The sequence below is a fragment of the Oncorhynchus keta genome, chromosome 18, assembly GCF_023373465.1.
Source record: "Oncorhynchus keta strain PuntledgeMale-10-30-2019 chromosome 18, Oket_V2, whole genome shotgun sequence".
Taxonomy (NCBI): Eukaryota; Metazoa; Chordata; class Actinopteri; order Salmoniformes; family Salmonidae; genus Oncorhynchus; species Oncorhynchus keta.
Window position 1 is genome coordinate 6,174,800 of NC_068438.1, and position 72,089 is coordinate 6,246,888.

At 42.5% G+C, this 72,089-nt stretch overlaps 2 protein-coding genes across 2 annotated transcripts in view; both read left to right on the forward strand.

Moving 5' to 3' along the window:
• The first annotated feature begins 7,217 nt into the window (after positions 1-7,217).
• LOC118396928 (uncharacterized) lies at positions 7,218-49,328 on the forward strand. The gene is made up of 13 exons (XM_035791320.2): positions 7,218-7,319; positions 7,417-7,449; positions 8,502-8,559; positions 19,911-20,053; positions 20,173-20,307; positions 20,623-20,849; positions 30,607-30,638; positions 31,179-31,321; positions 41,479-41,579; positions 44,966-45,204; positions 47,645-47,973; positions 48,199-48,255; positions 48,524-49,328. The coding sequence occupies exons 1-13, from the start codon at positions 7,295-7,297 to the stop codon at positions 48,793-48,795; spliced, it is 1,794 nt and encodes a 597-aa protein (XP_035647213.2). The 5' UTR covers positions 7,218-7,294; the 3' UTR covers positions 48,796-49,328.
• A 20,848-nt stretch (positions 49,329-70,176) lies between these two features.
• The window catches only part of calm3a (calmodulin 3a (phosphorylase kinase, delta)), a 21,628-nt gene continuing 19,715 nt past the window's right edge, over positions 70,177-72,089 (forward strand). The window contains exon 1 of the mRNA XM_035791610.2: positions 70,177-70,392. Within this exon, the coding sequence (XP_035647503.1) occupies positions 70,390-70,392 (3 nt within the window). The 5' untranslated portion in view covers positions 70,177-70,389. The remainder of the gene's footprint in view (positions 70,393-72,089) is intronic.

Consider the following 72,089-nt stretch of genomic DNA (forward strand, 5'->3'; position numbering starts at 1 on the left):
TCCGTACTGTGAGACGCCTAAGACAGCGCTACAGGGAGACAGGACGGACATCATCCTCGCAGTGGCAGACCACGTGTAACAACACCTGCACAGGATCAGTACATCCGAACATCACACCTGCGGGACAGGTACAGGATGGCAACAACAACTTCCCTCCATCAGTGCTCAGACTGTCCGCAATAGGCTGAGAGAGGCTGGACTGAGGGCTTGTAGGGCTGTAGTAAGGCAGGTTCTCACCAGACATCACCGGCAACAACGTCGCCTATGGGCACAAACCCACCGTCGCTGGACCAGACAGGACTGGCAAAAAGTGCTCTTCACTGACGAGTCGCGGTTTTGTCTCATCAGGGGTGATGGTCGGGTTCTCGTTTATCATCGTAGGAATGAGCTTTACACTGAGGCCTGTACTCTGGAGCGGGATTGATTTGGAGGTGGAGGTTCCGTCATGGTCTGGGGCGGTGTTTCACAGCATCATCGGACTGAGCTTGTTGTCAATTGCTGGCAAACTCAACGCTGTGGATTACAGGGAAGATGTCCACCGCCCTCATGTGGTACCCTTCCTGCAGGCTCATCCTGACATGACCCTCCAGCATGACAATGCCACCAGCAATACTGCTCGTTCTATGCGTGATTTCCTGCAAGACAGGAATATCAGTGTTCTGCCATGGCCAGTGAAGAGCCCAGATCTCAATCCCATTGAGCACATCTGGGACCTGTTGGATCGGAGGGTGATGGCTAGTGCCATTCCCCCCAGAAATCTCTGGGAACTTGCAGGTGCCTTGGTGGAAGAGTGGGGTAACATCTCACAACAAGAACTGGAATATCTGGTGCAGTCCATGAGGAAGAGATTCACTGCAATACTTAATGCAGCTGGTGGCCACACCAGATACTGACTGTTACTTTTGATTTTGATCCCCTCCCCCTTTGTTCAGGGACACATTATTCAAATTCTGTTAGTCACATGTCTGTGGAACTTGTCCAGTTTATGTCTCAGTTGTTGAATCTAGTTATGTTCATATCAATATTTACACGTTAAGGTTGTTGAAAATATACGCAGCTGACAGTGAGAGGACGTTTCTTTTTTTGCTGAGTTTATTTGGATGACTACGGTCAACACACAGCAGCTACGTAGGATACTGATTACAAGGACCGGAGAGACATACAAAACCGAGTGGGGAGGTTCTGAGATCATCTTTGCAGGAAGTGCAACTCAGAGCAAGGAAATGCACAGGAAGTGTATAAACTGGGAAAGTTAAACTATTTGTTTTTCATTATATCCACCTCCACAGTTTACCAGAGGGAGCATTCATTTCAAAGGATCCATTTGCACAGTGCACACACACACACACACACACACACACACACACACACACACACACACACACACACACACACACACACACACACACACACACACACACACAGTGTGAATGTTATTCCTCAACTGGTCATTGATTGTTCATGGGAGATCTGTTGAAGGGAGTAGATGCAACGATATGGATGCAACGTCATTGTTTGTTCTGGAGGGGAGTTTTCTGATGGATATCTTGTCGCCAAGCATGTAGCAAGATAATAGATTAATTTGACGCTCTATGATAAAACACCTGTGCCAATATACTGTATCCTCCAGACACAGACTTTCTGGGCATTATTAATTAATTGTATAACAGGATATCACAGTGTGTTTTTATAGTATCCATTTTAAAAGGAAATAGGAAGAATGACAGGAAGATTTGAGAAGGATCCGGGGACCGGAGACTGAGAGGGCTATTCTTTGATTTAATGAGATGTTACTCATAACCGGTGTCACGATCGTTTGTAGAATTAACGGACCAAAGTGCAGCATGGTATGGTTCCAAACACACAGAAAACAATAAATCGCAAATTGAAACGTGAAGCTAATGTAGTGCTCGCAGGCAACTATACATAAACAAGATCCCACAAGAAACAGGTGGGAAAAAGCTGCCTAAATATGATCCCCAATCAGAGACAACAATAGACAGCTGCCTCTGAGTGGGAACCATACCAAGCCAACCTAGAAATAAAGAAACTAGAATGCCCACCCTAGTCACACCCGACCTAACCAAAATAGAGGATAAAGGATCTCTAAGGTCAGGGCGTGATAACCGGTTCCGTTTCATTTCATTACAGTTGTCTTGGCAGTCTTGGCTGCATACGTGCTGCATATTATCCTTAAAATTCTCTTCTTGTCAAGGTTGGAAACATTCCTATTTTGTGAGTTGCTTGAGACAACCAGTAGTGTAGAATGGTTGTGTAGGTGCAAACTATGGTAGTTTCTGAGTAGTCCCGCAGATGAGTAAGGCTTACTACGTCAATAATAGGGTGATTCCGTGGGAAATTTGGGGGCTTCATCATGTTTCATCGAAATGTACAGCTGTGTGTCATCAGCACAGCCCCCAAAGCACAGGCCCCACAGCCCCCACCCAACCCACTTTGCCAAAGCACAGCCCCCACACCACTAGAGGGATATCTTCAACCACCAACTTACCATCCTGAAACAAGGTCGGGAAACGGTTCTTCTAATTAGAGCACCCCTTCTTGTTTCTTTTCTTTTCTTTCTGCAGCCATTATCACAAAACTCTCATTCCATTGTTGCCCACTCTGTTATCTTCAATTAACAGAGTGAGCTACTCGACCTCGCACTCTCGGATAACAAACTATTTGTCGAAAGCAATCAGTCAATGACTGATCAATAGGCTCGTTTAGTGGACTCATGGATGCGACTAATGATTGGTGACTGTTCGGGGTAAAAAGGCCAAGACCATTCACAACTTTGTTCAGTGATCAGTGTAGGCCGCTATTTTTCTATTGTTTCTACAACAGACATGAATAGAATCTCTACCAGGCCTGGTGGAACGAAATAAAATAAAATGTGCGCACGAGTTAATTAAAAGTGTGTGCATGACTCAAAAGAGCACGAGATAAGCCTGAACCGAGAGAACTCCAATTCTCTTGCTCATCATTAACTTATATAATTAGACTATACTTATTTATATGATTATTCAGCTACAGCAATTGAACATTCCGTTTTGACCACATTTTCACATGCATTCCCATGGGCATGAGAAAATGTAATTCCTCCTGATCTCAATCAACCAACCAACCCAGCATGACTCATGAGTAGGCTACAGACTCGACTCCTTTCACTAAAATCAGGGCCAGACAATGACATGATGATGCTAATCTATTTGTCCATTACAGTTGCCTTGTGTTCTGTGTGCTTATGTAGATTTTCGGATGTTTACACTTACCTGAATCTCCAAACATCTCTCAGCAAAGTGATCGTAGAGGCAGATGTTTCGCTGATTGGCTGACTGTGGCCCAATCGCAAGGGCACATTTTCCCGTAAAAAGTACAGTGGTGGAAAAAGTACGAAATGTTTTAACTTGAGTAAAAGTACAAAGTAAAACTAAATGCTATACATAACATTCCTTATATTAAGCAAACCAGACCTCATGATTTAAATGTATTTACAGACAGACGGGCACACTCCAACAATCAGACATAATTTACAAACGCAGTACACAGATCAGAAGCAGTAAGGATGATAACGCATTATATTGATTGGTGCGTGAATTGGACCATAATTTTGTCCTGCCTCAGCATTCAAAATGTAATGAGTACTTTTTGGTGTCAGGGAAAATGTATGGGAGTAAAAAGTACATATTTTCTTTAGGAGTGTAGTGGAGTAAAAGTTATGTAAAAATATATAAATTGTAAACTAAAGTACAGATACCCCAAAAAACTACTTAAGTAGTAATTTAAAGTACTACTGGAAAAGGATGTGTATAAACTAAAATATTACAATATGAAAACCAGTAAATCAATGATAAACCAAACAATATTATAAATGAGCTCTTGAACCCAAGATCGTGTCCCAAATGGCACCCTATTCCCTGCATTGTGATTATGGGCCATGGTCAAAAGAAGTGCAGTATATAGAAAATAGGGTGCCATTTGGAGGCATCTCTCAGACACATGCTCCATGCATCCTGTAGGACCTGTAGAGTATACAGAGTAGACGTCCAACGTGTCTTTTGATCCTTGAGGACATGTTTAAGAAAACATAAAACACTGCAGAAGAGCGGTGAGGGATTTTCAGATCTGACCCGGGAGAAATAATTTGCTCCTAGCACGCAGCACCCCTGGCGCAGAGATTAACATAAACAGATTAATTTAGACTAACAAAGTTTGTCATGATGAACAGAGTGCAGGGCCTAGCCGGGGCCTGAGACTAAACCAGCCAGTTCTTCTAAAAACATACAATCCTCTCACACAACCCCGGGTTAAGCACAGCGAGAAACAGTCACAACGGCTGACAGGGAGATAGTGCACATACAGACATAGGCCTTGATTCAATCATATTCACGCTAGCCGACACCTGCATAGCTGGTGTTTTGATGTGTTAGAGGTGGAACCGCGTTCGAACTGTCAAATCCACAAGTGGCTCCCGGCATAGCTATTGCAGACATTGGCTGCACGGTCACGTTAATAGGGGCTATCTAGTACCTAAAAGGATTCTTCGGCTGCCCCCATTTGAGAAGCCTTTGAAGAACCCTTTTTCGTTCCAGGTAAAACCCTTTTGGGTTCCATGTAGAACCCTTTCCCCAGAGGGAACCCAAACAAGTTATACAAGTTTGGAACCCAAACAAGTTATACCTGGAACCAAAAATAGTTATCCTATGGGGACAGCCTAATAACTCTTTTGGAAGCCTTTTTTCAGTGAGGGAAAAAGTACCCAATTGTCATATTTAACTACAAGTAAATATACTTTAATAGAACATGACTTAAGTAGAAGTGAAAATCAACCAGGAAAATACTGCTGGAGTAAAAGTCTAAAAGTATTTTGTTTTAAATATACTAAGTATAAGTATAAAAAATAAATGTAATTGTTAAATGATATACTTAAGTATCAAAAGTAAAAGTATAAATAATTTCTAATTCCTTATATTAAGCAAATTTACAGACAGTCAGGGGCACACTCCAACACTTTTTTTTCTTGTTAACGCTAGAGGCTGACATTATATACATTTTTACTATCCAAACCCATTTCAAACCACCTTCGGATGCAGATACTCCCAGCTTTTAAGAACGTTTTACATTTGAAAAATAAAAATACATATAATCCTCTTTTTTAAATATGTATACTTACCTGCAGTGGCCTTTTTAAATCATTCATAGGCCTACTTACCCAAAGTGGCCTTTTAACATGCATACCTGCCTAATGACTTACCTGAATATTTACCTGAGATCCAGACCACAATGTAGACGGTATGTTGCTGCAGAAGACATGCGCATAATCCTCTTTGCCTCTCCTGTTGAATGATGGAAACACCCCCAGTAATCTGAAGAACACGCTTCCCTCCCCTACTTTATATTTTTTAGAAAGCAATTACACCTCCCCCAACCCCCTTGCCCTAAACTGGGTGTGTATCTTATTTCCAACCCTACCCCTTCCTTAACACTTTACCCTAAACCGGGATTGTACCCTCTACCCAACCCCTCCCCTACTTTACTTCTTTTAACATTTTTTTTTTATCCATCAAAGTTTGTTTTAATCAAGTTGAGGAAGAAAAAAATAATAATTCCACCACCCCCCCGTTGTACCTTGCCAAACATGACCTCCACCAGACAGATACATGGAGAAGAGGGATAGAAGACTCTGAGTTGTCCCGACCAATCCCAAAGTCCATATTCCTTTCTTGTGTTTGTCAATCTGTTCAGATTTTTCTTCACTGCATATACTGTATGGCAATATTCTTAAACGTGAGGCGCAAGAGGACAGTTGGCAAGAGAAGACTGGTTACTAACTTGGTTAGGTAAATGTCCTTAAGTCTTCTAAATACAAAATGAGCGCTTCTAGCTAACTTGAATGACTTTCTCTTTTTATTGGTAGATTGTCTTATTTTCCTGGCTTTTGAAATGGCACTGTTACTATGGGAGATGATGCTGTCATAGAGCATTAGATCTGGAGAATGACGAGTCCTGTTAATCATAATGCTCATTGACTGGACATTCAAAATGACCATGGCAATTATGCATCAGAATAGTAATATTCATTTTGCAACACGCAGCAATCCACTCACAGTACCTATTAATTGGCTACTGCGATTATAGTCTGGGGGGCCCGTGTGTAAAATATTCAACAGACGTTATGACACCCTACGTTATGACACCCTACGTTATGACACCCTACTTTATGACACCCTACGTTATGACACTCGGAAGACACATTTCAGTTGAATGCATTCAGTTGAACAACTGACTAGTATCCCCCTTTCCCTTACCCAGTTCCCCCTGGCCCCTACTGTCTCAGTCTCCAGTATCTATGCTGCAATAATCTAAGTGACGGGGGGTCAGTCTGTCCTTCCTGGTGTAATAATCCTGTCTTATCTGGTGTCCTGTGTGACAGTGTTGTCGTACTCGGGACCGGTCTCGAGACCACAAATTGACTGTCTCAGTCTTGTCTTGGTGACATTTTGTCTGTGAACCTGAGTCGTGTGAGGTCGTGTGATGACGTGGAGGGGTTGTGGTGGGGGGGATGCTGCCCATGCAAAATAAAGTTTTAGTTTTGTCTGAGTTCAATCAGTAGCACACATAATCTACATTTCTCGTGTGTGTGTGTGTGTGTGTGTGTGTGTGTGTGTGTGTGTGTGTGTGTGTGTGTGTGTGTGTGTGTGTGTGTGTGTGGGGTTTTGTGGTGTGCAAATGATTTTATAACTGCCCGGTCAAAAATGACAATCTTTGTACCCTTTTGTACAGCTTTCATGGAAATATGAACAAAGGCCATGTTTCACTTTATCTAATGTTGGGGTCACTCAGGGAAAAGTCATCACATTTTAAGTTGAGAAAATATCATTTAGGGGGGTTTCTCTGTTGTTAAACATAGTGGTTGGTCATTTTTCACCCTTAAGATAACACAAGGGTTAAAACAATGATGCGTAATGATGGGTAGCCTAGTGGTTAGAGTGTTAGACTAGTATCTGGAAGGTTGTGAGTTCAAACCCCTGAGCTGACAAGGTACGAATCTGTCGTTCTACCCCTGAACAGGCAGTTAACCCACTGTTCCCAGGCCGTCATTGAAAATAAGAATGTGTTCTTAACTGACTTGCCTGGTAAAATAAAAAATGTTAAACCTTGAGCGCCAGGGAGGGTGAGCAACAGGCGTGACAAGTTAGGGGGAGCGGGAGCAGCCGTGACATCTTTTAGGTGTGGCTGAAGTACATCTTAGTCTTTCATTGTAGAGTGAGACCGCTTTATTGAAAGAGTGACCATGACCACTCCACTACTGATGTTTGGTATGTGAGCATCCCTATCAAACTCTGCACATTCGCTAGAATTTGTCTGTACAATCCTCTGGACTTTTCTTAACATTTGTTTGTTTCCTTTTTGCAGTTCTTCTGGCTCTACCCTGCTACAGCGCACCTGGTAAGTGGAAAGCTCTATCATGTTATTCATCTGTTTGCATGAACGAAATGGAGCCAACTGTTGAGAGTTGTAGGGCTGTGTGGGCTACTACTCTTCCTCTCAGGTTGATGTGTGTACGGTATGTCGTAAAATGTGGGCTCCTCTTCTTTTACAGTAAGCAGTAGCAAAATTGATTGTGAATTATTTCTCTGTGGCTTGGACTTGAGAGTTTGCGCATCATGTACCTTACTTCCTTGATATGCCTGCTGAAAACAAATCTCAACCAGGAATGCATAGATTTTGGTTTAAAATCACAAGCAGAGTTCTGCCTGTATATGGGTATCTCTGCAATCTAGATGATACATTTGCGAAATCCTGTGAATCATCATTACCGTAAACAGAACGGCCTTCTCGAGCATAGTGGCTGTGTGGTTTTACAGAGCTCTCTGATGTTTTACCACTAACTACGAAGCGAAGCCAGTTCAAGCAGGAAGTTCGGTTTACACCAGTTGCAATCAAATCCCTCCAACCTTATTTCTGTGGTCTATTTAAGTTGACCCTTTCTGCTCACACATTCACTTCTCCTGCATTGCTGTTGCACTAAGCTATGCGATAGGCTTTTTCTTGCTGCTTAATGTTGCTGCTGTAACATATCTGCCACCCTGCTATGCGTTGTTTGGTTCCCACCAGCCCGGCCTCCATCTGTTTTGGTTCTGCTTTCTTTTCCTGTCAGATTGGTATGTATATCTCGCTCACTGCCCGAAGTTGATCAATAAGGGTAATAATTGACTCATTGCTCGGACGATGAGCTCTCCTGAAGGAGCTTGACGCCAAGATCAAATGTACTGTCATCTCTTTTGTAATACATGGAATTGTGGGTTTAATTTCTGAATTGAAACAAGTAATGAATCAATATTCAATATTTGAAAGAAATTCTAAGCCACTGTCATTGACAATATTTTGCATAGGACATTTACATAGGACATTTTTCAGTTAACGTTAGAGCTTATCACAGAACACGTAGCCAGGATATTGTCTTAATGTGTGGATGTTCCTATTGTTCCACCTCACAGGGCAAATCAATCGTTTTGGGCTTCCAGTCTCTGCCCATAGTAGGGATTTCTATGTCAGGTAAGTATAGTGAGCATATATTTCCCTCATCTGTGCTCTGTGTAGAAGTTGCCTAAAACTGACCTTAGATCAGTGTTAAGTGGGGTTATTTGTAGTTTTGTTGGCCTACTACGCTGCGTACTCCCATGTACTCAACTTGGCAGAAAAACTACAAAGCCAGCTATCGCCTGTTGCCTGCTTATGAGTCTTGTGGTAAACCGTGGCGTGTGGGGTTGAGTGTGCAGAGATTAACACAGAGACAGGGAGGTTCTAGTCAGAAAACACGACTTTACTAGGAAACAAAATAAACACAACAACCAAATAACTTAGGTTTGGCTCGGTCCTTCTTCTCAGATTCTGCTCCGTGTCTGTTTCTCGGTCTTCCCTCGCAGTGTGCCACGGTGCTCCCTTTGTGGCGTGCACAGCTGGTTGGCACTCTCCCCTAATTGCCCAGCCCATGTACTCCCAGCAGAGGGAGCCTTGGGGTAGACCTCCCGGGAGACCCTTGGGGTAGACAGTACCCCCCCGTCCCCCCACCGCCCAGGAGGGAGGCGTGCTCAGGGCTAGGTTTGCATCCCTGGAGAAGGCATCCACATTGCCTGTGGATGACAGACCATCGCTGTAAGGACAGGAACCAGCGGGTCATTTGTGTTCTTACCTCTTGCCATCCACACAAGGGGGACATGGTCAGTGATCAGGGTGAACTTCCTCCCGAGGAGGTAATACTTGAGGGTGTCCAGTGCCCACTTCACGGCGAGGCACTCCTTGACAATCGAGTATTTCTTCTCCCCAGGGAGGAGCTTCCTGTTGACATACATGATGGGGTGCTCCTCGCCTTCCTGCTCTTGGGACCAGGTTTTTCGAAAAGATTTTGAGAAGACAAGATGTTTTGAGAAGTCCGGGGTGACGAGTACCGGGTGCAAACATGACACGTCCTTCAGGGCCTGGAATGCCGAGTCTGTGTCCTGACAATCGCACCGTCTGGGGTAGGCGTGCCTTCGTTATGTCTGTGAGGGGAAAAGCTATTAAGGCAAAGTTAGGTACAAATTGATTGGAGTAGCCTGCTAACCCCAGGAACAACTTAAACCTCCTTTTGGTTCGGGGGACCGGCCATTACCTAATTGCAGCTGGATATTTGTCTTGGGGCTTCACATTTCCCTGCCCGATTTGATAGCCCAGGTACTCCACCTCGGAGTAGCCCAATATTGTAATATTGTGTCTCTGACTATGATTAACTTGTTGACGCACCCCATTCCGATAGCGGGATAATTGTCATCAGCAACGCTGAATAGCATAGTGTGACAGTCAAATAATATTAATAAAAAATATTCCTCATCATGAAATCACAAGTGCAATATTGCAAAACACAGTTTAGTCTTTTGTTAACCCACCTGTCATCTCAGATTTTGAAATTATGCTTTACAGCGAAAGCAATCCAAGTGCTTGTGTAAGTTTATTGATCGCATGACAAAACATTAAGTACACTTAGCATCAGGTAGCTTGGTCACGAAAATCAGAAAAGCAATCAAATTAATTGTTTACCTTTGATCATCTTCGGATGTTTTCACTCACAAGACTCCCAGTTACACAACAAATGTTCCTTTTGTTCCATAAAGATTTTTAATTTTTAATTTTGTTTGTCGCATTATGTTCAGAAATCCACAGGAAAGAGCGGTCACGACAACGTAGACGAAATTCCAAATAATATCCATAATGTCCACAGAAACATGTCAAAACTTTTTTATAATCAATCTTCAGGTTGTTTTAAAAATATATATTCGATAATATATCAACCGGGATTGTAGGTTTTTCAATAGGACTGGGAGAAACAATGGCCGCTTTACTCAATTACGCAAAACTCACTCTGAGAGCCCCCACCTATCCACTTACGCAATGTGATCTCTCTCGCTCATTTTTCTAAGAAAAAGCCTGAAACTATGTTTAAAGACTGTTGACACCTTAGGGAAGCCATAGAAAAGGAATCTGGTTGATATGCCTTTAAATGGAGGATAGGTTTGCATAGGAACAGAGAGGTTTCAAAATATGAGGCACTTCCTGATTGGATTTTCCTTAGGTTTTCGCCAGCAATATCAGTTCTGCTATACTCACATACAATACTTTGACAGTTTTGGAAACTTCAGAGTGTTTTCTATTCTAATCTGACAATTATATGCATATTTTAGTTTCTGGGGCTGAGAAATAGGCTGTTTCAAATGGGTATGTTATTTTAGCCAAAAACAAAAATATTGCCCCCTACACGCAAACGGTTAAATTATATGACATGCTATTTTATCAAATCGATTACCTAATATGATTGAATTAAATCATGCAACAATTAAATCATTAATAACCTGGGGCACCATGGAAGCATTCATTTATATAGAGCTGTTATCTCCTGAATCCACTCTCTTAAAGATCTGAAGATCTTTAATATCAATAGCAGTCAATTATTCATCGTCACCTTATTCAGTCTCATTCTGATTGTTGTAAAGTACTTGGTCATCTGCACAAACCCTGGCTAACAAGTTGAATCAGCAATACACAAATTGGCTTAATTATTTATTTAATAAATACCGAAAGAATCACACAGAATTACACATATGTAATGAATTTCCTCCTCTTCTTCCGAAGAGGAGAGGCGAAACGGATCAGAGGACCAATACGCGGCGTGGTAATTGTCCATGGTTCTTTTTAATGCGTTAAGGTACACATGAACAACTGACTACAAAAAAGAAATGTGAAAACTCAAAACAGTCCTATCTGGTGCACACACAGAGACAGGAACAATCACCCACAAACACACAGTGAAAACCCAGGCTACCTAAGTATGATTCTCAATCAGAGACAACCGATGACACCTGCCTCTGATTGAGAACCATACTAGGCCGAAACATAGAAATTCCCAAAACCTAGAAAAACAAACATAGACTGCCCACCCAACTCACGCCCTGACCATACTAACTAAATACAAAACACAGGAAATAAAGGTCAGAACGTGACAACATATATATGCCGCCAATGGGACTCCCGATCACGGCCGGTTGTGATACAGCCCGGGATCGAACCAGGGTCTGTAGTGATGCCTCTAGCACTGAGATGCAGTTCCTTAGACCGCTGCGTCACTCGGAAGCATTCACTGACATGAGTAAGGAGAGACACATTGCATCTAACAACAATAGACTTTGCACTATAATTTAATATTTATTTGTCATGACATTTCAAAAACTGATTGACAGATTATTTTATTTTAAGACCACTTGGTGACTCATTTGTTGCCATTCTAAATGTCCTGAATAATGGAGAGAAAAACTAGGTGTCCAATTCGACGCACAGAAACAAAAGAAAACATCCAGCAGCCGTTTAGCGCACCATCAGAATATTGTCCCACTGATGGCCCAACAGGTTTCGATGGGCTCCTTATTGTTTTCAGATGATTGAATAGAATTAAGCTTCCAGAATACAGCTAAACTGTTCAATCAGCACACAGTCTGGACACGTTCCTACCTGTGCAGGTCATCACATTTCTGTTTCTAATATTCACATAGAAAAAATTCAGCCAACTGATAAAGACTCCATATTGGTGGCAATCACTAATAATACTAATAATACAATCTATGGATAGATATTCCGTATGTTCGGGCCGATAAACTGCTGTGCAGAAAATATCCTAAAATGAAAATGAATGAATCTGCACAGCGCTTTAGAGAGAATAAAGTAGACGGCACAGGTCAACATTTTGATTTATGGCCCTGTGTCCAGATGACACGTACAAGTCCAAATATGGGCCTCCGGCCAGGACATCCTGTTCCTGTTGTCACGTGTTAGAGGGTGTGTTATTTTATATCTATATTGCATCTATTCCTTTGAAGTTGTCATGCTGATTGATGTCTAGGGACCTGGTTGAACTGGGGATTATAAAAGAGTTGTAAAAACTATGTATTTGTTGTTTTCTCGAGTGTACGAAAATTATTCTAATGATTGAAGTGTATATACCTAATATGTTGTACTAGTATATACGTTAAGCTGACTTAAAAAAAACATATTTATGAGTTAGTTAATTAAGAAGCTGAATATAAAAAGTGTGGCTTCTTACATAGAAATGGGTCAGGCCTCTTGCTCAATAGCAAAAAGCAGATCATTCAATCTATGTTCTTACTGGTTCTAGACTATGTTGAAATAATCTAAATGAATGCAGCCACCACTTCATTAAAAACTATAGGTGCATTTGACTGTAGACCATTTTGTTTTATAATGGGTACATGTTCAGTACACATCCCTGCATTCTATAGTATAAAGTAGGCTGTCGGTCACTTAGGTCAATTTGTTGCTCTCTTTGCCTTTATACATCTCATTGGTTGTAAACATCTACAATAATCATTAGACGTACGCGTCAGAGTTATCATACCCAGTGTTGGGTTTGTACAGAGTTGGGTAAATCAGCTCTTTGTCCCCCCCCTTACATGGGTAATAATCTCCAAGCTGCTCTAAACGTTGATGTTTTGGTGTCTCTAGGTTAATCTCTAGACTGTTGATTGAGGCCTGTTACAACTTTCTTACAAACCCTTGAAAGGGAGTTTGTGAAACCATACAGTCATGGATGTATGTAAAACATATTTAACACGTATTGCAGGTTACAGAAGACTCCTGTTGTACTATGAATCACCACTCATCCCTGTTAGGTATTGATGTGTTGGCTCTCTATGTATATATATACATGTTTATAATCCACATAGTGTGATTATTGTTTTCCATAAAGTTAATAACCCCCTAAACCGAAATATGAAATTACCTTTAGGATCTCTTACCAACCTATTACTTTGTGGTTCTAACCTCCCTCTTTCAAAATCGCCACTGTGACCAAATCTCTAACATTCCTGATCCTTCCCATATATTTTAACCCTAAACCTCCCACAATAACTCTTGTCTATTGTTAGTCTCAGTGACCTTACTGACAAAATCAACGTTTTATACAGATCGAAATACATTGTTGGATACAGTGTGTCTTTCATTATGCGGACATTTGTTTATTAGACTATATTTCTCATTAAGAATACGGTTGTCAGCCACTTGGAGGCTTGGTGCATGTACAAAGAAAAAGTACCAAATTCAACCATTGGTGGATGGTAACTAAAATAATGGCAATGTGTGTAGTCGTGTTAAGGTTTTCACTGTTTTCAGAGTTTTATGGTTTTGCATATGACTGTGCATTATATGCTGTCGTAATAGGTTTGAGGATCAGATCAAGCTGTCACGATCGTCGTAAGAAGCGGACCAAAGCGCAGCATGGTGTGAATGCAACGTTTTAATGGATGACGAAAACACGAAGTAAACCGAACAAAACAATAAATTAACAACGACCGTGACGCTATATACCAAATGTGCTGACACAAGCAACTAACATAGACAATCACCAACAATGACAAAACAGGCTACCTAAATATGGTTCCCAATCAGAGACAACGACTAACACCTGCCTCTGATTGAGAACCATATCAGGCCAAACACAGAAACAGAAAAACTAGACACACAACATAGAATGCCCACTCAGATCACACCCTGACCAAACAAAAGCTATAAACATACAAAGCAAACTATGGTCAGGGCGTGACACAAGCCTATTGGGAATTCTTGATCAATTATTGATCCAAAAAAAGACACACACCTGTTCTGAGTTAATTCCATAGCTGTTTGCATGGCTTGGTATTGTATTAGCCGTGTATGAGACATGATAAATAATACAATTGAAGTAAAGTATAAAATAAACAGTATTATCCTAAATTGAGAGATTCATTAAAAATCACATCAACATCATAATCTTTCAAAATGTACCTGTTTTCCGTATAGAATGACATGTATACAGCTTATATTACAACTTTCTGTGTTACGTCTTAGTGGTTGTTTCTTTACTAAATAGGAACCTCAACAGTGTGTTAGTCTGAGAAACATTATTGAGATGGTTGGTTTATTGTTGTTGAAAGCTTGAAATGTACACATTGAGAAGTGATATTGCAGCAACAGTTTTAAAGGGGGTAATTGTATCAAATATATATATCCTTGCATGTTTGAATTAGAGCTCCTTTAAAGTGTTTTCATCACAGCCTGGTAAACACATTCTTGTAAATTGTCTACGTTGACATTTCTGGTTATGTCTCACATGTAACATAATAATACTAAAGATTATGATAATAATGTTAGATTATTCTTATAATAATACATATCTGCAAACCAAATGTATTTCTGAAAAAACCCTTTTTGCATCTTCAATAGTTGTAGATGTTCCAACGTTTGTAGATGACCCTCAGGGTCATAAAACAACCAGGGTTGCTGTAGAGTAAGTGCATAAATTCAACACTCAGGAGTCAATGTCCTATCTTTTGTATTTTTCATGGCCTGAGAGAGAGAGAGAATATATTCCACACTTAAATAATAGGTCATCATTCACGCAAACACCGCCCTGTCTTCATAGTTGTTTATAGTTTATTATCATAGTTTTGTCATAGCTTCTAATTATCGTTTTTAATCACAGATTGAATATAGTTGGCCTTGGTTTCTAATCATACTTTCGAATCAATAAGCAGGTCATGTTGACCCTAAGAGGGCAGAAGCTATTGTTTACAGTGTGAATAAAAAAACATTGTTTCATTGTAAAACATACATGTAAATGCCTAGAATTAATACCTATCATTCTTAAATATTATATATCTATACACACACATCACCTTGAATATTCAACTCCCCTTCAAAAAAGTTCCATGAGGAAGGAAGGATTCCCCGATTATCATTTTATCTGTCCTGGGACTGCTGCCTGGTGTTCGGAGTTAGGGTAAGGCCGTTAGTACAAAAACGTAGAATAGCATCTGTTTCATCTGCTCTTTCGAAGTCGTTCAGAGTGCACACTTTTCATTTTTTAAATATCTAAATATTCTTGGATATGTGGTTATTTGGACTTACTCCGAAAATTGTGTGATCGTGAAGGGCTAAGTAAAGGACAGGGCGCAGTTTGCTTCTGAGAATCCCCGTCTAACAGTCGCTTCCCAATCACTTATGTCCAGTAGCCTTCAGAAATATCCATTAGGAGGGATTCACAGACTCTCTTTTAAAAAAATCTGTCCTAGCTGCTAAATATTCTGGGGCTATTGGTCTGTGGGCTTGAAGCTAAAGCTGTGCTAACATAGTGTTAAAGTATGTTCCACTAGAGGGCGCCAAATTCAAAACAACAGAAATCTCATAATTAAAATTCCTCAAACATACATGTATCTCATACCATTTTAAAGCTAATCTTGTTGTTAATCCCACCACAGTGCCCGATTTCAAATAGGCTTTACAGCGAAAGCACCACAAACGATTATGTTAGGTCACCACCAAGCCACAGAATAAACACAGCCATTTTCCCAGCCAAAGATAGGATTCACAAAAAGCACAAATAGAGATAAAATTAATCACTAACCTTTGATGATCTTTATCAGATGACACTCATAGGACTTCATGTTACACAATACATGTATGTTTTGTTTGATAAAGTTCATATTTATATAAAAACAATCTGAGTTTACATTGGCGCATTACGTTTAGTAGTTCCAAGTGATTCCAGTGATTTTGCATAGCCACATCAATTTTACAGAAATACTCATCATAAATGTTGATGAAAATACAAGTGTTACACATGGAATTAGATACACCTCTTCTTAATGGAACTGCTGTGTCCGATTTAAAAAAGATTCACAGAAAAAGCAAACCATGCAATAATCTGAAAATGGCGCTCAGAAAAAAAATGTATCCGCCATGTTGGAGTCAACAGAAATCAGAAATAACATTATAAATATTCCCTTACCTTTGATGATCTTCATCAGAATGCACTCCCAGGAATCCTAGTTCCACAATAAATGTTTGATTTGTTTTCGATAATGTCCATTATTTATGTCCAAATAGATACATTTTTTAGGGTGTTTAGTGAACAAATCTAAACGCTCGTGCAGGTCCAGCCAAACGTCGGACGAAAAGTTCAAAAAGTTATATTACAGGTCACCCTAAGTATAGAATCAATCTTTTGGATGTTTTTATCATAAATCTTCAATAACGTTCCAATTCCATTGTCTGTAGAAAAGCCATGGAATGCAGGTCCCTCTCATGTGAAATGCGTATGACCAGGACCTGGCTCTCTGCCAGACCACTGACTCAAAGAGCTCTCATCCGGCCCCATATCACAGTAGAAGCCTCATTCTAGTTTCTAAAGACGGTTGACATGTAGTGGAAGTCCTAGGAAGTGCAACTTCAACCATATCCCACTGTGTATTCGATAGGGCTGAAACTTCAGAGTTTTTTTATTTCCAAATGTACTAATAATATGCATATATTAGCAACTGGGACTGAGGAGCAGGCCGTTTACTCTGGGCACCTTATTCATCCAAGAAGTTTAAATACAGTACCAGTCAAAGGTTTGGACACAACTTCACTGTTTTTATTTTTACATTCTACCCCTTTTTTCGCCCCAATTTCATGGTATCCAATTGTTTTAGTAGCTACTATCTTGTCTCATCGCAACAACTCCCGTACGGGCTCGGGAGAGACAAAGGTTGAAAGTCATGCATCCTTCGATACACAACCCACCCAAGCCACACTGCGTGCATCCAACCCATAAGCCAGCCCACACCAATATGTCAGAGGAAACACAGTGCACGCACTGCACCCAGCCCACCACAGGAGTTGCTGGTGCGCGATGAGACAAGGACATCCCTACCAACCAAGCCCTCCCTAACCACACTAGGCGTCGCCCCATGGACCTGAGCCTGGGCACGAACCCAGAGTCTCTGATGGCACAGCTGGCGCTGCAGTACAGCACCCTTAACCACTGCGCCATCCTAGAGGCACTGGTATTTTTCACTGTTTTCTACATTGTAAAATAATAGTGAAGACATCAAAACTATGATAAAATACATGGAATGATGTAGTAATCAAAAAAAGTGTGAAACAAATCAAAATATATTTTATAGTTAGTAGCCACCCTTTGCCTTCACGACAGCTTTGCACACTTTTGGCATTATCTCAACCAGCTTCACCTGGAATGCTTTTCTTGAAGGAGTTCCCACATATGCTGAGTACTTGTTGGCTGCTTTTCCTTCACTCTGCGGTCCAACTCATCCCAAACCATCTGAATTGGGTGGAGTCGGATGATTGTGGAAGCCAGGTCATCTGATGCAGCACTCCATCACTCTCCTTCTTGGTTCAAAAGCCCTTACACAGCCTGGAGCTATGTTGGGTCATTGTCCTGTTGAAAAACAAGTCCCACTAAGCGCAATCCAGATGGGATGGCGTATCGCTGCAGAATGCTGTGGTAGCCATGCTGGTTAAGTGTGCCTTGAATTCTAAATAAATCACTGACAGTGTCACCAGCGAAGCACCCCCACACCATGGCACCTCCTCCTCCATGCTTCATGGTGGGAACCACACTTTTGGAGATCATCCGTTAACCTACTCTGCGTCTCACAAAGACACGGCGGTTGGAACCAAAAATCTTGAATTTGGACTCATCAGACCAAAGGACAGATTTCCCCCGGTCGAATGTCCATTGCTCATGTTTCTTGGCCCAAACAAGTTTCATCTTCTTATTAGTGTCCTTTAGTAGTGGTTTCTTTGCAGCAATTCGACCACGAAGGCCTGACTCACGCAGTCTCCTCTGAACAGTTGATGTTGAGATGTGGCTGTTACTTGAACTCTGTGAAGCATTTATTTGGGATGCAATTTCTAAGGCTGGTAACTCTAATGAACTTATCCTCTGCAGCAGAGGTAACTCTGGGTCTTCCTTTTCTGTGATGGTCCTCATGAGAGCAAGTTTCATCATAGGGCTTGATGGTTTTTGCAACTGCACTTTAAGAAACTTTCAAAGTTCTTGACATTTTCCGGATTGACTGATGGAATGTCATTTCTCTTTGCTTATTTGAGCTGTTCTTGCCATAATATGGACTTGGTCTTCTACCAAATAGGGCCATCTTCTGTATACCTCCCCTACCTTGTCTCAACACAATTGATTGACTCAAAAGCATTAAGAAGGAAAGAAATTCTACAAATGAACTTTTAACAAGGCACACCTGTAAATTCTAGGTTACTAGCTCATGAAGCTGGTTGAGAGAATGCCAAGAGTGTGCAAAGCTGTCATCAAGGCAAAGGGTGGCTACTTTGAAGAATCTCAAATATAAAATATATTTGTTTAACACATTTTTGGTTACTACATGATTCCATGTGTTATTCAATAGTTTAGATATCTTCACTATTATTATACAATGTAGAAAATAGTAAAAAATAAAGAAAAACCCTGGAATGAGTAGGTGTCCAAACTTTTGACTGGTACTGTATGTCAATTTCAATTCAAGATTTTTCAAGTAATCCACATATCCCTGTTTTATTTATTCTGTCAACATGGTAAAAAACTAGATAGTGCCTAGGTCTGGATATAGTAAGTCTATATAGGCTGGTTTAAAGAGTTTCACAGCCAGCCGTTCTGCACACACTAAAATCACAGTGTTTCCAATTCTATAGCCATGTTACATAGTGTGTTTTTAAATTGAAACGACCACGTCAGCCTTTAACTATCCAAATATTTTATACAAAATTCTGCCGATATGAACTCATTTATTTTAGTACATAGAGTGAACCAATTTCTGTAGGATATAGGCCCACATACAATATTCTGTTCTTACCTATGAATGAATGCAGCTCAAGCTTCCTGTGACTTGTTCAATTGCATGCAGCTCAGATGTATTTGTGAAGAAGAGGTATCAAGATGTGATAAAATATTAACATGGCCTATAATCAAAAAATTACAGCCTTCCCGACTTTCTCCGTGAGCAGCCTACAGAGGAGTTCGCTCCTGCTGCAGCCGTCCCTGTACAATATATCACGTTGCGACAGTGCTTTGGTTTAGGGTCAACTTCATCCTACTACCTTTCTTTAATTAAGATGTGTCATCATGACCTGTATATGTGAGGATTGCATTTCCACTCTATGTATATGTCTAGTTACTCTTAGAAAAAAACAGTTCCAAAGGGGTTCTTTGGCTGCCCCCATGTCCATTTGAAGAACCCTTTTTGGTTCCAGGTGGAACTCTTTTTGGTTCCTGGTATAACACCTTTGGGTTCAATGTAGAACCCTCTGTGGAACGAGTTCTACATGGAATTCAAAGTTTCTACCTGGAACCAAAAATGTTTCCAGGTAGAAATGGTGGTATGGTCATTTATTTTAATTTGGCACTCTGCATTTTCTCTGGCTTTTGGCCAAGTGGGACGCTACCGTCCCACATATCCCAGAGAGGTTTTTTAAAGAGTGCATGTGCTGCACATAATGCCTTATAGACATGAAGATGAGCCTCTGCCTTGCAGGTCTCCCAGAGATCAAGTATGCGCCAGGGTGAACATTGACATTCTAGAGTTCACCTGCTGTGAAGGACAACGGCATGAGGGGGCTGGGCAGTCCTGCTGTGGAAAGAGGTCCTTCAACGTCATCCAGGCTTCATGTTGTGATGGTGAGATAGACAGAGTCATGTCTCCTAGCAGTATCCCACTGCATCTATTCACTCTAACCTGATAACTGTGAAAACATTATTTATTCGGCACCTTCCAAGTTTTCAACCATTTCTTGCAGGTCAGCTGACTCCGCATGTGAGCCAGCTGGTGTCAGATTGCTGTGGCTCTAGGGCCTATGATCCACTCAACCAGCTATGCTGTGACTTACAGATTCTAACCAGGACCCAACCCCATTCCAAGTGTTGTAGAAAAGGTAAGCGAGATCAGATCTAATCACATCTATTGACGTCTTTGCTGTCATCATCGATTACTTAGTTGTGTTTTTTAAAATTCTTCCCAAAACCATAAAAACAGGTGCTGTTGTTTTACTGTTTTTACCATAGAGGTCTGTCTCCCCCGAAAGCTGTTTGTGAGATGTTTCCCAATTCTCTCATGCTAAGTCTTTGTGACATCCTAATTTTCCACCTGCACCTCATGGCTCTTATGTTCACTTTCACAATGTCAACCTTATAACACTTGACCTGAGCGCTTGAAAGCACTTGATCAATCCTTATTACCTGTTCCACAGAGCTTTACAATGATGACCACCAGCTCTGCTGTGGACATGTCAATAAAGGAAGGAAGGTCCTGACCAAAATGTCCCGTCACCACCAGTGCTGTGGAGACCACCAGTATGATCCGCGAAGCCACTGCTGCTGCTACCACATCACTGGATCATTAAACCCTCAGCCTCTCAATGCAAGCTGCTGTGCCATCCAGGAAGTGCGACATACTCCCCCAGCTCAAACTGTTCAGGTACAAAACATATTTGTGCCATACGCACTGAACCTTCTGAACATATAAGAACATTAGGGGCATCAAATCAAAATCAATATATATTGGTCACGTACACATATTTAGCAGATGTTATTGCGGGTGTCGTAAAATGCTTGTGTTCCGAGCTCCAACAGTGAGGTGGTATCACAACAATACACACAAATCTAAAAGTCAAAGAATGGAATTAAGCAATGTCTGAGTGGCATTGAATAAAATACACTAGAATACAGTATACACCTATGAAATTAGGAAAGCAGTATATAAACATTATTAACCTCTTCAACCTATGGGGGCGCTATTTCATTATTGGATTAAAAAAAACGTGCCCGTTTTAAGAGCAATATTTTGTCTCAAAAAGATGCTTGACTATGCATATAATTGACAGCGTTGGAAAGAAAACACTCTGACGTTTCCAAAACTGCAAAGATATTATCTGTGAGTGCCACAGAACTGATACTACAGGCGAAACCAAGATGAAACTTCAAACAGGAAATGAGCAGAATTTTTGAGGCTCTGTTTTCCATTGTCTCCTAATATGGCTGTGAATGCGCCAGGAATGAGCCTGCCCTTTCTGTCGGTTCCCCAAGGTGTCTGCAGCATTGTGACGTGTTTGTAGGCATATCATTGGAAGATTGGCCATAAGAGACTACATTTACCAGGTGTCCGCCCGGTGTCCTTTGTCTAAATTGGTGCGTAATCTTCAGCTGCAGGCATTTTCCCATGGGATTCAGAGGGGAAAGCACACTTCCACGAACGATATATCATCGAAGAGATATGTGAAAAACACCTTGAGGATTGATTCTAAACAACGTTTGCCATGTTTCAGTCGATATAATGGAGTTAATTTGGAAAAAAGTTAGGCGTTTTGATGACTGAATTTTCATTTTTTTTGGTAGCCAAACGTGATGTACCAAACGGAGCGATTTCTCCTATACAAATAATATTTTTGGACAAACTGAACATTTGCTATCTAACTGAGAGTTCTTCAAAGGTCAATTATTTTATTTGAATGCTTTTCTGTTTTTTGTGAAAATGTTGCCTGCTGAATGCTAATGCTAAATGCTACGCTAGCTATCAATAGCTATCAATACTGTTACACAAATGCTTGTTTTGCTATGGTTGAGAAGCATATTTTTGAAAATCTGAGATGACAGTGTTGTTAACAAAAGGCTAAGCTTGAGAGCTAGCATATTGATTTCATTTCATTTGCGATTTTCATGAATAGTTAACGTTGTGTTATGCTAATGAGCTTGCGAATAGGATTACACTCCTGGATACAGGTTTTTTTCGTAGCTAAATGTGATGAACAAAACGGAGCGATTTCTCCTAAACAAATAATCTTTCAGGAAAAACTGAACATTTGCTATCTAACTGAGAGTCTCCTCATTGAAAACATCCAAAGTTCCTCAAAGGTAAATTATTTTATTTGAATGCTTTTCTGGTTTTTGTGAAAATGTTGCCTGCTGAATGCTAACGCTAAATGCTACGCTAGCTATCAATACTGTTACACAAATGCTTGTTTTGCTATGGTTGAGAAGCATATTTTGAATATCTGAGATGACAGTGTTGTTAACAAAAGGCTAAGCTTGAGAGCTAGCATATTGATTTAATTTCATTTGCGATTTTCATGAATAGTTAACGTTGCGTTATGGTAATAAGCTTGAGGCTGTATTCACGATCCCGGATCCGGGATGGCTCGTCGCAACAGGTTAAAGTGACTAGTGTTCAATTTAAAGTGACGAGTGATTCCATGTCTATGTACATAGGGAAGCAGCCTCTAAGGTGCAGGGTTGAGTAACTGGGTGGTAGCTGGCAAGTGATGGCTATTTAACAGTCTGAGGGCCTTGAGATCGAAGCTGTTTTTCAGTCTCTCGGTCCCAGCTTTGATGCACCTGTACTGAGCTCGCCTTCTGGATGATAGCGGGTTGAACAGGCCGTGGCTCGGGTAGGGGATGGCCTTGGTGATCTGTTGTGCATTGATATTCTAGTTTTGTCCCTTTAGGGTACCTGTAACCCCCCTTGCTTACCTACGTTAAAATGCTTGGAATGTTCTTCATGTGAAACGCATTAAACAATGCCCACATTAATTTCTACTCGCGTCTCATATCATGTCCTAGTATTAGATGTATTAGTAATACAGTGTGCTATACAACAAAACTGGTGACGAGGAAGAAGCGTTCTCACGTTTGTGCTCATTTTCTTAAATTCGTTAAATAAATAGCTGTAGAAAGACGCAAACAAATGCTAGCTAGCTTTTGATGTTACAGCAACGAGTTTAAAAAAAGGGGGTCTGGGAGTAAAGGACCGTCTGAAAAGTGTGAGAAAGAAAAATAAACCGAAAATGTCTGCATTGGTTTGAATACAGGAACATCTGGAGAACAATGGAGTTCTTACACATAACATTTTGAGTACATTTTTTTGGCAAATGGAATTAAAGCAGAAGTTGTTGTGCCAACATTTTTGACTGTTATGAGAGGAAAAACATTTAATCTATTGCGCAGCCTAGTGTCATGAAGTTGGCCTGGGGGTAGGTTTATGACGGTCATAAATACCTCTCCCCCCTTTTTCCTCTCTCTACCCTAGTGATGTGACATTTGAAAATCCCTTCTTTTATATAGACATTCTGGGAACATCAGAAGGTGGGGGGAAATGCACCATATTTTGGTAATCCGACCAGTTGAACATATGCGTTGGTACTTAATGAATATGATGTAAGTTCGGTTGCCATCTGAGACATTCTCATAAATGATTGGATGACATAAACTCTACAGTGGAAAGTTTACACATTGTAGTTATCGGATTCACATGGAACTGTTGTTCAATTTAAATGTTTGAATATAAATTATTGGTGAAAATATTAAATGTAATTTTAGCTTCCAAATATTTATGCTCATCGTGTCGTCGGGATCTCTGTTGAAAAGCTTGTTTCTGTTGGAGAGTGTCCGTCCTCTCTCTCTCTCTGCCGTGGTTAGAATGGATAGTTCAGAGTGACATTCATTCATGTCGTTATAGAATAGATGTTTCGGCGGTTGTCAGTCTTTGTCGGTTGTCAGCGTTCAATGATACCGAGTTCTACTACTGACATCCTACGCAAAGTTTGTGCCAAACCTAGCTAACATGTTAAAGCCACTGCATGAACTTTTGAACAAAACCAAACAGTTGAAGTGGACAGACAGATGTGAGGAGGCCTTCAAGAAAGTGAAAACAGCCTTAGCTCAGTCAGAGGCCCTAACCCACTTCAACCCCAAATTGCCATTACAGTTGGCATGTAATGCATCGCCTTATGGCGTTGGCGCGGTTGTCTCACACATCATGCCATAAGGTGAAGAAAGGCCAATTGCTTTCACATCACGGACCTTAAGCAAAGCCGAGAGCAATTATGCACAGATAGAGCGTGAAGCACTCGCCATTGTGTTTGGAGTTAAGACATTTCATCAGTTTTTGTTTGGCCGACGATTCACACTGCTGATGGAACAAAGAGCCCTCACCTCCACCTTTGGTCCCCACACCGGCATTCCATTGCTTGCAGCCAGCTGCGTGCAGCGATGGGCATCATTGTTATCTGCTCACCACTACGATATCAAGTTCGGAAGGTCTGAGCAGCACTGCAGTGCAGAAGGCCTCTCAAGGCTCCCCTTACCTGTTGCACACACTGAGCACTCCCAGGCTGAAATCTTCAACTTCAAGGAAGTGACGAATGCCCAAGTTACATCTGTCCAAGTGAAAAAGTTCACCCACACTGATCCAGTGATGCCTGAGGTCGTGTATATTGTCACTCGTGGAGAAGGACAGATGTCGGAAGCCTACAACCTTACCTAGTGAGGAGAAACGAGCTCACAGTTCAGTTTGGATGCTTGCTATGGGGTTTTCGAGTTATCATACCGCCGCCACTGAGAAGGCAGGTGCTTGAAGAACTCCATTCAGGGCACTGTGGCATGGTGCGAATGAAGTAGATTGCATGAAGCTATCATAGACAAGGTCAAGTCATGTTCTGCATGTTAAAAGATGAGGAACATGCTTCACCTAGCGCCACTACACCCATGGGACTTACCAGAAGAGCCTTGGCAGCAAGTCCACATAGACTATGCAGGCCCACTGGAGGATCGTAATATTCTTAGTCGTAGTTGACACACACAGCAAATGGCCTGAGGTCACAGTGATGAAGAGCACCTCAGCGGAGAGAACCATCGAAGAGCTATGGTCAATCTTCAGTTGCTTTGGCTTGCCAACGCAACTCGTTCGTGATAATGGCCCCCAACTGGTGTCTGAAGAGTTCCGGCCATTCATGGCATATGCAATTCAGCACATCAAGTCAGCGCCGTATCACCCTGCAACGAACGGCCTCGCTGAAAGGTTTGTCCAAACGATGAAGCAAGTTTTAAAATCATCACAAGACTCAGAGACAATGTGACTGTAGACTCATCTGTACGTCGTCATTACCCTGCAAGAGAAAGACGACCCCCTGACAGGTTGACTATATAGTTCAGACTAGCCTCCGACATTGGGGCAGAATACACCCCAGGGTTAAGTCTGGGACGTGAGGCAGTCTACCCTCTTTCCCTAGTTTTGAAAAGGTTATTCTGAAAAGTTCATTTATTTACATTTAGATAACTTATGTTAAAAAGAAAACAATAGGCAAAACAGTGAATATTTATTTTTTCCTTATGAGTCATCAAAGGTAAAGGGGAGGAATATGTTGTGTATTGATATTCTAGTTTTGTCCCTTTAGGGCACCTGTAACCCCCCCTTGCTTACGTACATTAAAATGCTTGGAATGTTCTTCCTGTGAAACGCATTAAACCATGTCCACGTTAATTTCTACTCCCGTCTCATGTCCTGTCCTTATATTAGTTGTATAAGTAATACAGTGTGCTATACAACATGATATTTTTGGCCTCCTGAGGTTGAAGAGGCGCTGTTGAGCCATCTTCACCACACTGTCTGTGTGGGTGGACCATTTCAGATTGTCAATGATGTGTACAGCAAGGAACTTGAAGCTTTTCACCTTCTCCACTGCGGTCCCGTTGATGTGAATAGGGGCGTGCTCTCCATGACGTCCACGATCAGCTCCTTCATTTTGTTGAGGTAGAGGTTATTTTCCTGGCACCACTCTCCCAGGGCCCACACCTCCTCCCTGTGGGCACTCTCGTCATAATCAGGCCTACTACTGTTGTGTCATCTGCAAACGTGATGATTGAGTGTGTGGCAACACAGTCAAATCAAATGTTATTTGTCACATGCGTCAAATACAACAGTTGTAGACTTTACAGTCAAATGCTTATTTAAAAGCTCTTAAACAAAAATGCAGTTTTAAGACTTTTGTAATATTTTTAAGTTAGAGATAAGAATAACAAATAATTAAAGAGCAGAGGTAAATAACAATAGCGGGGTTATATATATACAGGGGGCACTGGTATAGATTCAATGTCAATTTGCGGGGGCACCGATGTCGAGGTGATCGAGGTAATATGTACAAGTAGGTAAAGTTATTAAAGTAACTATGCATAGATAATAACAGAGAGTAGCAAGGGGGGAATGCAAATAGTCTGGGTAGCCATTGGATTAGCTGTTCAGGAGTCTTATGGCTTCGGGGTAGAAGCTATTTAGCAGGCTCTTGGACCTAGACTTGGCGCACCGGTCACGCTTGCCGTGCGGTAGCAGAGAAAACAGTCTATGAGTAGGGTGGCTGGAGTCTTTGACACATTTTTGGGTCTTCCTCTGACACCGCCTGGTAGAGAGGTCCTGGATGGCTGTAAGCTTGGCCCCGGTGATGTCCCAGGCCATAAGCACTACCCTCTACAGAGTCTTGCAGTCAGAGGCCAAGCAGTTGCCATACCAGGCAGTGATGCAACCAGTGAAGATGCTCTCGATGGTGCAGCTGTAAAACGTTTTGAGGATCTGAGGACCCATGCCAAATATTTTCAGTCTCCTGAGGGGGAATAGGTTTTGTCGTGGCCTCTTTACAACTGTCTTGGTGTGCTTGGACAATGTTAGTTTGTTGGTGATGTGGATGCCAAGGAACTTGAAGCTCGACCACTGCTCGACCACAGCACAGTCGACAAGAATGGGGACATGTTCGGTCCTCCTTTCCCTGTAGTCCACAATCATCTCCTTTGTCTTGATCACATTGAGTGAGAGGTTGTTGTCCTTGCACCACATGGTCAGGTCTCTGACCACCTCCTTATAGGCTGTCTCATTGTTGTCGGTGATCAGGCCTGCCACTGTTGTGTCATCAGCAAACTTAATGATGGTGTTGGAGTCGTGCCTGACCGTGCCATCATGAGTAAACAGGAAGTACAGGAGGGAGCTGAGCACACACCCCCGAGGGGCCCCCGTGTTGATGATCAGCATGGCAGATGTCTTGTTACCTATCCTTACCACCTGGGGGCGGCCCATCAGGAAGTACAGGATCCAGTTGCAGAGGGAGGTGTTTAGTCCCAGGGTCCTTAGCTTAGTGATGAGCTTTGAGGGCACTATGGTGTTGAACGCTGAGCTGTAGTCAATGAATAGCAATCTCACATACAGTACCTTTTGTCCAGGTGTGAAAGGGCAGTGTGGAGTGCAATAGAGATTGCATCATCTGTGGATCTGTTTGGGCGGTATGCAAATTGGAGTAGGTCTAGAGTTTCTGGGATAATGGTGTTGATGTGAGTCATGACTAGCCTTTCTTAATGTCGTTGTTCAGTCATGACTCAGTGAAATGTAAGACATTACAGTTTTTATTGTCCCGTTGGTAGGACATACATGCTTTCAGCTCATCCCATTTATTTTCCAGCGATTGAACATCAGCTCACAGGATAAAAGACAAGGGCAGATTAGCTACTCTTTGCCTGTTCCTCCCAAGGCACCCTGATCTTTTTCCATGAAATCTCTCTTTCCTTCTCCAGTGAATCACAGGGATCTGGGCCTGGTCAGGTGTCTGTAGTAGTATATCCCTCCCGCCCGAATCTTTGAAGAAGAACTCTTTGTCCAGCTTGAGGTGAGCAATCGCAGTTCTGATGTCCAGAAACTCTTTTCGGTCATAAGAGACGGTAGCAGCAACATTATGTACAAAACAAGTTACGAACAAAGCGAAAAAACAAACAAAATAGCATGGTTGGTTAAGAGCCAATAAGACGGCAGCCCTCTCCTCCGGCGCCATCGTGTAATGGGTCATGGGTGAACTGAGAGTGCAGGAGGGGGCTGAGCATGCACCCTTGTGGGGCCCCTGTGTTGAGGATCAGCATAGTGGAGGTATTGTTTCCTACCTTCACCACCTGGAGGCTGCCCGTCAGGAAGTCCAGTACCTAGTTGCAAAGGGCGGGGTTCAGACCCAGGGCCCCGAGCTTAATGATGAGCTTGGAGGGTACTATGGTGTTGAAGGCTGAGCTTTAGTCAACGAACAGTATTCGTACACTTGTATTCCTCTTGTCCAGATGGGAAAGGGCAGTATGCAGTACAATGGTGAGTGCATCATCTGTGAATCTATTGGGGCGGTATGCAAATTGAAGTGGGTCAAGGGTGTCAGGTAAGGTGAAGATGATATGATCCTTAACTAGCCTCTCAAAATACTTAATGATAACAGAAGTGAGTGCTACGGGGCAATAGTAATTTAGTTCAGTTACCTTTGCTTTCTTGGGTACAGGAGCAATGGTGAACATCTTGACGCAAGTGGGGACAGCAGACTGGGATCGGGAGAGATTAAATATGTCCGTAAACACACCAGCCAGCTGGTCTGCGCATGCTCTGAGGACACGGCTAGGGATACCGTCTGGGCCGGCAACCTTGCGAGAGTTAACACTCCTAAATGTCTTACTCACGTCGGCCACGAAGAACGAGAGCCCACAGTCCTTGGAAGCGGACCACGTTGATGGCACTGTGTTATTTATCCTCAAAGTGGGCAATGAAGGTGTTTAGCTTATTCAGAAGCAAGACGTAGGTGTCCACAACGTGCCTGGCTTTCCCTTTGTAATCCGTGATTCTCTGTAGACCCTGCCACATACGTCTCGTGTCTGAGCCGTTGAATTGCCAATAATAAATTTGGCCTCAGGATATGTGGTTTCCACTTTGCACAAAGTTCAGTGAGGGCCGTTATGGTATCGGCTCGAGGGGGAATATACATGGCTGTGACTATAACCAAAGCGAATGCTCTTGGGAGGTAATATGGTGGACATTTGATTGGGAGATATTCTAGGCTGGGAGAACAAAAGGACTTAAGTTCCTGTACATTATCACAAGCACACCATGATTAGCTAATCATGAAACATAAACAACCGCCTTTCATCTTCGAGGAGAGGTCTTTATTCCTGTCTGCGCGATGTACTGAGAACCCAGCTGGCTGTATGGACGGTGATAGTATATCTGGAAGGAGCCATGATTCCGTGAAACAGAGTATGTTACAGTCCCTGATGTCTCACTGGAAGGAGATCCTCGCCCTGAGCTCATCTACTTTATTACCCAGGGACGAAACAGTAGTGAGTAAAATACTTGGAAGCGGTGGCTGGTCGCACTGGACTAGAAGTATATCTCTGAATATCTCTTCTCCGCTGGTGGCATCTTGGAGCAGCCTCTGGGATAAATTAATTGCCCTGGGGTGTACGAACAAAGGATCCAATTTGGGAAAGTCATATTTCTGGTCATAATGTTGGTGAGTTACCGCTCTGATATCCAAAAGTTATTTCCGGCTGTATGTAATAACACAAAAAAACTTCTGGGTTAATAATGTAAGAAATAACACACAAAAAAAGTGAAATACTGCAAAGTTGCTTAGGAGCTAGAAGCAGAGCTGTCATGTCTGTCGGCGCCATCATCACCCTACATTTGGACTCACTCATTAGTGAATATGCGATAGTGAACTACAGTGAAATGTAACCAAGTGTGTAATATAAAAGGGAGGTTATAGGGATGTGCAATATTCAGGTATTTTGGATATTAAGGGGATGTGTAATATTGAGTATATGGGGGGCTTATGTAATGTGGAAGGGTGTTAAAAGTCCTTAAAGGGGCAATCAGCAGTTTCTACATCCATTTTTGGACATATAAATGAATAATATGTACCCATTGATTCTTTCTATGAATTAGAGAGTGATTACATTTCTCCAGCCCCGTCCCTCAGCTGGGGAGGGTGGGGAGGCTGTTTTGTTTGATGTTATGTCTAGCCTATGTCATGCTCGTCTGAAGAAGAGGACCAAAGCGCAGCGTGCTACGTGTTCATGATTTATTTTCAAAACACTTGACCACTGAAACAAAATAACAAAGTGCAAAACGACAACGAAAAGTTCTCTCAGGTGCAGAAACACAAAACAGAAAATAACTACCCACAAAACACAGGTGGGGAAAAAGCTGCCTAAGTATGATTCTCAATCAGAGACAACGATAGACAGCTGCCTCTGATTGAGAACCACACCCGGCCAAACACAAAGAAATAGAAAACATAGAAATAAAGAAACTAGAAAGCCCACCCCAGTCACACCCTGTCCTCACCAAAATAGAGAATAAAAGCCTCTCTATGGCCAGGAATTTGTGACAGCCTATACTATGCGCCTCTTTTTTTTGTGAACCTTTTCCTACCACAATGCCTTTACTTGTACATGAAGCAAATATCAGTGAAAAACTGAACGTTAACAAATATCTCATCTGAAAGGACAATGTTTAATGTTAGTAAAAGGCAACCTACTCGTTTTGTATGGTTGTAATGAAACTTCACATTATGATGGTTTGTCATCTTTGTGTGTATTTTGTTCTTTCTATTTTTCAGAACAAAGCAATTGCTCAGAGTTCTCCAAACTGGTAAGGTTTCCTTTTCCCTTCAACCATACATTGAACCTCATGTCTAACTTTCTTTATTCAATGTTCAATTCAACCATTTCATTTACATTCAGGTTATAAAATCATAAGTGGTCCTTTTGGGTCAAAGCCACAATGGGAATGACACCTGTTTTAAATGATGCAATATATATATATATATATATATTTTAAACATGTCAGCTTTTCTGAAGGTTCTTTGTAGGTGTTACAAATAGTTTTATTTTCCTTGTGGGTTTAGGCTCTTGGTCTTGGCCCGAGACATTGGAATGGTCTACCGACAAGCACATTGATATTATGAAAACCTCAACCATTAACTGTCAACCTTTTGTCTGAGAGGGGTGGAATAATTAAAAACATGCTTATGGATTATTTAAAAAATAAATAAAAGAGTAACTGAGCTTGAGCATGTGTATTTGTGTACATAATTATGTTTATGGTTTGTTTATGTGTGTCTTTATGTACATGTTTATTCATCTAATTGTGTGTGTGTGTCTGTGTGTGTGTCTGTTTCTCCACATGCAGTATGCCTGGGGAGAAGCCTTGTGGTCAAAGTGCCTGCTTTAACCCAATAACAGAACGTTGCTGTGTGAACCCTACATGTCTCCAGGGACAAAGTTACTCACATGACCAGACCTGCTGTGAGGGAACACTCAGCCATACTCCAGGTAAGACAGCACAAGGTTTACTACTTATCTGCAGTGTGTGTGTGTGTGTGTGTGTGTGTGTGTGTGTGTGTGTGTGTGTGTGTGTGTGTGTGTGTGTGTGTGTGTGTGTGTGTGTGTGTGTGTGTGCGTTTCCACTATAATAAACAGTGGAAAATATTTTCCCTATCTTTCAGACTCGGGGTGCATCTTTGCGAGTCTGAGAGCAGTGCCAATTTTAGCATGTAAATCTTGGTGGGATGCATGCCAGCAAAGCCACGACACAACACTAAACAATACATTAATTGCACTATAACGGTGACAAACGGTGCCCACAAACGGCCTACATAAAGCTGTCCCAACAGCAGCCTCAACATCTTACCACTGCTACACCTGGCTATCAGCGGAGCCTTGTCTGGCAACGATAAGATTTAGCCTCATTTACTGCCTTTAAAAGAAACATAGTTGATATGGCTGACTTGCTTAAATGTGGTTTTTCAATGACAATTGAGATCCATAAACTATGGCGTAAGTATGGCGTTCGATTAAGACATTAATGAGCGAGCTAGGACGGACGTAGTCAATATAACAATTTGTTTAGCACTTTTGAAATGCACAGTGACAGAATTCAGAACATGGGCCATTCTTACAGTGTTCTCCCTGTACACCAAGTCAGAACCGTAAGATAAATAAAGGGAGCATATAAGCAGACAATGAAAGCTCTTACAATATTCGATGATTACATTTCTCTAAACAGGTTACTCTCACTTATAATTTGCACACGAAGCACTGTTTGCTTCGAGTGGAAATGCCTTGGTTTGCCGTGTATCCCTCCTAACCCGGGCCTTTTTGGAAAAGGAGTTAGTTGGGCCTTTTTGCTCCATGCTTGTAAGGCTCTGATTGTCCAAAAGGGGCCCCCACCCATCTTCTACTGTTCTCCTTTGCAGTCGTCCGGTATCCTGAACAGAACTAAAAGTTTATTCTCCTTCAATTCGCTCTGAAAGATGCTTCTTTGAAGGTAGGCTAGCCAGCCGTGTCGATGGTTCCCAGTGGGGTGATGAGAGTAGCGTACCACGGGGGTTTGAGAAGAGTAGTATAATGGTTCCACTTCAATTCGCTTTCTAGATACTTTACTTCAGACAGCTAATCAGCCGTACCAGTGATTGTCCAGGTGATTTTATTGTCCCTACCTCGTGTTGAGATTAAACGTTTTGAATCCACTTTAAACATGAGCTGCAGCTCTATGTCTCTCTAGTATGTTAATTTCTTAATTTCTTAATCGAAAATGTATACAGTTTGCAGGAAAGGGGCGGTTCCGGCAGGCTGACATGCTCTCTGACCTCACTCAAGGGGGAGGTGACTACTTACTGTGCACAGTTATAGAAAAATGTCCTCTTATAGAAAAATGTTTCTAAAATCCCATCCCTCTCTTAATCAAAACACTTTCATAATATTTCAGATTTCATACACAATGCATCGGATGGACCTCACACGTATACAGTGGGGCAAAAAAGTATTTCGTCAGGCACCAATTGTGCAAGTTCTCCCACTTAAAAAGATGAGACAGGCCTGTAATTTTCATCATAGGTACACTTGAACAAAAAAATGTCAGAAAATCACATTGTAGGATTTTTTATGAATTTATTTGTAAAATTTTTGTGGAAAATAAGAATTTGGTCACCTACAAACAAGCAAGATTTCTGGCTCTCACAGACCTGTAACATCTTCTTTAAGAGGCTCCTCTGTCCTCCACTTGTTACCTGTATTAATGGCACCTGTTTGAACTTGTTATCAGAATAAAAGACACCTGTCCACAACCTCAAACAGTCACACTCCAAACTCCACTATGGCCAAGACCAAAGAGCTGTCAAAGGACACCAGAAACAATATTGTAGACCTGCACCAGGCTGGGAAGACTGAATCTGCAATAGGTAAGCAGCTTGGTTTGAAGAAATCAACTGTGGGAGCAATTATTAGGAAATGGAAGACATACAAGACCAGTGATAATCTCCCTCGATCTGGGGCGCCACGCAAGATCTCACCCCGTGGTGTCAAAATGATCACAAGAACGGTGAGCAAAAATCCCAGCACCACACGGGGGGACCTAGTGAATGACCTGCAGAGAGCTGGGACCAAAGTAACAAAGCCTACCATCAGTAACACACTACGCCGCCAGGGACTCAAGTCCTGCAGTGCCAGACGTGTCCCCCTGCTTAAGCCAGTACATGTCCAGGCCGGTCTGAAGTTTGCTAGAGAGCATTTAGATGATCCAGAAGAAAGATTGGGAGAATGTCATATGGTCAGATGAAACCAAAATATAACTTTTTGGTAAACTCAACTCGTTGTGTTTGGAGGACAAAGAATGCTGAGTTGCATCCAAAGAACACCATACCTACTGTGAAGCATGGGAGTGTAAACATCATGTTTTGGGGCTGTTTCTCTGCAAAGGTACCAGGACGACTGATTTGTGTAAAGGAAAGAATGAATGGGGCCATGTATCGTGAGATTTTGAGTGAAAACCTCCTTCCATCAGCAAGGGCATTGAAGATAACGTGGCTGGGTCTTTCAGCATGACAATTATCCCAAACACACCACCCGGGCAACGAAGGAGTGGCTTCGTAAGAAGCATTTCAAGGTCCTGGAGTGGCCTAGCCAGTCTCCAGATCTCAACCCCATAGAAAATCTTTGGAGGGAGTTGAAAGTCTGTGTTGCCCAGCAACAGCCCCAAAACATCACTGCTCTAGAGGAGATCTGCATGGAGGAATTGGCCAAAATACCAGCAACAGTGTGTGAAAACTTGTTAAGACTTACAGAAAACGTTTGACCTCTGTCATTGCCAACAGAGGGTATATAACAAAGTATTGAGATAAACTTTTGTTATTGACCAAATACTTATTTTCCACCATAATTTGCAAATAAATTCATTAAAAATCCTACAATGTGATTTCTGTATTTGTTTTCTCATTTTGTCTGTCATAGTTGAAGTGCACCTATGATGAAAAGGCCTCTCTCATCTTTTTAAGTGGGAGAACTTGCACAATTGTTGGCTGACTAAATACTTTTTTTGCCCCACTGTTGAGTGTATACTTTTCACCCTAAATGGGTGAGAGAGGGTCTGGTTGGTGTTATTTAGTGCAGAGCTGATCTGACCTATTTGGATCCTCACAGGACAGTCATGACATTGTGCAGTCAATTTTCCGGCCAGTTCTTAACTATGGTGTCACCATTTATCAAAATTCAGCAGCCGCTACTCTTATACCATTGGATGTCATCTACCAAAGCGTCCTTCGCTTTATTACAGGTGACAGTTTCAATATTCATCACTGCGTCTTGTATCAGAAGATCGACTGGACCTCAACCTCGTATTCATAGCTGACTAGTTTGTATCTTCTGTGTTGATGGAATGTTTGTTCTCAGGGCACCATTGCAAATGAGATGCTGGTCTCAATTGGGCTCCCCAGAATAAATGAAAGTCAATTAAAAATGTTTTTAAACATGGTCGTTACCGAGATGGGTACTACCAACGCATCAGCGCCATTCATGTACAGAGTTAATTGGAGGAGATTACTGGGCTACATAGGTCACATATAACCAGTGATGGGAAAAGTACCCATACTTGAGTAAAAGTAAAGATAGCTTAATAGAAAATGACTCAAGTAAAAGTGAAAGTCACCTAGTAAAATACTACTTGACTAAAAGTCTAAAAGTATTTTGGTTTTAAATATACTTTAGTATCAAAATTAAATGTAATTGCTAAAATATACTAAACTATCAAAAGTAGAAGTACAAATAATTTCAGATTCCTTATATTAAGCAAACCAGATGATACCATTTTATTGTTTTTTATTTATGGAAAGCATAGGGCACTTCAACACTCAGACATCATTTACAAACGAAGCATGTGTATTTAGTCAGTCCGCCAGATCAGAGGCAGTAGGGATGACCAGAGATGTTCTCTTGTTAAGAGTGTGAATTGGACCATTTTCCTGTCCTGCTAAGCAATCAAAATGTAACGAGTACTTTTGGATGTCAGTGAAAATGTATGGAGTAAAAAGTACATTATTATCTTTAGCAATGTAGTGAAGGAAAAGTTCTCCAAAATATGAATAGTACAGTACAGATACCCCCCCAAAACAACTTAAGTAGTAGTTTAAAGTATTTTCACTTAACCCTTGTGTTGTCTTAAAGGTAAAAAATGACCACTCTGTTTAACAGCAGAGAAAACCCCCTAAATGATATTTTTTCAACTTGAAATTTTATGACTTTTCCAAGTGACCCCAACATTAGAAAAAGTGAAACATCGCCTTTGCTCATATTTCCATTAAATGTGTACACCACCGGGTACAAAGATCGTCTTAGAGTCTTTTTTGACCCGGCAGTTATAAAATAATTTACCACAAAGACACGCACACACACACACACACACACACACACACACACACACACACACACACACACACACACACACACACACACACACACACACACACACACACACACACACACACACACACACACACACACACACTACTGATTGAACTCAGGCAAAACTAAAACAAGAAACACACGACTCAAGTTCACAGACAAAATTAAAACAATGTCATACAAAATAAACAACATTTCAGACAAAATAAACAATTATTGAAAGCATTGTTTACTAATGGGGAATGCAGTCAGAGGCTATAAAGGTGCTGCAGATGACAGTCCCCCCAGTTCTCTCTTCGGTGAAGCCATGATTGCATGTTTCAGTGTCCAACAGGTCGTAGATCAGATTTTTTCAGATGTCCAGGAGGAACAAGAGAAGAAAGATTTAGAAGAGGAGGAGGTATCTGAAGAAGATGGGGAAGAATACAACCCAGAGCACGATGCATCATCTTCAGATGAAGAAGAAATCCCCCGAGCTGAAAGAGAGACATTTTTGTTAAAGAACAGCAAAGTAACATGGTCCTTGTCACCACATGACAACCAGGGAAGGATGGCAGCACACAATGTCATAAGGATGAACCCCGGGCACACAAGACATGCAGTTGCCCTTGGCCAGGACATCGCCTCAACATTCTACATGTCCATCACACGAGCCATTGAAAAAAAATATCCTGGAGATGACAAATTTGGAGGGTTTCCGTAAATATGGAACTGTAAAAGGATAGATGGGATTGACCTGCATGCCTACATAGGGCTACATGTCAGTGGCATCGAGGCGAGGCTACATGTCGTCTCTGGGATGCAGAGAGTGGAAGGGTGATTTTCCGTGCCACGATACCACTGAACGTATTTCACACTTTCTCAAGAATGCTACGATTTGAAGACCTGCAAGATGTGTGACAGACAAACTGGCGACCGTAAGAGAGGTCTGGGAGAAGTGGGTGAAGTGTCTGCCATACCTCTACAACCCTGGGCCTGAAGTAACGGTGGATGAGCAACTGGTTCCATTCAGAGGTACATTACAGATGAAAATAAAAATGTAAGTGATTTTCACAGTTAATTTCAAATCAAATCAAATTTTATTTGTCACATACACATGGTTAGCAGATGTTAATGCGAGTGTAGCGAAATGCTTGTGCTTCTAGTTCCGACAATGCAGTAATAACCAACAAGTAATCTAACTAACAATTCCAAAACTACTGTCTTATACACAGTAAGGGGATAAAGAATATGTACATAAAGATATATGAATGAGTGATGGTACAGAGCAGCATAGGCAAGATACAGTAGATGGTATCGAGTACAGTATATACATATGAGATGAGTATGTAAACATAGTGGCATAGTTAAAGTGGCTAGTGATACATGTATTACATAAGGATGCAGTAGATGATAGAGTACAGTATATACGTATGCATATGAGATGAATAATAATATAAATAATAATAATATATGCCATTTAGCAGACGCTTTTATCCAAAGCGACTTACAGTCATGTATACATTCTACGTATGGGTGGTCCCGGGATCGAACCCACTACCCTGGCGTTACAAGCGCCATGCTCTACCAACTGAGCTACAGAAGGACCCCAATAATGTGGGTATGTAACATTATATAAGGTAGCATTGTTTAAAGTGGCTAGTGATATATTTTACATAATTTCCCATCAATTCCCATTATTAAAGTGGCTGGAGTTGAGTCAGTGTCAGTGTCAGTGTGTTGGCAGCAGCCACTCAATGTTAGTGGTGGCTGTTTAACAGTCTGATGGCCTTGAGATAGAAGCTGTTTTTCAGTCTCTCGGTCCCAGCTTTGATGCACCTGTAATGACCTCGCCTTCTGGATGATAGCGGGGTGAACAGGCAGTGGCTCGGGTGGTTGTTGTCCTTGATGGCAGGTAGTTTGCCCCCGGTAATGCGTTGTGCAGACCTCACTACCCTCTGGAGAGCCTTACGGTTGTGGGCGGAGCAGTTGCCGTACCAGGCGGTGATACAGCCCGCCAGGATACGCAGTCGTGGGTGAACAGGGAGTACAGGAGAGGGCTCAGAACGCACCCTTGTGGGGCCCCAGTGTTGAGGATCAGCAGGGTGGAGATGTTGTTACCTACCCTCACCACCTGGGGGCGGCCCGTCAGGAAGACGGTGACGAGTTTGGAGGGTACTATGGTGTTAAATGCTGAGCTGTAGTCGATGAACAGCATTCTCACATAGGTATTCCTCTTGTCCAGATGGGTTAGGGCAGTGTGCAGTGTGGTTGAGATTGCATCGTCTGTGGACCTATTTGGGCGGTAAGCAAATTGGAGTGGGTCTAGGGTGTCAGGTAGGGTGGAGGTGATATGGTCCTTGACTAGTCTCTCAAAGCACTTCATGATGACGGAAGTGAGTGCTACGGGGCGGTAGTCGTTTAGCTCAGTTACCTTAGCTTTCTTGGGAACAGGACCAATGGTGGCCCTCTTGAAGCATGTGGGAACAGCAGACTGGTATAGGGATTGATTGAATATGTCCGTAAAACACACCGGCCAGCTGGTCTGCGCGTGCTTTGAGGGTGCGGCTGGGGATGCCGTCTGGGCCTGCAGCCTTGCGAGGGTTAACACGTTTAAATGTCTTACTCACCTCGGCTGCAGTGAAGGAGAGTCCGCATGTTTCCGTTGCAGGCCGTGTCAGTGGCACTGTATTGTCCTCAAAGCGGGCAAAAAAGTTATTTAGTCTGCCTGGGAGCAAGACATCCTGGTCCGTGACTGGGCTGGTTTTCTTCTTGTAGTCCGTGATTCACTGTAGACCCTGCCACATGCCTCTTGTGTCTGAGCCGTTGAATTGAGATTCTACTTTGTCTCTGTACTGACACTTAGCTTGTTTGATAGCCTTGCGGAGGGAATAGCTGCACTGTTTGTATTCAGTCATGTTACCAGTCACCTTGCCCTGATTAAAAGCAGTGGTTCGCGTTTTCAGTTTCACGCGAATGCTGCCATCAATCCACGGTTTCTGGTTAGGGAATGTTTTAATCGTTGCTATGGGAACGACATCTTCAACGCATGTTACTAATGAACTCGCACACCGAATCAGCGTATTCGTCAATGTTGTTATCTGACGCAATACAACATTTTATTATGTATTTCTGTAATATCATTGATTTATGTGATTGTTCTCTGTGACAATGATACTAATTACTGATAGTAATCTCTTTTGTCAAAAGGTCACTGTCCTTTCCAGCAGTAAATGCCCAGCAAGCCAGCAAAGTATGGCATCAAGATATGGATGGCCCTGTGATGCACAATCCAGCTACTCTTGGAAGATGCAAGTCTACACAGGGAAGCCGACTAGTGGAGACCCGGAGAAGAACCAGGGAATGCGGGTTGATGGGCTGAGGGGGCACAATGTCACGTGACAATTTCCTCACCTCTTAACTCAGCCAGCAGCTCCTGAAGAGGAAGATCGCCATGGTGGGCACAATTAGAAAGAACCAGCCTGAGCTCCCCCCTGCACTCCTCGCAACAAGGGGGAGAAAGGCCTTCTCATAAAAGTTTGCCTTCACCACCACTCTAGTTTCTTACCTCCCAAAGAGAAACAAGAATGTGGTCCTCCTGAGCACACTGCACAAAACGGCTGAGATCAGTGCTCGTGAGGACAGGAAGCCAGCCATCATCCTGGACTACAACCACAACAAAGGAGGTGTGGACAACCTGGACAAGGTGATTGGAACTTACAGCTGCAGGACGATGACAGCCCGCTGGCTCCTGGTCATCTTCCATAACATCACTGATGTGTCCTTTACATTTACATTACATTTAAGTCATTTAGCAGACGCTCTTATCCAGAGCGACTTACAAATTGGTGCATACACCTTATGACATCCAGTGGAACAGCCACTTGCATCTAAATCTTTTTTTTTTTTTGGGGGTGAGAAGGATTACTTACCCTTACTTACCCTATCCTAGGTATTCCTTGAAGAGGTGGGGTTTCAGGTGTCTCCGGAAGGTGGTGATTGACTCCGCTGTCCTGGCGTCGTGAGGGAGTTTGTTCCACCATTGGGGGCCAGAGCAGCGAACAGTTTTGACTGGGCTGAGCGGGAACTGTACTTCCTCAGTGGTAGGGAGGCGAGCAGGCCAGAGGTGGATGAACGCAGTGCCCTTGTTTGGGTGTAGGGCCTGATCAGAGCCTGGAGGTACTGAGGTGCCGTTCCCCTCACAGCTCCGTAGGCAAGCACCATGGTCTTGTAGCGGATGCGAGCTTCAACTGGAAGCCAGTGGAGAGAGCGGAGGAGCGGGGTGACGTGAGAGAACTTGGGAAGGTTGAACACCAGACGGGCTGCGGCATTCTGGATGAGTTGTAGGGGTTTAATGGCACAGGCAGGGAGCCCAGCCAACAGCGAGTTGCAGTAATCAAGACGGGAGATGACAAGTGCCTGGATTAGGACCTGCGCCGCTTCCTGTGTGAGGCAGGGTCGTACTCTGCGGATGTTGTAGAGCATGAACCTCGGGACACCGCCTTGATGTTAGTTGAGAACGTCAGGGTGTTGTCCAGGATCACGCCAAGGTTCTTAGCGCTCTGGGAGGAGGACACAATGGAGTTGTCAACCGTGATGGCGAGATCATGGAACGGGCAGTCCTTCCCCGGGAAGAAGAGGAGCTCCGTCTTGCTGAGGTTCAGCTTGAGGTGGTGATCCGTCATCCACACTGATATGTCTGCCAGACATGCAGAGATGCGATTCGCCACCTGGTCATCAGAAGGGGGAAAGGAGAAGATTAATTGTGTGTCGTCTGCATAGCAAAGATAGGAGAGACCATGTGAGGTTATGACAGAGCCAAGTCCTCATACAATGCCTTCATGATATGGAACAAGATCAACCCGACCTGGATGCCTGATAAGCGGAACATGAGGATGTTCCTGGAGCAGCTGGGAAAGGTACTTGTAACCCCACACATTCAAAGAAGGGAGCGCCTCCCCCATACAGCAGCCTCTGCAGCGCTTGTGAAAGCTATTCAGGGGGCTGAATCTTGTCCTGATCCACCTGAGTCTGCAGCTGGGGCAGGCAAGAGGAGGAAACTGTAAAACAAATACTATGTGCTGCACATGTGATAAATACATCTGTAATGTCCATGCACACACACTTGCATACTGTCCTACATGTGCTAATTAGAGTTGTTTGATTTATGTTCTTCACGTATTTGTTGTCTATTATCTTATTTTATTCTTATTTATTGCTGTTTATACACCTTGTGGGTGGGGGGGCAATGGTTCAAAAAAATGGGAGAAGACTAGTATTTTGTAGTTGAATTCCTCATTGTACAGTATATAATAATATGTCACGATGTTGCCAAAAAGGTTCAAGACTGTTATTGTTTCCCTTCAATAAAATGCATTCAAAACTTCTTTCTGCTACTTTCTTAGGCTGTACAAGTGCTATGTCTTGCTAAAAAAAATGTTTACCCCTATGCAGTAACTTTAGAAATAATAATAATACACCTCTACTTTAGTAAAGAAAACAATTATGACAGGTGTGTTAGATTTGGGGTTTAAAATGTAATTAAGCTGCCTTATTTTAGGGGTGTAATCAGAATGTTAAGACTACACAAGGTTAAGTACTTTACACCACTGCATATAACAACCAGAACCTCTTTCATGTGGCCCTCTTAAGCAACAGTACATTGTTTCGCATCTTCCTGGCAGCTGCTGGAAACAATATAGATTGTGTTGGGTAATTACAAATTAGTTCATGATCTCCCTTTCTTGGTCCTCCCTCCTTCCCATCTGTCTGCCCAGGTCACTACCATAGTGCTAGCTGTGGCTCTAAGGTGTACAATCCAGACATCAAAACCTGCTGTTGCGGGAAGCTGTCCAATAAGGTGCTTGGAGTAAACCTGGTGAGTCCAGTAGACCTAAGGCCTACTTCACTGATCTTCCTCCACTACATTAGGTTCAGTTCTCCTCCTGTCAGTCAAAGTCATGTAAAACAGCTTAATCATCCATCTACCTGTTGAGTTGTTGTTGGTCGAGGCATAAAGACAATGCAGGTAAAGTATGTCTAAAATGGCAGAAATATCTAAAAGTGGCAATGTAAGACAAGGCTGACACTATAAGTTAACAGACCGATTTAAGTGCACTCAGAATGTTTAGACAGGGCCCCATTGGAAAGTGGGTGTCACATACTCATTGCCAATGTTCTAGAGTGCTGTCTATCAAGGAGAAAATCCGCCCCATGATTTACCAGTAACAATAACTATTTATGGTGTTTGCTTTACTTGGGCTCTATGCGGTACCATGTCAGTTCTGACAGCACATTTAGTTCTGTAAGCCCCACCCTGCAACCAGTTGAGAGTAGAGCAGCTCCTCTTTTGTGTGAGAGTGTGTCAGACGACAGATAACTAGAGGTCTCTTTTCTAACGCTTAGCACTGTTGGTAGAGGATGAGTGCACAGGTCCCCTGGTAAGAAAGTTACTCTTTTATAGCATGTGAACTTTTGTGATTGGGTTTGAGTTTTGGGTATGTGCATGCCACGGTGTGTCTGCATGTCTGTTATTCATGTGTCACGAACCGGCTCAAAGCCCGTAACAAAGGGAGACAACGTGGAGATAAGGAGTAGCAAAATATGCATTTATTAACTAAAGCAAGTAAGTATAATATACAATGGTGTGTGTAATCAGTAATCAGTAGTGTAAGTGAGTGTTTTGCATGCATGAATGGTGATAATGCAGGGTGATGAAAGGTGCCAAAGCAAACAAAAGGCCACCAAGAACCACAACCTACAAAAGGTGTCTGCATGGAGAGAGTCTCTTCCATGAATGTGGAAGAGGTCTATTTATCCTGGGAGACACCTGGCCCAGGTGTTTCCCATGTAGCTGACGACCTGCCCAACTCCGCCCACCGGCATCCTAATAAGGAAACAAGAACAAAGAGATAATACGGCAGACAGAGTGGGAGGGTCGTCACATTCCCCCCCATAAAACCGGGGACCAACAAGGACCCCGGAACATCATACCAGCCTCTGTGTCCCAAATTGACACAGCCTCTGCGTCCCAAATTGACACAGCCTCCCAAATTGACACAGCCTCCCAAATTGACACAGCCTCTGCGTCCCAAATTGACACAGCCTCTGCGTCCCAAATTGACACAGCCTCTGCGTCCCAAATTGACACAGCCTCTGCCCCAAATTGACACAGCCTCTGCCCCAAATTGACACAGCCTCCGCGTCCCAAATTGACACAGCCTCTGCGTCCCAAATTGACACAGCCTCCCAAATTGACACAGCCTCCCAAATTGACACAGCCTCCCAAATTGACACAGCCTCCCAAATTGACACAGCCTCCCAAATTGACACAGCCTCTGCGTCCCAAATTGACACAGCCTCTGCGTCCCATGTGGTCCTTCTGTAGCTCAGTTGGTAGAGCATGGCGCTTGTAACGCCAGGGTAGTGGGTTCGATCCCCGGGACCACCCATACGTAGAATGTATGCACACATGACTGTAAGTCGCTTTGGATAAAAGCGTCTGCTAAATGGCATTTATTATTATTATTAAATTGACACAGCCCCTGCGTCCCAAATTGACACAGCCCCTGCGTCCCAAATTGGTGAGGGGTTATGAGTTCACACCTCCACCTGCCCCATCCAACCTCCTCCTCCCCAGACCTCAGCAACCTTTGCGCATAGGAAGCAATATTTAAGAGGAAAGAAGAACACAAGACCAGGGGGGAACAGACAGGAAAGATAGAACATGACAACCCAAAACATTGGTCAGTCACGTAAACATTCAGGAACATGGCACAAAAGACCACAACAGCTACAAACTCCAACGAAAAGAACATCAGGGTCCTTCATTCTAACAACTCCCAACGACTCACAGTCACCTCCAACGACTCAGTCACCTCCAACGACTCACAGTCACCTCCAACGACTCACAGTCACCTCCAACGACTCACAGTCACCTCCAACGACTCACAGTCACCTCCAACGACTCACAGTCACTTCCAACGACTCACAGTCACTTCCAACGACTCACAGTCACTTCCAACGACTCACAGTCACTTCCAACAAAACAGAATTTCCATCATTTCAATCATTTAACCTTGTAGTGTTCAGCGATCTTCAACAGCTGTTCTTTAGTACATAATTCTAACAGTTCCTCTGATGGAAAGCGAATGAACTTGTGTACATGAGACACCATAGTCATAAGTAAATATTCTTGCTCAACCCCGCTGAGCACATCAGACCACAACCAGAGAAATGACAATCACCCTGAGCACCACAGAAGAGAGATGAGATACAGAGCTTCCCCAAAACCTACAATAACTCAACCCTAGTCTTCGTGCAGATTTGCGGTGGGTATTTACGCACTGTAGCCCGCTGGCAAGGAAATAGAACTCCCCAGCATGCTGGCAAATTCCACCAAGCCACGGATGTGCCCCCGAGACAACTGCTCAGTCCACAGACACCACACAAAAATAACAAACATTTAACCATGCCCAACATGTCCAAAATTGAAACACGTCGCTAAGCCTATCAGGGGAAAAAGGCTACAGCTCCGGGTAGCAAGTTCCACTACCCTACACAAATCTCCTACCGAGGTACACAGCCGATTTACTCACCTCAGACTGACTTCCCAACAGAGTAGAACAAGTTCAGGCTAGGCAAGGCCTGGAAACTAACCATTATACTCTCTCCAACGCAGCACACAAACCAAACAACCAATACTGGGCCAATCACACTCAAACACAATATTCAAACCAAACACGTACCTCCACGGTCTCCCAAACCAATAGTTCAACGATCCTGGATGAGCACCCACTTGTCACGAACCGGCTCAAAGCCCGTAACAAAGGGAGACAACGTGGAGATAAGGAGTAGCAAAATATGTATTTATTAACTAAAGCAACTAAGTATAATATACAATGGTGTGTGTAATCAGTAGTGTAAGTGAGTGTTTTGCATGCATGAATGAAAGTGATAATGCAGGGTGATGAAAGGTGCCAAAGCAAACAAAAGGCCACCAAGAACCACAACACAATCTACAAAAGGTGTCTGCATGGAGAGAGTCTCTTCCATGAATGTGGAAGAGGTCTATTTATCCTGGGAGACACCTGGCCCAGGTGTTTCCCATGTAGCTGACGACCTGCCCAACTCCGCCCACCGGCATCCTAATAAGGAAACAAGAACAAAGAGAGAATACGACAGACAGAGTGGGAGGGTCGTCGCACATGTTGTGTGTGTGTGTGTGTTGTTGATACCCTGCTGACTGGTGTGTCTCTCTCCCAGTGCTGTGGTACAACTCCGTATGGTGTAGAGGACCGAGGGGTGCTGTGCTGTAACCAGACCTTGCACCATGTGGTGGAGGATGGGTACCAGTGCTCCCCAGGTGGCCACTTGTATCTGCCATCCCGTGAGATGGTGTGTGGCTCACGAGTTCATCTGAACGATCCAGGCAAATCCAGGCCATTGTGCTGTGGGGAGGAGACATACGACCCTCAGTATGAAATCTGCTGCAACGGACGCAAGTGAGTTGCACTGTAGTGTGGAAACTGTAGGGAGTTGAACCTAGCCAGGTAGTTTATCCCAAAGATGTGGGGTTATCACTGTCTGCAAGCACAGTTCAGAGTGCCTAAGGGCTAATAATTAGATCACTTCATCTTCAGCAGAATGTATCCAGCCTCCTGTCTAAGTGTTTTTATTTATATTTAACTAGGCAACTCAGTTAAGAACAAATACTTATTTGCAATGATGGCCTACCCTGGCCAAACCTGCACAATGCTGGGCCAATTGTGCGCCGCCCTATGGTACTCCCAATCACGGCCGGTTGTGATTCAGCCTGGAATCGAACCGGGGTCTGAAGTGACGCTTCTAGCACTGAGATGCAGTGCCTTAGACCCCTGCGCCACTCGGGAGCCCAAATTGTTGATTCTTGAAAGTGTGTGCGTGCGTGCTTGTACTATAACTAACTGTGTAAAATATTTTCTGGGTGTGCATCTTTGTATGTTTATGTCTGAGAGACATTGATGGATGCAATTCTGATAAGATAACATACCCACATTCCCAGTCCCACTACCTCAGATGTTGGAGAATTCTTAATGGAATGCACCATGTCTTCCAAACTACTGGCTCCCAGACATATTTCAACAGGGTGTCAACTGCAGAAGCCACAGGTCTAAGGGTATCCTCCCTTTCTTTCTTTCCTTCACTTCACTTTTTCCAGCCGGTGGCATTCAGACAGTGAGACAGCCAGACTGGAGAGGTGGTATGTCTGCTTTTGGGTTTCCAGGAAAGGAGTCACACAGTAGGTAGTGGTTTTTGTCTAACTCATCCTGTTGTCTGGCTTGTGCTTGTGGGTCACGACCTGTAGCGTGGTTCCCGTGAAGTTCCAGTCTGCATTTATACAGATGCCATTACTCAATACTTTTGGCCATGAATCAAGAGAGAAGTCTGTGAGTGCAGTTGTGAGTAACGCACTTCAATCAATTTTCCTTTTGACTCTGTGGCTGAATCCGGTGGCGGTAGGTGCTGTTTACTATTAGAGGGGGTGATTATTATTTTTTTTTATGAGCATGGCCTTATTTCCGCTGGTGTAAAGAACTTAAGTAAAAATACTTGAAAGTACTACTTAAGTAGTTTTTTTTTGAGTATCTGTACTTTACTTTACTATTTATATTTTTGACAACTTAGACTTTTACTTCACTTCATTCCTAAAGAAAATGATGTACTTTTTACTCCATTCATTTTCCCTGACACCCAAAAGCATTTGATACATTTTGAATGCTTTGCAGGACAGGAAAATGTTGGAAGGTTGGAAGGTATACCAAAAGGATAAAGTAAACCTCTCTGAAGCAGGTTTTCATCAATGATTTCTCTGTACTTAACACCTCGCTGACCAAGGACCTTCTCCTCTGATTTCTCAGTTTGGGCAGGTGGCCAGCTCTTGGAAGAGTCTTGGGGTTCTAATCTTCTTCCATTTAAGAATGATGGAGGCCACTGGGTTCTTGGGGTCCTTCAATGCTGCAGACATTTTTTGGTACCCTTCCCCAGATCTGTGCGTTGACTCAATTCTGTCTCGGAGCTCTCCGTACAATTCCTTCGATGTCATGGCTTGGTTTTTGCTCTGTTATGCACTGTCAACTGCGGGACCTTATATAGACAGGAGTGTGCCTTTCCAAATCATGTCCAATCAATTGAATTTAGCACAGGTGGACTCCAATCAAGTTGTAGAAACATATCAAGGATGATCAATGGAAACTGGATGCACCTGAGCTTAATTTCGAGTCTCATAGCAAAGGGTCTGAATACTTATGTAAATAAGGTATTTCTGTTTTTGATTTTGTATACATTTGCAAACATTTCTAAAAACGTATTTTTGCTTTGTCATTATGAGGATGTTTTTTTATATACAATTTAGATTAAGGCTTTAACATAACATAATGTGGAAAAAGGAAATGGGTCTGAACACTTTCCGAATGCATTGTAAATGGTTGAAAGCACAGTAATAACACATGTAGATGACAACTAAACAAAAAAATCGGACATGTGGTGGGCCGAGCACAGTGCACGCTGACACAGTCGCCAGGTGTACGGTGTTTCCTCCGACACATTGCTGCGGCCGGCTTCCGGGTTAAGTGGGCATTGTGTCAAGAAGCAGTGTGGCTTCATTGGGTTGTGTTTTCGGAGGACGCATGGCTCTCGACCTTCGCCTCTCCTGAGTCCTTACGGGAGTTGCAGCGATGAGATAAGCCTGTAACTACCAATTGGATACCATGAAATTGGGAAGAAAAAGGGTAAAAATAAAAAGACAAAAAAAATTCAATAGAATGGATCAAATCCATAACATTTTTAATGACCAGTACATATGGTGATCACCCAACAGGACAGCACAATAGCATTAAAGGCACCAAATTATGAGAGATGATGTTCTCTTGGTTTTGGGAAGTAAAGTATTTTTTCTCTTCAAAGACACCACAGGTTGAGAAATGTTTCCTGCTGCGGAGGGAAGGCCTACGACCCCAGCAGTGGACAGATGAAGTGCTGTGCAGGGACTCTGTACAACCTGCAGGTTCAGGACAGGCTCTTGGGTGAGGCCCAGTGCTGTGGGAGTGTCCTGATGGAGGCCGGCTCCACCCAGACCTGCTGTTCTGCCCCAGGGCTAGACCTGCTCTACCCTACCCAGCTAGGGTTCACCTGCTGTGGGCACCGCTATCCCAATGCCTCCCTGTGGTCTTGCTGCGCCGGGGTCCTGCACCCAAGGCCTGAACCACACAACACCACCAAAAACGTGATTCCAGGTCAGTGGGAACAGGATACAATCGATCCGTGATTTATGCCACAGCTTGAGTTGCGTCTGTTTATCTCTGAAAGGTCTCTGAAAGACCAACCTACAAGTCAGACAAGTGATATGAATATTTAATTCTATATCTAGTTCATATAAGATAAAGGGGAAGTCTTCTGATGTGTCCCTGCCTGGAGTCTGTCTCTGTCCATTTGATTAGACTGTTGTTCATTATCCTCAGGACCCAGACTTCTACCACTGGGGGATCTGAAGACTGAAGTCCTGTGTCACAGCAGAGGTAAGGCCTCCAGTTTGAAGCACAAGATGACAGGAAACATTACTCACTACTTTGATCTTTAGTAAGAACAGTGGGAAGCACTAGAATCTTCTTTGACTCTTGGAAGTACAGGGGTTTCACAACGCTTATCTAAAGTGTGTGTGTGTGTGTGTGTGTGTGTGTGTGTGTGTGTGTGTGTGTGTGTGTGTGTGTGTGTGTGTGTGTGTGTGTGTGTGTGTGTGTGTGTGTGTGTGTGTGTGTGTGTGTGTGTGTGTGTGTGTGTGTCCAGTTCTGCTGGGGACAGTGGAGAGTGTGTCTGTGAAGATGAATGAGCGGTCCATCGTGATGGTGAATGCCATGTACATGCAGGCCTCGCGTGGCCATGTCAGCGCCGTGCCTTCCCCTCACTACGTCACATTACCCGACCACTGCAGCTCCCCTGAACTGGTGCCGGGCAACACTTACATCTGGGTGAAAAATAATTTCTCAGACACCATACGATTAATCTCTGATCTCAGCGAAGATTCCTTCCCTCTCCGTTCCATCCTTACCATGTGCTGAACCTTTTTCTTGCCCAGAGTAAAGCTCTACATAATGTTTGAAAGCTTTACAGTGTTTGTTTGCAAGTACATTGTTAACAATCAACAGTGTAATAAAAAGCTCATCTTGGGTTCAGATGGGGTTCGACAAGTAGACAATGTGTGTGAAGTGAATATCACATTGTGCAGGAAAAAAAGCCTATTTTAACCAAGCATTTGTGTGTAGGTGTAGGACTTCACCATGCATCAATTCAGGTGGTTTTGTGGGGGGTGGTTGCCTTTTTCCCATCATCATACACGTACCACATTATCTGATACTTGATCACAGGATCACATTTTTGTTTGATTATTTCACTGCCATGCTGTGTTTGATCTTGTCTAGCCAACTTGTCTCAAGTCCCAGACTTTATTGTGTGTTATCCTCAATGTTTTTATTCATTTTATTCAGATGTTATGAATTTTGTCTTGCTGCTTTTTGTTCTGTTGCTCTGCGTGTGCTGAAATATTGATTAATGTGCACTGTCCCTGTAAAAAAATAAAAATAATTAAACTTAATGTGCATGCATGACTTTTAAGTTTTAGGTGTCCTTGTCTTTTTAAATGGTCGAATTAATGAGTTATAAATTCATTAATTGTGCATGAAATAGATCGAGACCAGTCTTAAAAGTCAGGTAACAGCGTTTATTACAAGAGAGTACTGCCACATACACATTTTCCCACAGGTTATAAACTGAAAATGACATCAGCGTTTTCTAAATGTTCTATCTCTTTCACCGGTAGAGAGGCCCTATAGTTCTCGAGCCTTCGCTCCACGCCTGAAGTCAAGGTCAGTCAGTATAAATCAGCATTCTAGACAGTCTGGAGATAGTACATTCATTTGTACAAGGAACAGACCGTCATTGTTACTAAACTCCTGACTACATTATATACAATTGGGAATGGGAGCAAGAGAGAAAATTCATATATGTACAGTACATTATAGCATTTGGACTAGTCAGTTCTGATTGGAATGTGTACATAATTAGTCATTTCAACTATAATTTCCCCCAACAGAAATCAAGATGAAATTTCATACAGGAAGTGAGCCAGATTTGAAGCGCTGTGTTCCAATGTCTCCTTATATGGCTCTGAATGCGCAAGGAGAGAGCCTACACTTTCTGTCGTTTCCCCAAGGTGTTTGGAGCATTGTGACATATTTGTAGGCATATCATTGGAAAACTGACCATAAGAGACTACATTTACCAGGTGTTCGCTCGGTGTCCTCTGTCGAAACTATTGCGTAATCTCCAGGTGCGTGCATTTTTCCATTTTGAACAGAGGAGAAACCAAACTGCCACGAGTGACTTATCATCGAATAGATATGTGAAAAACACCTTGAGGGTTGATTCTAAACAACGTTTGCCATGTTTCTGTCGATATTATGGAGTTAATTTGGAAAAAAGTTTGCGTTGTAATGACTGAATTTTCGGGGGGTTTTCTCAGCCAAACGTGATGAACAAAACTGAGCGATTTCTCCTACACAAATCATCTTTTTGGAAAAACTGAACATTTGCTATCTGAGTCTCCTCATTGAAAACATCCGAAGTTCTTCAAAGGTAAATTATTTTATTTGAATGCTTTTCTTGTTTTTGTGAAAGGGTTGCCTGCTGAATGCGAGGCTTAATGCTATGCTAGCTATCAATACTCTTACACAAATGCTTGTGTAGCTATGGTTGAAAAGCATTTTTTGAAAATCTGAGATGACAGTGTCGTTAACAAAAGGCTAAACTTGTGAGCCAATATATTTATTTCATTTCATTTGCGATTTTCATGACTAGTTAACGTTGCGTTATGGTAATGAGCTTGAGGCTATTATTACGCTCCCGGATACGGGATTGCTCGTCGCAACAGGTTAACCTGTTAAGTCTACCCCCTACTTTTTCGAACATTCTGTTAAAAATCGCGCAACATTTCAGCGCCTTGCTACTCATGCCAGGAATATAGTATATGCATATGATTAGTATGTGTGGATAGAAAAAACTCAGACGTTTCTAAAACTGGTTAAATCACGGCTGTGACTATAACAGAACGTGCGTTTCATCGAAAAGCGCAGGAAAATCTGATCACTGAAAACTTGAAAATATATCAATGCGCCACTTGAATGTATTGTTGAACAGAAACCAAATTACCTGGAGCCGAGATTGCAATACCTACAGCTTCCACACGATGTCAACAGTCTTGTCATTTGCCTAGGATTTTTTTCTTGGTCAAACGGACAAGAGACAGCCCATTTCTTCCGGTCTCCAACCGGATATTTTGGTTGAGATTTATCCGGACATTATTTCAAGACGTACAGCTATAGAATATACATCGCCTCGTGATCAATTTGATCGATTATTAACGTTTACTAATACCTAAAGTTGCATTACAAAAGTATTTCGAAGTGTTTTGTGAAAGTTTATCGTCGACTTTAAACAAATGACGTTGCGTTATAAAACAGTGTTTTTTTCCTTGATCACACAGTCTTCAAAGATCAATATCTAGGCTATATATGGACCTATTTAATCGAAAAAAGACCCAATAGTGATGTTTATGGGACATCTAGGAGTGCCAACAAAGAAGATGGTCAAAGGTAATGAATGTTTTATATTTTATTTCTGCATTTTGTGTAGCGCCGACTATGCTAATTATTTTGTTTACGTCCCCTGCGGGTCTTTAGGGGTGTTGCATGCTATCAGATAATAGCTTCTCATGCTTTCCCCGAAAAGCATTTAAAAAATCTGACTTGTTGGCTGGATTCACAACGAGTGTAGCTTTAATTCAGTACCCCGAATGTGTGTTTTAATGAACGTTTGAGTTTTAACGAGTGCTATTAGCATTTAGCGTAGTGCATTTGCATTTCCAGATGTCTAGATGGGACGCATGCGTCCGGGGTCGACTCAAGAGGTTAATGAAATAGAGAGAGTGCGAATTTGATTTTGGCTACAAAACATATAGGAATTTAGAATTCCTCTAACAATTGGTCCTTCGATCCCGGATCTAAATATTATCTTTTGGGGCGGCAGCATAGCCTAGTGGTTAGAGCGTTGGACTAGTAACCGGAAGGTTGTGAGTTCAAACCCCCGAGCTGACAAGGTACAAATCTGTTGTTCTGCCCCTGAACAGGCAGTTAACCCACTGTTCCCAGGCCATCATTGAAAATAAGAATATGTTCTTAACTGACTTGCCTGGTTAAATAAAGGTAAAATGTAAAAAAAAAAAAAAAAATCTGGAGGTAGTACGCTGAAAATCGTGCACGGACGAGTTTTTGACTCGTTTTACTAAAAAGACCTGACCTCTGAATTGAGGTTAAAATTCAGGCCTGCGTACTACCACAGAAAATCAGGAAGGGTGACTAGATACAACGAACAGTGCTTTTCCCAGCCGGTAGCCTTTATTCTCGAATTTGGGAGGGATTATTTAGGATATTTATTGATTAAAATGTTATGAAGGAGTGGATTTTGATCAATAATAGGTGCTTGAATATTCTGAACAAATAAATGGGTTTCTACCTGGGGTTTTAACCAAAATCGATAGGAAGGAAGCAGGTCTGAAATTGGTGCGCTACCATCAAATAAACTAGAGCTTAATAAATCCTGGTCTTGCAAGCCAGAAGGTTATCAAGGAGGATATAGTACGCATTGGAGAATTAGGACGCTTGTTCCGTACAAATACGATAGCCAATAATTCAAAAGACATACCTAAATAAAGATTAATTAGGCTTTGTGAGAAGGCAGGGTAATTCTAGGTGAACAGAATAATTGAACCTGTACAATGCTGAAAGAAATTAATATCAAAAGAAAAGTGATTAGTCTAGAGTAGTGAGATATGAGACAGGAACATTGAAAGTCCCAAAAGGAATATCCTATGGGTGAAATGTGATGTCCGATCAAAAGTCTTCTATAGACGTGGTTCACAGGAAAGGTTAACTTAGTCTAGAGTAGTGAGATATGAGACATTAACGTTGAAAGTCCCAAAAGGAATATCCTATGGGTGAAATGTGATGTCCGATCAAAAGTCTTCTATGGACGCGGTTCACAGGAAGGAAAATACATACTGATTATTTTTAAAGGAACACACACATAGGCAGACAGAAAAATACTAAAAGTAACTAAGTAACGGTAAATTACAAATTTATAGAACTGCACGCACATAGAATTTAAAATTATATAGAAAGGCATAGATAAGTGATTAGATACCATAGCTACTAGTAACGGCAAGGATTTAGAATGGGTGGGAATGCTTCAAAGAAAGCCCCGGAACTAATGGGAGACGAGCGTTATATGGAACAGAAAAAAAGACAAGAGAAACATCGATTTCGGTCTAAGATGGAGAAAGAAATACGATTTTGATAGCCATCTAAATGTAGAAAAGCTGGAATCCCTTATAAAACAGATACATACGGAATGTGGTAATAATGTGAAAAAGCAGAATAAACAAGGGTTGTACACAGCCAGGGTCTGGCTTTCGGAAGCCAGGAAAAGAGTGGAAGTAGATAGAAAAAAGAAAGACCAAGATACTCTGCCCTCCGCTCCCACAGCGGAAAAAAGTGGTCAATCGGGTGGGGGTGGGAATCAAAACCTATATCCTTCTCTAGTGGACCAGGCATACAGAGATAATCCCGATGATGAGGTGGTGATGGCTCAGAGGATAGTGCAATTGCCGCTCCCGTGCTGAGCCTCCTCCAGCTTATGATCTGGGAGCGGATGGTGTGAGTCCAGAGGGGCAGAAAAGCACAGAGAGAGAGCAAGAACTGATTAGAACAGTATTGAGAAGGGTAAACATGGAAAGGGCATTGGTAGAGACTCAGACAGTGAAGGAAGAAAATAGGTCGGGGAAGGAAAAATATCTGACACCTTCACCGAATCAAAACCGATCAGGACTACTTAGAAAACCCTCCGATATAGGAGAGAAAAATAGACCACGGCCTGGGAGAGATTTCCAGCACTATAGCAGGGAAGAAGACAGTGCAGAGAGAGAAGAGCAGTTTCCCCTGATAGAGCTACCCAACCCCCAAGCTGGGATAGACGACAACGACGTAGAAATGGCAGTAGAAGGAATTCCACACCCTAAAACAGGAATGGCAGGTTTTGAAAGAGATCTAAACGGACTCGTGTCCAGTTTCAGGCTAAACACAGGGGAGGTGGAAAGAGCAGTTAGAACCGTAGTGGGAAAGGATTGGTTTGCTGCGCGCGGAGCCTGGGTGCCAACGGGGAATAATGGGGACATTATACAGTGGAGCGCGGGACTTGGGGAGCCATTTAGAGCAAAAATTACAGAACTCTGCGCTAACCCAACTGAACATTACCACCGACACCCCGACTTCTCTAAGGTAACTGAATGTAGACAGGGAGAAAATGAGAGTCAGTCAGTCAGTACCTAGAGCGTTTAAAAGATGTATTTAATGCCAACAGTGGTACGCCAGAACCAGCCCCCGGGGGGGATCAAAATACTCCTTATCATCAGCAACTAAAAATAGCCTTATTAACTGGAATGCGTGTTGAAATCAGTAAGGAGGTGAAAAAGAACTTAGTGGGGTGGGGATTGGCAACTCTCGCAGAGGTAAAAAGATATGCGGTCCACCACGAACAGCACGGGCAGACAGAAAAAAGGAAAAAAGAGAATAGGAAAGACAAGTTTTTAATGGCAGTATTAGAAGATAAAGTGCAGAACAGAGAGTGCAGGACGGGTGCGGATAGAAAGGGAACATAAGATAAAGGGGGGAAAGGGGAGCTAAAATGTTATAATTGTAAACAAAACGGACATTTCGCCAGGGAATGCGAGGCTCCATGTGGATATTGTAAAAAAAAAGGGCATCAGAGCCGCCATTGTAAACAAAAGCTACAAAGACAGGGGGGCAAAAAGGGAAAAGGAGAGAGACGCCCAAAATCTGACTCGTATAGCGACAAGGACGAATCCTGACTAGAGACTGTTGCTACTAAAATAGTCAGGAAAAAAGTAGTGGACTGGTACAACGAAAAGGACAGCGACTGTAGTAATAGCACTTCCGACCTTAACAAATTAGACGGGATTGACGCAGAGACTGAGGTATTTGAATTGGCAACAGTAGACCTTGCACTTGCTCAGGAAGAGAAACCTTTCATGACACTTACAGTTATGGGAAAGAGAATTAAGTTTCTGTGTGATATGGGGGCATGCAGGACAGCAATATGCAGTGAGGATGCACCACAAGGGATTCATCCCTCAGGGGATAAGATAATTGTTCGTTCTGCGTCTGGCCATCACTGTGTAGAGAGGCTCTCGACTCCCATAACTCTCAGACATGAAATGACTGAGGGGGAGGCGACGGTCCCAGTACTCATATCAAAGTTGTGTCCTGTGAATCTATTGGGGAGAGATGTCATGAAACTCTTGAATATTGCCATAACGCCTACAGACAAAGGTATGAAAGCTCAGGTGGTTTAAAGATAACATGGTAATCTGTGGGGAAGGAGAACCAAATTATTGGTATAGTCAAGATCTATTGAGGGAGGTTTAACAGACATACCCAAAGCATTGGTAGAACTAACAGATGATGTAAAATCAGGACCCACTAAAATGTCGCCAGATGACTTGCACTGTACACTGTGGTATAACAGACATCCCGGCCCCGACCTGATATATGAGAGGACACTTCTGAGAACCACTGAGCGAACCATGGGTCTAAAATGGCTTTACTATGATTCAACTCATGCAGCTGTGGAGGTAGAACTGCCTACTCATATCCAGGTCTTGTACAGAGAAAAATGGTGCCCCCATGTGGCCCTAGCTAAAGAACCCACTGAGCAGTGGAAAGATATGGGATACTGGGTGTCAAAGGGAAAAAAACTGACAGACTGGGTAACGGGGAGGGAGGTTTGCAAAATAGCCCATCCACTGATAGATACAGACGTAAACTGAACTGGAGAGCAAACTGTGCCCCCGCATTGCACATGAGTAAGAGCGGGGGGGGAGCAGAATACCTGTTGACAGAATAACAGGAAGAAGATTTAAAAGGGATATCTGAATATCTGTGGTCTGAGGGTCCCGGGGATGTGGGATTAATTAAAGGAGTAACACCGGTACAAGTAGTCCCAAAATCAAATTATAGGCCTTACCAAAAACAATACCCATTAAAACCAGAAGCGATTGATGGAATAACACCCTATTTTGAACAGTTAAGAAAGGGAGGGGTTATCATACCGGGGGATGAAGTGTTCTGTAACTCTCCTCTTTTTCCAGTAAAGAAGGCATTCCCTAGCACTGACTGGAGGATGGTAATGGACCTGCAAGGGGTCAATAACAGTGTTATACCAAGAACACCTTGTGTACCAGATCCACATGCTCTGTTAAACCAGCTGAGGCCTGAGAATGCTTACTTTACTGTGATAGACCTTGCTAATGCTTTCTTTAGTATTCCATTACACCCAGACAGCCAGGGGTGGTTCGGGTTCACATTTTTAGGAAGGAAATGGACTTACAGCAGAATGGTTCAAGGCTATTTGGAAAGCCCAACAATCTATAATCAGGCTATTACTAGGAATCTTGGAAAATTCGACCCTCCCCAGGGAAGTCAAATTTTGACATATGTGGATGATATCCTGTTGTCTAACTCCTCGCAGGAGGCCTGTAAAGAGGACACTCTTGCTCTGTTCCTCTTCTTAGCTGACCAAGGTCACAAAGTTAATAAGAGGAAGTTACAGCTCTGGCAGACACAAGTTATCTATTTAGGACACACCATAACTAAGGAAGGGAGGACTCTCAATTCAACCAGGAAGACAGCCATTCTAGAAGCACCCAAACCATTGAACAAAAAACAGATGATGAGTTTCTTGGGAATGATTAACTATTGTAGAGCATGGGTCCCACACTTTGCATTGCATACAGGGTTACTTAGTAAATTGATCTATGGTAAGGCTATGACAGCTAAAGACAAAATAGTATGGACAAAAGAGGCGGAAGAACAGTTTGTGGCGATTAAACAGCTATTGTTATCTGACACTGTTCTGGCTTTCCCTAGGTATGGCCGTGAGTTCACACAGACTGTGGATTGCAGGGAGGGATTCATGACATCAGTATTGACTCAGAGACACGGAGGGAAGAATAAGCCGGTGGTTTATTATTCCTCCCGTCTCGATGAGGTGGCACAAGCAATGCCCCTGTGTTTGCAGTCTGTGGTGGCTGCAGCACGGGCTGTGGAGGACTCTGCCTCTGTAGTACTATACCATGATTTGACACTGAGGGTCCCACATGCCGTCTCAATTTTGTTATTGGAACATAAAATGGCGTACATGTCACCAGCAAGACATTTGTCTTGTATGATTATTCTGTTGAATATGCCAAACCTAACAATTGAGCGTTGTACCACTTTGAACCCCTCCACTCTAATTCCTATAGCCACAGATGGGAGCCCCCATGATTGTGTAACGGAGACAGAGAAAATGGTTCTCCCCAGGCCAGATCTAACTGATCTGCCTTTGCCAGATGCTGAAATAACTATATTTGTTGATGGTTCTTCCAGAAAGAACCCAGATGGCTCAAATGCTACGGGTTATGCAGTAGTGACTCTCACTAAGGTGCTGGAAGCTGAAGCTTTACCAAAGAATTACTCTGCTCAACAAGCTGAAATTGTGGCCCTTACCAGGGCTTGTATATTAGGAAAGGGTAAATGCATAACGATACATACTGATAGCGCTTATGCCTTTAACACTGTTCATGTATTCGCAGCACAGTGGAGAAAGAGGGGCATGATAACCACAGCAGGTAAACCCATTACTCACGCGCAACTCATCTTGAATTTACTAGAGGCAATTCTACTACCAAAAAAATGAGCCATTTGTAGATGCGAGGCACATACTAAGGGCATGGACAGCGTCAGTATTGGAAATAGACGGGCAGATGAGGAAGCGAAGAGAGTGGGGGGGAAACCACACTCACACATAGACTCACACTTAAAGGAGGAAGTTTATATCGACACCAAAATACTGAGGGAAAGTCAGCTTGGAGCCCCCATTAAGGAAATTACTAAATGGGTCAAAATGGGAGCCGAAGATAGAGGAGGAATTTGGCACAAAGGGGATATACCGATATTACCAAAGTCACTGTTTAAATATGCTGCTATATTGTTACATGGGCAAAGCCATGTATCAACAGGGGGTATGGTAGGGTTAGTTAAACAACACTTTGTAGCATATGGAATAACTAACTATTTTAAAAACTTTTGCGCAAGGTGCATTATATGCGCACAAAGTAACCACCAAGGTAAAGTGAGGGCACCACAGGGGGAATACCCGGCGGCTAAGTATCCATTCCAACAATTGGAAATGGACTTTATTGAATTAACTAAAACTGAAAATAAGAAATGGTGTTTAACAATTATTGACAAATATACTAAATGGATAGAGGCATTTCCTACATCTTCAGCAGACGCAGAAACTGTGGCTAGAGCATTATGTCAAGAGATTATCCCGCGATTTGGACTGCCAGAAACTATTTATAGCGACAATGGTTCCCATTTTTCTAATCAAGTAATTGATCGTATAGGTCAGAAATTGAATATAAATATGAAGAAACATTGTTCTTATCACCCCCAAAGCGCTGGCCTTATCGAACGCATGAACCAATCGGTTAAATGTTAGATTAAGGAAAACACACCTAAGTACTGGAATGAACTGGGTAAAATGCCTACCCATAGTGTTAATGACTATTAGAATAACCCCGATAGGGAGGGGCTATCTCCATTTGAGAAGGTTTTTGGTAGACCCTATAGAATGCCCCAATTAGGGCGATTGGAGGAAGCGAATATAGAAATAGAAAGCAGTATGGTGGAACACATGAGAAGGTTGTTCATTAACCAAACCCGTATGTCAAAAGTTTTATGCCCAGCAGGAGAACTACAGAAGGAGGTGGCACATGAGATTCAACCAGGAGACTGGGTCTGGGTCCAATCACTAAAGAAAAAAAAATGGAAGCAGCCTCGGTGGGAGGGACCATTCCAAGTACTCCTGGTGACTGCCTTCACGGTGAGATTAGCCGAAAGAGCTACCTGGGTGCATATCACACATTGTAAGAGGGTAAGACACCATAACACTGTCGAACAATCACAGGAGTAGGAGAGGAACCGTGACCCATATGGAACGGGGGTCAAACTCCTTCTGAAGATTCCCTATACCCGACCTTTCCCCAGCTGTGAGCATTCATAGAAGTGAAGTGATGGCTTGGCCTCTGGCTGTTGATATGTTCTCGGGGAGAGGGTGGGGCTTCACGTGTGCGCTGACCGTCCTGAGCTGTTTTATTGTGGGGGCCATATTCCTGATTCACCATGATCCCCCGGAGAATGCCAAAGAGGATAACTTGACTCATGTGCTAGATGAGGGAAACGTGATGTTACCAAAGCTTCTCAAAAGGTCACTGAAACAAAACAGTAAGGAAGTGAGGGTGGAATTGGGCAAGGATCTCTCAGTAGAATTTTGTGTAGACCAATTGGGGTCATTCACTCCTTGGCAGTCTAGAACCATGGGTCTCTATGGGAAGTATTTGTGTAAATCACCGTGTAATTCGTGGAGCCAGGTCATAGCTCACACTGAAATGGATGGCTATGTAAACCCATACACCCAATTTGGGACCAGATGGAGTATAGTAAGGGTTGGTGTTTTGGACTGTGTTCCCGAGCAGAGGAAGTATTGTATAAAGGTGCGATTTAACATTAATGCCAGATAATGACAGTTGTATTGATTTGCACTATTTATATCCCCAGGTTCCCCTTAAATCAAGACTTCCTCCCTTTACAGTGATAAGAGGAGAATATTACTGTTTGGCCCGGTACAGTACACATGGGAAATACGTGGGGGAAGTTAGTACTTGCAATAGGACAGAGAATATTACCACTGACGAGGCCATGTCTGATATGACAGGCTGGTTGAACTCTGGGGATTTCAATAAGGTAAAGTGGGCCAGGGCTGACATCTGGTGGTTGTGTGGGGGAATGATTTTATGGCCAGTACTACCGACAGATTGGACAGGATTATGTGCCCTTGTACATTTGGGAATGCCTTTTACACTCATTCAACACCAAGACATGAAGTTAGCCAAACGAGAGAGAAGAGATGCTCCATCCGGGTCTTTTGATGACAGAGTATATATTGATAACATTGGGGTCCCACGAGGGGTGCCGGATGAGTTCAAGGCAAGAAATCAGATACTAGCAGGATTAGAGTCAAGCATTTTCTGGTGGTCTACTCTCAATAAGAACATAGACTGGATTAATTATATTTATTACAATCAACAGCGCTTTATCAATTATTCCAGAGATGCGATTAAAGGTTTGGCAGAACAGACTGAAGCAACCAGCCTGATGGCTTGGCAGAATAGAATTGCATTGGATATGTTATTGGCTGAAAAGGGAGGAGTATGTGTGATCTTCGGGAACATGTGTTGTACTTTCATCCCAAATAACACAGCTCCGGATGGATCTGTGACCAAAGCCTTAGCTGGTTTGACCACGAGTTGGCAGAAAACTCTGGGTGGATACTTCTCTGACTAATTGGTTTGATAGTACGTTCGGAAAATGGAAAAATGTTATGATCACTGTGTTATGGGCTACATTCACCTGTGTGACTGTTTTAGTTTTATGTGGTTGTTGTCTAATTCCCTGTGTGCGAGGCCTTGTTTCCAGGACTCTGGAGAAATCAATGACACAACAGATGGTGCGGTATGGGCCGATTCCAGGTTCTGACCCGTGGAGGACTGAAGGCATGTCTACAGAGGAAGTGGACGAATCTGGATCTTTCATTTGTGGGGAATTTATGTTTGATGAGACTAGTGTTGAGATGAAGGGGAATTAGATTGTAATTTGTTTCAATGATTAGACAGTTTTTTTTAATGAAGGTTGTAACGAAAATCCTGAAAAAAGAGTTATGATTCTGATGTAGGTTTAAAAACAGTTGGAGTTAAGGTTAGATTTGATTAATGATGGGTGAAGAGTCAGATAAACATTTATAATAATTTTGGTTATGTGTCTATTCATATGATAATCTGATAAACCTTTATAATAAGGTTAGTTATGATTTTATTTTTTTATTTAACCAGGCAAGTCAGTTAAGAACATATTCTTATTTTCAATGACGGCCTGGGAACAGTGGGTTAACTGCCTGTTCAGGGGCAGAACGACATATTTGTACCTTGTCAGCTCAGGTGTTTGAACTCACAACCTTCTGGTTACTAGTCCAACGCTCTAACCACTAGGCTACGCTGCCGTAGGTTAATATTTTAAATTTTTATGTTTGATAAAACTAGATGTAGATTTGAATGTATAATATTTAATCAAAGGGAGGATTGTTGGGGGAAGCGGCCACTCAATGTTAGTGGTGGCTGTTTAACAGTCTGATGGCCTTGAGATAGAAGCTGTTTTTCAGTCTCTCGGTCCCAGCTTTGATGCACCTGTACTGACCTCACCTTCTGGATGATAGCGGGGTGAACAGGCAGTGGCTCGGGTGGTTGATGTCCTTGATGATCTTTATGGCCTTCCTGTAACATCGGGTGGTGTAGGTGTCCTGGAGGGCAGGTAGTTTGCCCCCGGTGATGCGTTGTGCAGACCTCACTACCCTCTGGAGAGCCTTACGGTTGAGGGCGGAGCAGTTGCCGTACCAGGCGGTGATACAGCCCGCCAGGATGCTCTCGATTGTGCATCTGTAGAAGTTTGTGAGTGCTTTTGGTGACAAGCCGAATTTCTTCAGCCTCCTGAGGTTGAAGAGGCGCTGCTGCGCCTTCTTCACGATGCTGTCTGTGTGAGTGGACCAATTCAGTTTGTCTGTGATGTGTATGCCGAGGAACTTAAAACTTACTACCCTCTCCACTACTGTTCCATCGATGTGGATAGGGGGGTGTTCCCTCTGCTGTTTCCTGAAGTCCACAATCATCTCCTTAGTTTTGTTGACGTTAAGTGTGAGGTTATTTTCCTGACACCACACTCCGAGGGCCCTCACCTCCTCCCTGTAGGCCGTCTCGTCGTTGTTGGTAATCAAGCCTACCACTGTTGTGTCCTCCGCAAACTTGATGATTGAGTTGGAGGCTCTGTATGCTCTGGATCAATGTGTACTACAGCATGTTCCAGTTCAAGCCAATATCCAGCAACTTCACACAACCACCGAAGAGGAGTGGGACAACATTCCACAGGTCACAATCAACAGCCTGATCAACTCTATATGAAGGAGATGTGTAGTACTGCATGATGCAAATTGTGGTCACGCCAGATACTGACTGGTTTTCTGATCCACTCCCCTACTTTTTTTAAAGGTATCTTTGACAAACAGGTGTATATCTTTATCTGCAGTCACATGAAATCCATAGATTAGGGCATGATTACTTTATTTCAATTGATTGGTTTCCTTATATGAACGGCAAATCAGTAAATCTTTGAAATTGTTGCATTTTGCATTTCTGTTTTTGTTCAGTATACTCTATATACATTTTACTTACAGGTGGTCTCAGGAATCAAACCTGCTGTCTTGGCATAGCAAGCGCCACGCTCTAACAATTTAGCTACAAAGGACCACTCTTGGTAAAAATGAAAGCGAATGCTCATTACGGAGTTGATAACCATCAGATGACGTAATCGAAAGAAGATTACGTTGCCTGAACAAGCACCCTTTTTTTAGCCAAGAGCCATGCTTTTCCTCAAGGTACTCCTTCATACACAGAGGTCAAAAAGGCATCTGTGTTTTTGAGCCTTTTATCTGAAATCTGTATTTTATTTTTTTACATGTATTTTTTACAAAGCACACTTGTCAGAGAGGACAGAGGAACATCAATCAACAGGTTGTACTGCTGACAACGTCTGAACATAAGGGCAATAATGTGCTGCACTTTCAGAAACACTCTGTAGTACAATGGACATGTTTACCATCCTATTTACATACAACATAAATGGACTGAAATTCACAACCTAAAAGGATAAACATTTATATCAAGAATATTAATTTATCGGACTTACATAGAGACATACTGTGTCCTGACAATACTTGCTTTGTGTGTTTGGTATGCTATGTGACACTAAATCACTATTGTTTGACCTCTTAAGGATCTGACCATTTTTAAATATTTTTTTTGTCTAAAAATGACATACACATATCTAACTGCCTGTAGCTCAGCATATTCTTGATACCATTTCAAAGGAAACACTGACATTTATGGAAATGTGAAACTAATGTAAGAGAATATAACACATTAGATCTGGTAAAAGATAATACAAAGAAAAAAAAAGTTTTTTTGTTGTTTTTTTGTTCCATTATGTTTGAAATGCAAGAGAAAGGCCAATATATGACTTAGGAATCTAGGTGCAATTTAGATTTGGGCCACTAGATGTCAGCAGTGTATGTGCAAAGTTTTAGACTGAACCAAAGGACCATTGCATTTCTGTTCAAACTGTATCAAGACTGCCCAAATGTGCCTAATTGGTTTATTAATACATTTTCAAGTTCATAACTGTGCACTCTCAAACAATAGCATGGTATTCTTTCACTGTAATAGCTACTGTAAATTGGACATTGCTGTCACGTTCGTTGTAACGATGAGACCAAGGTGCAGCGTGATGTGAATACATTCTTCTTTAGTAAAAGGAAGAACACTAAACAAACTATACAAAACAATAAAACGACAGTGAAGCTATAAACAACTCGTGCTGACATGCAACTATACATAGACAAAACCCCACTAAATACCCAAGGAATATGGCTACCTAAATATGGTTCCCAATCAGAGACAACGATAAACAGCTGCCTCTGATTGAGAACCAATCTAGGCAACCATAGACATATAAACCCCTAGACTAGCAAAAACCCAGACATACAAAAAAAAACTAGACAATACAAAAACTAAACACACCACCCTTGTCACACCCTGACCTAACCAAATAAATAACGAAATCAAAGATAATGAAGGTCAGGGCGTGACAAGTGCAGTTAGATTAACAAGATTTTAAGCTTTCTGCCAACATCAGATATGTCTATGTCCTGGGAAATGTTATTGTTACTTACAACCCCATGCAAATCAACCGTCCCGCAGGGGACACACAATCCTGTAGAGGTTGAACCTTGCTGCTCCTTTCTCCTACTTGAGATAAAGAGAGAGCTGATCTTTGGATAAGGCTTAACAACTGTTTAAATCAAGGTGTCATTCCTTCCAGCAGTATTTAAATACAGGCTGACTATTGTACATGGCTGGGAGGGAGGCCACAGCCATGCTGGCATCTGCATGATAACATAACTGCTGTATGAAAGACAAAGTAGATTTGGTTCAATTCAACATAAACAACCATCAATCAAAGCTGTCCAGTTCCATTCATGGGAGGATGCAGTTACAGGGCAAACAATTGTATACACTACAAACACTATCTAGTGTTTTAATGATAATATATACTGAAAAATAATGGAAGGAACTGATGTGATGGTGTCTCAAGGGGGTTTGTTCAAAAACGCATCCTTCCCTCCTCTCTTCCGTAAGGTAATTACTGATCTTTAGGTGATTGGAGAAAGCAATTGAATATAACCCCGGTACCAGAAGGGGTTTAGGGTTCCCATTTGGGAACCCCCCCCCCCCCACGTTCAGCTGGAAGGTGGCGCATGGAACGCAAAAATATTCCTACAAATATTTAACCTCCACACATTAACAAGTCCAATGGCTCAAATGAAAGATAAACACCCTGTTTATCTACCCAGCAAGTCAGATTTCTAAAATGTTTTACGGCGAAAACATAGCACATATTTATGTCAAACCACCACCGAAGACACAGCTAATTTGCATAGCCAAGTTGAAAAAAATATGCAATCAACAAACGCAGGATTAAAAGAAAAATAATTTCACTAACCTTTTGAAATCTTCATCAGATGACAGTAATATAACATGTTACACAGTACATTTATGTTTTTTTCAATAATATGCTATATATATCCATAAATCTCTGTTTACAATGATGCATCGTTCAAAAAATGCTACTCAAATGTCCTGAGAAATGACAATAGCTCCGGCAGATAACGTCAGCTAACAAGGAATATACATCATAAACTTTGACTAAAGATGCATGTTCTACATATATATAGGAAGATATACTTCTTCTGAATGCAATCGCTGTGTTACATTTATTTTTAACGTTACAGGTTTCGTTCACTAGGCTATACTATGAGTCGGCGCTCAAAAAGTAGCATTATGGCTCCTCTATCTTGGAGTCCACAGAAACCCAAATTTACCACATATATATTCCCTTACCTTTGCTGTTCTTCCATCAGAAGACCTGGAAGGAATTATACTTACCAAAAACAGCGTTTAGTTTTGCAGTCTGTGTCTTTCGGTTCTCAAACAAGACACATTTCGGTTGAAATGCAGCCAAAAGTCAAGTGGATGCGCACCAAAACGTTGAAATTACATATTATATGTCGACTAAACTTGTCAAACTATGTTCATAATCAAGCTTTAACATGTTATAAAGGTGTACAGCAATTGTGAGGACGAACAGAAACACAGGCACCGTTTATTCGATCTTGGAAAAAAGACAGGACCGGAGCAGAGCGCGCATGAGAGTAACACAATGAGAAGCCCCATTGGAAGCAGACATCGCGCTGAAGACAAAGAGACTGTTCCCAGAACTGTAGGTGCTTGGGAAGGGTGGGGGCGATGACGTCAAAGTTGGGCCAACTTTTCTGATGACAAGAGAGAGTTTGGGAGAATGACTGCCCTGAGAGTTCTGCCTTACATACAGACATAATTTAAACGGTTTTAGAAGCTTTAGAGTGTTTTCTATTCAATAATATTTTTTATTTGCATATATTAGCAACTTTTGACAAAAAACAATTCTGTTTACTATGGGCACGCAATTACTCCAGAGGGGGCAGTAAACAGCCCTATCCCCAACAGGTTTTAATTAATGAATCCTCCGCCTCCTAAACCACAATGAAATTAAATCAAAATAACCCGTTGACACAGGCACCAAAAAATTGCTCAGAACTGTTGGAATTCTGAAGTGGTCCAAAAATAGTACATGTACTATAAGGTACTAGGTACTATAACGATCAAAGAAATAGAATGGAAATGGAAAACAACTCGAGGCAGAAACCATTTAGGGGAAAACTTGGCAGGAAATGAGAGGAAAGTGAGCAAGGAATTGAATCTTTCCTTCCAAGGCTCTTGTCATGGGAGATGGTGCGACCCCTTGGATACCTTCCCAGTTAGCCACATCACTCTCAAGTGTACCACACAGCCTCTTACTGTATGATGTAGGCACTAGCAAGCTCTGACAGGAAGAGTCTCAAAGAAAGCCAAACGTGACACTATACTAAAACAGGTCTAACACACTGACCATGTCAGAGAGATCACTACAGCTGAGGAGATCTATGCTCTCTATTACCTACACAGAGAAAATCAAATGTTTGGAGGACCACATCTTTCATTTCATACAAACGGTTTAAAACAGAACAGCCCACATGTCAAATGTAATTTCATGCTGTTTTAGAGACTAATTCAAATATGATATCTCCCTTTCTAGAGCCACTACAAATTAGAGTGGGCTGTACCACTACTAGGGCCAATATCCTTTGAATAAACTCAGGGAAAATACTAATTTGAGCTGGAGAGGGTTATAAACAGGCAATGAAAGGTGATTATGGAGGCAAAGATCAGCTGTGTTAATAAAGAAGTACGTTCACAGACAGCAGCCTGGAGAGTCCGGGAGTAAACATACACACCTCAGATGCTGTCAAAGACTCGGTCTAATTACTCTACTTGCAAGGTGTGTGTCAAAGCATCTATTAGGAAAACAGTATAACAGAGACTCAATTTGGATGAATGATCTCCAAATGATCTGATAAAAGAAGACATTGCTTCAGCATAGCTTGGGAATGACTATCCAGAAGAATGAGATCGGGTTGACTTGCTGACAGAATGAAACTTAACACAAGCTGCGGATGCAGTGAATACTGAATATACACGGAGTGTAAAAAAAATAATGTAGAAACACGTTCTCTTATTTAGTTGCACACCCCTTTTGTCCTCAGAACAGCCTCAATTTGTCGGGGCATGGACTACAAGTTGTCGAAAGCATTCCACAGGGATGCTGGCCCATGTTGACTCCAATGCTTCCCACAGTTGTGTCAAGTTGGCTGGATGTCCATTGGGTGGTGGACCATTCTTGATACACACAGGAAACTGTTTGTATTTCTTTATTTAATAATTATTTGTTCCATATTTACATTACATTTCACAACACATTAAGTGTGTGCCCTCAGGCCACTACTCTACTACCACATACTATCTACAACACAAAATCTGTGTGTATAGTGCGTATGTTATGTGTGTATGCGTGTGTCTGTGCCTGTGTGTGTGTCTGTCTAACAGACCACTGTAAATCTTTTGTCTTGCCCATTCACCCTCTGAATGGCACACATACACAATCCATATCCCAATTGTCTCAAGGGTTAAAAATCATTCTTTAACCTGTCTCCTCCCCTTCATCTACACTGATTGACGTGGGTGTGCTGAGGATTATTTTTGTCTGCTCATACAAAGGCCTAGTTCAAACATCTTGTGATTTATTATTATTATTTTGTATTACTGTTATTTATTTATTTTGATTTACCAGAGGGTGCTGCAGCACACTCAACACCCCTACTTCCCGCTGCTATGCAAGGGGATGGATCTGGATGGACCATGGAGTCATCACCAGTAATAAGTTTGTATTGACATTTGTCAAACGGTGTTGTCATGTCTAATGTAATGGCTACAGGGTCTCTTCTGTGGGGTATGTGCATGACATAACAGCTATAGATATGGGAAAACCCCCAATAGGTAATAATGAAGTTAACAGCGTAGCCTAGTGGTTAGAGCATTGGACTAGTAACCGGAAGGTTGCGAGTTCAAACCCCTGAGCTGACAAGGTACAAATCTGTCGTTCTGCCCCTGAACAGGCAGTTAACTCACTGTTCCCAGGCCGTCATTGAAAATAAGAATGTGTTCTTAACTGACTTGCCTGGTTAAATAAAGGTAAAATAAATAAAAAATGAAGTTACAATAGAAACAACAAATAAATATGAAAGGAGAGATACTATTTAGAAACCTTAGTTGCAGAAGTGCAATAATAATTTTACAGCCACTGTATTATTGCACTGTCCACTGTATCACCACAGAAACGGTGGGAGTGGTTGACACAATCGCAAACTCCCTCTTTCCGCCACTCTCTCTGTTTTCCTCTCGGACAGGTTTTGGAATGCTGACCCCATCCACCACAGAGGGCAAAGTTCTCCTGGTAATCTACGGCCTGCTGGGCTGCTCTGCCATCCTCTTCTTCAACCTCTTCCTGGAGAGGGTCATCACCATGTTGGGCTTCCTCATGCGATGGTGCCACCGGAGGAGAACACACAACAGCAGGCAACGGGACAACAAAAACCAACCCGAGGGTGGAGGAGAGGAAAGAGACATAGAGGGTGGGAAAGATGGGTGGAGGCCCTCTGTGTATTCTGTCACTCTCATACATTTTGATGCTACACTGGTGTGTGGCATGTGGTGCTTCCACGCTTTACTCTGCCATGGAGGGGTGGAGCTACATCGTGTCCCTGTAATTCTGCTTCGTGGCCTTCAGTACGGTGGGCTTCGGGGGACCTGGTAAACAGCCAGGTAGAGTCCTACGGAGGAGCCCCCAGTGGAGGGGAAGAGCCCCAAGTGGGGGGGGGGAAGCAGTTAGGGAACCACCTACCAGGCCACCTACCAGACCACCTACCAGGTGGCTAACTGCTTCCTCATGCTCCTGGGGTTATGCTGTACCTACAAGCTCTTCAATGCTCTCTTTGTCATCATAAACAGGGCCTGAACTGGATCCTGGGTCAGCTGATCCATCTGTGTAGCTGCCTGTGCCACGGCAGACCTCTACGATGCCCACTGTTGCCCATGTTCTTGCCAAACCCGGCAGGTAGATGCTTGTGTGCTGATGCCACAGTGGAAACCCTGTGCCACAGGAACATGGGTTTAAGCACCACCAAAGACAGAGAAATGGGGAAACATGGATGCAGGCTTCCCAGAGGGGATGTCACACAAGTCGGACTACTATGACTGGTACGATATCTCCTAACTGGAGGGACACTGGCTACAAAATATCCGGCATTTACCTGAATATAGACAACACTGATAATTGAAGGTATAATCTTTCATAATTAAGTTACTTGGAACCATTTTTTCATATTTTTATGCTGTATCCTTAATGTACTCAATGTATCGTGGAACCAGTTTTACTCTCCCCATAAAGTGCATTAGGCCTGTGATGCTGGTTGTAGGACAGTACTTAAAGTTTTGCATGTACCCTTGTTTGTGGTTTCATGATGCAGTTTGTCTCCACAAGAGGGAGCACGTTGATAAAGCCATGTGGATTTTGTTGTGATGGACTGCATATTCTACTGTTCCAACTTTTTTCAACTACTGTCCTGACTTTTTATTGTGTGCAAATAAATGAAGGACAGAAAAGACTAGACACTCCAGCAAATTCCCTCTGACATTTCCTCCTCCCTACCTCTCAATAACTGGTCCAGGGTCTGTTATGTCGATGACTATGATACAGATCCACAAACAGAAAAGTGTGAGTTAGGTCTGACTAAATATTGTTACCACCTTCATATGACACACACGTAATTTAGAATTATTGCTATATCTCTACTTGTATGTACACAAAGGAGCAGTTATTATAGACCCATGGCATGGTTACATTTAAATGTCATTAGTACTGAGGTGAAAAATATGATCAACATCATACATTTTTCCTTATCATATAGACCTACATGATGTCAGACTACTATACTACTACCAGACTAGGCAAACGTTTTACATGTTGACCAATTAAGTCATATCTGAAATCAGCATATTCAAAACCTATATTAGCACACAGTGAACGATTTATACAACAGCAAATTATAAAGTCTTTAGTTCTGCAATGTATAGATCCAATTTGGCGCAATGCAGTTTACAACCAGCCAATTACAAAACCGGGTACTTTTCTGCCCGTTTCTCTGGACCAATAAGGATCTGCGTTACATTGACCAAGTTGAAGCTCATCTCATTGCACCACTGTGGTCATACTTGATCAAAAATAATAGCGATCAAATTACAATGTGCACTATATCCATTTCAAATATTGGCTATCGTTCACCGCTTCGATAGACTGAAATAACGAGCGCGTCTGCTTCTCGTCAATGCACGAGCGTAGCGCAAGCAAATAGTGCAAATAGTACAATTACTTTCTTTTTTTAATGAGTAACGGGACATTATAGGCAATGAGTGAGTGCAGTGGTCAATATAAAGTGAATAAATTATTATTCTGACGCATTTGGTGTGCAGTTAAGATTGGCAGGTTCGTGGGATGGGGGGGCGAAATATGTCACTTCGCGGAGCGATATAGTGCAAATGAGGCCACATCGGCAGTGACGCGGTCCCTAGTGTTTCCGGGCAACTTCGCAGAGAAGAGACTAGCGAATAACATTTCAGGACTAAACAACGATACATACGTTGACTACAGGTAGTTTGCCAGCCACGAGGGGAACCTAGACTATTTAGTACTTCATATTTTCCAAGTTTGAAGACCTAACATAATAAAATGGTGAGTATAGCCACACACATCCAAGCGAATGCTATAGCCAGCTAGCTAACGTTACCTGACTGTCATAAATTCGCTAGCTAGTTATCTAGCTAACATTAATTCGTATTGGGTTCGAGCAACGTCTATGTAGTTAACTAGCTATATGTCCGTAAACTAGCTAGTTAAATAAGATGTGACTGACAAAGTTAATCGGTTTGGCAGCACAACTGTTCATATCCCCACCTGGCCGGGCTGTTGGCTCGGCGTTGCAATAACCACGAAATGGCAGTTGGAAAAGCTCATAAGGACTCCGTGGATTACGGACAATAAGACAACTCTTGATTGTGGGCACGTATTGTTTGTCGAGGCGTTAGCCATGGCTAATTTTACATACGGCTAGCTAAGGTAATTTGTTTCACTCGTATCGGAGTTAACGTTATCTAATGTTGGTGTACGAATGGTGAGTGGGCGTTGTGCTTGTGGTTAGCGCAGTTTGATGTTATAATAACCTAACACTGCCAGTTGAATGAACTTACTCGATAGTATTAGTTGGCAAGTGAACTTGTGTTGTCATGTTTTCAATAACATGCCTTGCTGGCAATATGATCTAGCTAGTAATACTTGTTGTGCATCGTGTTGCGAAAATTTCGTTTAAAATACCTACGCGATATTTGAGCCTTTCCCGGTGGTGTTGTTGCATATTGCACCACGTTGATCCGCAGTCTGCTGTTCGTGAATGATCTTCCTTGCCCCCCCCTTCCTTGCCCCCCGCCCCCTTCCTTGCCCCCCTTCCTTGCCCCCTTCCTTGGCCCCCCTTCCTTGCCCCCCCCCCCCCGCCCCCTTCCTTGCCCCCCGCATTGAACCACATCATGGTTGGTGCAGTATACTGACACCGGATCCGCAGTGCATGCTTTGCAAAAATGAGACTAAAATACCTTGCGTGACAAATGATGGCATGTGCTCTGCTTTATCCCTCGGAATTGCTGTTTTGGGGGATGAAAGTGAGGCCTTGGTGCGAAGTCTGTATTATTCATGGTGGTTTGTTTTGCCCTAAAGGATAAGACGCAATTGACAATCTGAAGATCTTGCCATCTGCCCGCCAAAAACCGAGACCGCACCAATTCACTACCTCACAGTGAATAAGATATTAACAGTCTTTAACCAGGACTGTACAGTATGGCACATGGTATCTCAGTACTTCTCAAAGACAACACTGTTTCTGAGTCATTTGGTATTTGACACTAGCTTATAAATGCTCACACCCAGGAGTACACTAACTGAATCCTTAACCACTGCTTGCTTCCTCATCCAGCTGCGTGGACAGAATAAGCTGCAGTCTGCTTGCTGCCCTTTCCTTCTTCCTCTCCTGATGTGACTCACTGAGAGAGCAGAGTACATGTCCTGGGCTAAATTCTTTCTAAACTGTACTGAACTTCTGCTAAATGCAGAATCATGTAATGCAAAATGCATCATATGGGGATGATATTCATATTTTGATAACTTGAGTGGTGATAAGCAAAACATTAAGACTTTCTCAACAATGGACTAATAACTATATTTTTTAAATTTCTTTTAACTGTAATGAACATGTCTTGATTAAAATCAGTGTGCCCCTGGCTTTGTCGGTTGTGCACACTAACCTATTCCCTTTTTATTTTCTGAGGTGCATGCACACTTTCACAGATGTGCACACTTTCCCTCTCAAGCAATTAATGCTA

Coding starts and splice junctions, on each gene's coding strand:
- LOC118396928 (XM_035791320.2), top strand. CDS start 7,295: ATGACCACTCCACTACTGATGTTTG. Junction 8,560..19,910: donor AGTAGGGATTTCTATGTCAG/GTAAGTATAGTG, acceptor TCTGCCTTGCAG/GTCTCCCAGAGATCAAGTAT. Junction 20,308..20,622: donor TTCCAAGTGTTGTAGAAAAG/GTAAGCGAGATC, acceptor CCTGTTCCACAG/AGCTTTACAATGATGACCAC.